The sequence below is a fragment of the Oncorhynchus kisutch genome, linkage group LG4 (assembly GCF_002021735.2).
Source record: "Oncorhynchus kisutch isolate 150728-3 linkage group LG4, Okis_V2, whole genome shotgun sequence".
Taxonomy (NCBI): Eukaryota; Metazoa; Chordata; class Actinopteri; order Salmoniformes; family Salmonidae; genus Oncorhynchus; species Oncorhynchus kisutch.
In genome coordinates this window covers 12,808,126-12,874,569 of record NC_034177.2, presented here as the reverse complement: position 1 = coordinate 12,874,569, position 66,444 = coordinate 12,808,126, and the positions used below count along the sequence as shown (strand labels likewise).

Here is a 66,444-nt window from a genome sequence, read left to right as displayed (position 1 = left end):
TATGGCTGGGGTGGCTGGAGTCTTTGACAATTTTTAGGACCTTCCTAAGACAACGCCTGGTATAGAGGTCCTGGATGGCAGGAAGCTTGACCCCAGTAATGTACTGGGCCTTACGCACTACACTCTGTAGTGCCTTGCGGTCGGAGGCTGAACAGTTGTCATACCAGGCGGTGATGCAACCAGTTAGGATGCTCTCGATGGTGCAGCTGTATAACCTTTTAAGGATCTGAGGACCCATGCCAAATGTTATCAGTCTCCTGAGGGGGAATAGGTTTTGTCGTGCCCTCTATACAACTGTCTTGGTGTGCTTGGACCATGGAACTTGACACTCTCAACCTGCCCCACTACAGCCCCGTCGATGTGAATGGGGGCGTGCTTGGTTCTCTTTTTCCTGTAGTCCACAATTATCTCCTTTGTCTTGATCAAGTTGAGGTTGTTGTCCTTGCACCACACGGCCTGGTCTCTGACCTCCTCCCTATAGGCTCTCATCGTTGTCGGTGATCAGGTTCTCACTCTACTATAAGATGGCCTTGAGGCTGCGTGACTATCAGCAGGTGCAGGCAGTTCTCAGCCTGAGAACTAAAGCAGTACATCTCCATTTACCCAGTACTTTTCCATCATTGTGCATTGCAAGCATACAAAGGTTATCACATATATACAGTAATCATGGCATTGGCATCATGAGATGCTCGCTTGAGGTAGAGTAAAACCTCTAGACTTCCTTAGATATCGTGCACCAGCTGTTGTTTACAAATATGCGTCCCTGTGTCTTACCAGAGACTGCTGTTAAATCCTGCCGATAGAGTGTATAACCCGCCAGCTGTATGTTATTAATGTCATTGTTCATCCACGACTCGGTGAAACATAACATATTATAGTTTTAATGTCCCGTTGGTAGGATATACATGCTTTCCGTATTCATTGATCTGGCCAAGGCTTTCGACTCTGTCAATCACCATATCCTCATCGGCAGACTCGACAGCCTTGGTTTCTCAAATGATTGCCTCGCCTGGTTCACCAACTACTTCTCTGATAGAGTTCAGTGTGTCAAGTCGGAGGGTCTGCTGTCCGGACCTCTGGCAGTCTCTATGGGGGTGCCACAGGGTTCAATTCTTGGACCGACTCTCTTCTCTGTATACATCAATGAGGTCGCTCTTGCTGCTGGTGAGTCCCTGATCCACCTCTACGCAGACGACACCATTCTGTATACTTCCGGCCCTTCTTTGGACACTGTGTTAACAACCCTCCAGGCAAGCTTCAATGCCATACAACTCTCCTTCCGTGGCCTCCAATTGCTCTTAAATACAAGTAAAACTAAATGCATGCTCTTCAACCGATCGCTACCTGCACCTACCCGCCTGTCCAACATCACTACTCTGGACGGCTCTGACTTAGAATACGTGGACAACTACAAATACTTAGGTGTCTGGTTAGACTGTAAACTCTCCTTCCAGACCCATATCAAACATCTCCAATCCAAAGTTAAATCTAGAATTGGCTTCCTATTTCGCAACAAAGCATCCTTCACTCATGCTGCCAAACATACCCTTGTAAAACTGACCATCCTACCAATCCTCGACTTTGGCGATGTCATTTACAAAATAGCCTCAAATACCCTACTCAACAAATTGGATGCAGTCTATCACAGTGCAATCCGTTTTATCACCAAAGCCCCATATACTACCCACCATTGCGACCTGTACGCTCTCGTTGGCTGGCCCTCGCTTCATACTCGTCGCCAAACCCACTGGCTCCATGTCATCTACAAGACCCTGCTAGGTAAAGTCCCCCCTTATCTCAGCTCGCTGGTCACCATAGCATCTCCCACCTGTAGCACACGCTCCAGCAGGTATATCTCTCTAGTCACCCCCAAGACCAATTCTTTCTTTGGCCGCCTCTCCTTCCAGTTCTCTGCTGCCAATGACTGGAACGAACTACAAAAATCTCTGAAACTGGAAACACTTATCTCCCTCACTAGCTTTAAGCACCAACTGTCAGAGCAGCTCACAGATTACTGCACCTGTACATAGCCCACCTAAAATTTAGCCCAAACAACTACCTCTTTCCCAACTGTATTTAATTTTTATTTATTTATTTATTTTGCTCCTTTGCACCCCATTATTTTTTTATTTCTACTTTGCACATTCTTCCATTGCAAAACTACCATTCCAGTATTTTACTTGCTATATTGTATTTACTTTGCCATCATGGCCTTTTTTTGCCTTTACCTCCCTTCTCACCTCATTTGCTCACATTGTATATAGACTTGTTTATACTGCATTATTGACTGTATGTTTGTTTTTACTCCATGTGTAACTCTGTGTCGTTTTATCTGTCGAACTGCTTTGCTTTATCTTGGCCAGGTCGCAATTGTAAATGAGAACTTGTTCTCAACTTGCCTACCTGGTTAAATAAAGGTAAAATAAAATAAATAAATAAAAATTTCAGTTCATCCTATTTATTTTCCAGCGATTGAACGTTAGCTAGCAGTACAGAGGGCAAAGGCAGATTAGCCACTCGTTGCCTGATCGTCACAAGGCATCCTGATCTCTTTCCGCAAAATCTGTTTCATTCTCCAGTGAATGACGTGGATGAGGGCCTGTTCGGGTGTTTGGAGTATATCCTTCCTGTCCGACTCATTAAAGAAAAACTATTTGTCCAATTTGGGGTGAATAATCTCTATTCTGATGTCCAGGCATAAGAGATGGTAGCATCAACATTATGTACAAAAGAAGTTACGAATAATGCAAACAATATATATAAAAAAATAGCAGGGTTGGTTAAGAGCCAGTAATACAGCAGACATCACAACAACAATTCACATTTCTGCACAAATGTGTCAAATGAATCCGCAATAGGCTAATTCCTGCAGGAGGAATTTATGCATCTATGCTATGCTTTATAACTCACCCTGAATATCAGGTTTAAAATCATTAGTGTATCTGGTGCCTCTCTCGTTCAACTGACTCACTGACTAGGCAGCGGCTCCCTCTGTGGGCTGTAACAACCACAACACCCCTTGACACAGATGATCCATTATATTTACCAGGTTCTCTAGCCAACCCAGTATCACAGATTGTGAAATAGGCACAAATTGCTCATTGGAAATTCATGACAGGCACACAAAATGTAAAAACACTTTGTGTGCAGTATACAATGTTGTATGCATTGAATTTCAATCTCACAGATAAAGAAATTAGGTTATGAGTCAGGTTGGCCAGGTGTATAATGCCACTAGACAACTTTACTGATTAACTGAGTGATTCATTGGGACACATCTCAAATTATTAACAGGCAATTCATAACTGCATAGCTTTTGCAGAAACTATTTTCACAAATGTTTTATTTTATAACAATGTGTGTATTGTTGTGATTGCATTGTGTTGAATATAAACAAATCCTACAACTATCTGTACGTCACAACGTACATGTAGACCTAGCTAGAGCACATTTAGTCTTCAATAAATGACTTGCATACAACTGCTTACACAAAATTACTTTTCATGTTTCTAGTGGTTGTTGTAACTGTGGTGGTGCAAAATTAGATTTCACCTCCCCCAACTAGTTGCAGCCATGCAGTCCTTGGCAACACTGGCAGACTGCCCAAAAGCTTCCTGCGCTCATGATGAAGTTGTTGCTCGTGCTGCTCCATTACTAGTGCACAGGCAAAATAGTCCCAGCAACGCATCTATCACACCTACAGCATCTTGAGCAAAATGGTAATCATCTGGATATGTGTGCACCAAAAGTTCAACATTCACCTTCTGCTACCATTTTTGTCAAGTCCTCTATGCATACAGTGAGGCATACAGTTTGAGACATACAGTTTGAGGCATACAGTTTGAGGCATTCATTTGATAAAGCCAATGTTTGCACCACACAGAACGCACTGCAACTGCCTCTGCAACGCAATGTTGAAAGGCAAATGCAGTGTTCCATTGGAAATGTATGTACTTCTGGTGTACCAAAATGCAATGACTCTATCGGTAACTAGCAAGATGGCAGCTACCACAAAACGGTGTATGCGTTGAAAACAACTGTCGGCCATCTTGGATGCTGTCTCCAGTTCTTTATACCTCAGGCCTTGCCTGGTTCACCAACTACTTTGCAGACAGAGTTCAGTGTGTCAAATCGGAGGGCGTGTTGTCCGGTCCTCTGGCAGTCTCTATGGGGGTGCCACAGAGTTCAATTCTCGGGCTGACTCTTTTCTCTGTATATATCAATGATGTTGCTCTTGCTGCGGGCGATTCCCTGATCCACCTCTACGCAGACGACACCATTCTGTATACTTCTGTCCCTTCCTTGGACACTGTGCTATTTAATCTCCAAACGAGCTTCAATGCCATACAACACTCCTTCCGTGGCCTCCAACTGCTCTTAAACGCTAGTAAAACCAAATGCATGCTTTTCAACCGTTCGCTGCCTGCACCCGCATGCCCGACTGGCATCACCGCCCCGGATGGTTCTGACCTAGAATATGTGGACATCTATAAGTACTTAGGAGTCTGGCTAGACTGTAAACTCTCCTTCCAGAATCATATCAAACATCTTCAATCTAAAATCAAATCTAGAGTCGGCTTTCTATTTCGCCCTAGTAACTTGCCCTAGTAAAACTGACTCTGCTACCGATCCTCGACTTCAGCGATGTCATTTACAAAATAACCTCCAACACTCTACTCAGCAGATTGCATGCAGTCTATCACAGTGCCATCCGTTCTGTCACCAAAGCCCCATATACTACCCACCACTGCGACCTGTATGCTCTCGTTGGCTGGCCCTCGCTTCACATCCGTCGCCAAACCCACTGGCTCCTGGTCATCTATAAGTCGTTGCTAGGTAAAGCCCCGCCTTATCTCAACTCACTGGTCACCATAGCAGCACCCACCTGCAGCATGCGCTCCAGCAGGTATATTTCACTGGTCACCCCCAAAACCAATTCCTCCTTTGGCCACCTTTCCTTCCAGTTCTCTGCTGCCAATGACTGGAACGAACTGCAAAAAATCTCTGAAACTGGAAATACTTATCTCCCTCACTAGCTTTAAGCACCAGCTGTCAGAAAAGCTCACATATAATAGGTTTATTCAGAGAGAACAAATCATGCAGGGAGGTTGATGGTTGATGTTCATGCACCCCTGTCCCCTGTGATTCTCTCCACAAAACAAAGGGACAGGATGTACTTTATAACCAATCCCTAGCCTGTGGTTGACAATTAGAATTCCTTGCAATAAAACTGTGCCAATGACCAAATAACAAGTATCCTATTTCAGGTTGGACCAATGAGAGCGTGCCACACGTAGCTATGAGTTCAGGACTGACATTCCTAAAAAATGTTGAACTGAAAACCAACTATTTCCATTGATAATTCCCTGTTGAACGTTACTACTCTATTAACTTTTAGTACTCTTGACCTCTCGTTCTCTGTCCTTGACCTCTCGTTCTCTGTCTCTGCGTTGTGTATTTATCTTCAAAATATTCTTATACTTCTGTAAATGAGACATGTGCAAAAAATCATAAAAACAAGTTTTCACTTTGTCAATATGGGGTATTGTGGGTAAATGGGTGAAACCTATTTGAATCCATTTTGAATTCAGGCTGTAACACAACAAAATGTTGAATAAGGCAAGAGGTAGGACTACTTTCTGAAGCCACTGTAATGTTACTTTAAAGCATTGCTGAGCAAGTTAAAATAATCAGTTGATAAAAGCAACAGGGTTGAGAAGTTTTATTTGTCACTCCAATGTCTATAACACCTTAAAAACAAACAGAGCAGAAGCGCAACAGGTATTACAAAACAACCACTGGTGCTCTTTGAGGGGAATAGGAATTGAAAAGCATATGGGAAAATTATAACATCAAATAAGTGATAAGTGGCATAATCAATCAAAGTCAAGGAACCTGGTGGGTTTGAACTTTAGGAAGCGTTTCATTAATGGGATACAACATTAAAATACACTAATGCGCATCAGCTTAGGCCTTCATCAGGGTGTCTGATACAAAGTGAGTCAAGGCTATACAACTGCATCTCCTCCATTTTGTATCAGACACAGTAAGCCGATACAATTTTAATAATGGTGTAGCCCATAAATTAAAGTATTTTTTAACTTTCAAACCACACGAGTGCCTGGACTTGGATTTAACAGTCCAAGGGAAGACTTCTGCAGTCATTTTACATTACCCTACATTAATTACATGGTACAATATTGATGCATTATCAATGACCTGATCCATAGCAAATAAATATCATATACCACTGAGAATTTGAAAAACTCATAAATAACACAATGTCCTTCATTCAATTACGTTTGATATGCACATGGTTAAATAAATACAAACCAATATCATGAGCATTATGTTCACCTGTGCCGTATTCAGTTGGGTACAATGTAGCAACAATTTTGCAACACAAAACAATTCTGAATTGTTAAACAACTTCAGGTACTACCTTCCTGTTTGAAAATGTTTTATCCCATTTCGTGCCAATATAACACACACTTGGTTAAGTACAGTATGTCCCAATTCTAAACATCTGATCATGTACCTGTCAAAATGCCACTCTGTCAAAGAGCACTATTGCAGAAAAGTAACCCCCAAAAATGTGTATGTTCCATTTCAGAGTATATGTCATACAGTCAGTATATAAATGTATGTATATATGTCCCAGGCAAAAGTTTGGAAACACCTACTCATTCCAGGGTTTCTTCATTGTTACTACTTTCTACACTGTAGAATAATAGTGAAGACATCACAACTATGAAATAACACATATGGAATCATGTAGTAACCAAAACAGTGTTAAACAAGTCAAAATATATTTTATATTTGAGATTCTTCAAAGTAGCCACCCTTTGCCTTGATGACAGCTTTGCACACTCTTGGAATTCTCTCAACCAGCTTCATGAGGTAGTCACCTGGAATGCATTTCAATTAACAGGTGTGCATTAAAAGTTCATTTGTGAAATTTCTTTCCTTCTTAATGTGTTTGAGCCAATCGGTTGTGTTGTGACCAGGTAGGGATGGTATACAGAACATAGCCCTATTTGCCAAAATACCAAGTCCATATTATGGCAAGAACAGCAAAATTAGCAAAGAGAAACGACAGTCCATCATTACTTTAAAGACATGAAGGTTAGTCAATATGGAACATTAAGAACTCTGAAAGTTTTCTTCCAGTGCAGTTGCAAAAACCATCAAACGCTATGATGAAACTGGCTCTCAAGAGGACCGCCACAGGAAAGACCCAGAGTTACCTGCTGCAGAGGATAATTTCATTAGAGTTACCAGCCTCAGAAATTGCAGCCCAAATAAATGCTTCACAGAGTTCAAGAAACAGACAAATCTCAACATCAACTGTTCAGAGCAGACTGCGTGAATCAGGCCTTCATGGTCGAATTGCTGCAAAGAAACCACTAGTAAAGGACACCAATAAGAAGAGTTTTGTTTGGGCCAAGAAACACAAGCAATTGACATTAGACCGGTGTGAATCTGTTCCTTTGGTCTGATGAGTCCAAATTTGTGATTTTTGGTTCTAACCGCCGTGTGTTTGTGAGACGCAGAGTAGGTGAACGTATGGTCTGTATGGAGGAGGAGGTGTGATGGTGCTTTACTGGTGACACGATCTGTGATTTATTTAGAATTCAAGGCACACTTAACCAGCATGGCTACCCCAGCATTCTGCAGCGATACGCCATCCCATCTGGTTTGCGCTTAGTGGGACAATCATTTGTTTTTTTAACAGAACAATGACCCAACACACCTTCAGGCTGTGTAAGGGCTATTTGATCAAGGAGAGTGATGGAGTGCTGCATCAGATGACTTGGCCTCCACAATCACCCGACCTCAACCCAATTGAGATGGTTTGGGATGTTTTTCTTGTTTTAAACACACAAGGGGTGGAACAAGGGGTGGAACAGTGGCAAAGGTACCCACAGGACCAACAGAATAATATTAGTCTGAGGAGATATGAAACACTATTAATACCTGCCGCCCCGAGTGAAGGAAAAGCAGCCAACAAGAGCTCAGCATATGTGGGAACTCTTAGAAGACGGTTGGAAAAGCATTCCAGGTGAAGCTGGTTGAGAGAATGCCAAGCGTGTGCAAAGCTGTCATCAAGGCAAAGGGTGGCTACTTTGAAGAAACTCAAATATATTTTGATATGTTTATCACTTTTTTGGTTACTGCATGATTCCATGTGTTATTTCATAGTGTTGATGTCTTCACTATTAATCCACAACGTAGAAAATAGTACAAATAAAAAGACTTCAATGAGTAGGTGTCTCCAAACTTTTGACTGGTACTGTATATATGAATTATGATTAGGAGGAAGTTGTAACCATAGTTTCCGCATAAGGCTTCCGTGTTTTAAAAGCATTTGAAAATGAGGTGGATACATAGCCAGTCATTTCAGGTATTGAACTACATTCCTATGGGGAAATTATTTACTTATATTCTGTTTTATTTGGACAAACTTCAAATTGACCCAGCGTTAAGTTTGATGTTTCACTGCCGTAACATCAGAAAAACACAATACCGAAATAAAATGCTATCGAGAGCCATTCATACTGTATAGGTTATTTTTGTGATCAGTCGTTTGCTAGTCTATAGCTACCACTGCTGCACATAATACTGTAATTGTAAACATGAAATAAAAAAAGTTCCTGATTATTTTCATCAAACACTAGCAAAAAGTACAAGGTTACTTTTTTGCTATTTACAAATGTTTAGAAGTAGAAAAGCCTGACATTTAGACATCATTGCAATGGACTCATTGCTTTGAGGTGAAAGTTATTCAAGTATTGCAGTAAAATTGGTAAGAGCAATTATGTATTTACTATTAAACTGATCAAAATTGGTCAAAATTAAGACAAAATAAATGCTGCAGGTCATGTAAACTAAGCTGTTTTTTAAAATTCAGACAATATGTTCCAGGCCTCCTGAGTGGCACAGTGGTCTAAGGCCCTGCATTGCAGTGCTAGCTGTGCCACTAGAGATTCTAGGAGAGTCCAGGCTCTGTCGCAGCCAGCCCGACTGGAAGACCCATGGAGCAGCACACAATTGGCCCAGCGTCATCCGGATTAGGAAAGGGTTTGGCCGGCAGGGATGTTCTTGTCCCATCGCGGACTAGCGACTCCTGTCGCACACCAGGCGCAGTGCATGCTGACACGGTCGCCAGGTGTATGGCGTTTCCTCCGACACATTGGTGCGGCTGGCTTCCGGATTTAGTGGGCATTGTGTCAAGAAGCAGTGCGGCTTGGTTGGGTTGTGTTTCGGAAGACGCGGGGCTCTCGACCCTCGCCCATACGGGGGATGCAGCGATGAGACAAGACGGTAACTACCAATTAGATACCATGAATGTGAAAGATAATACTCTCTCTAGTCTCTAGTCTCTAGTATTATTATAAAGGACATTGAAACACCAGTGCATTACCAAATGCAAAGTAGAAAGCATCTACAATCATATAGTTCATCCTGTAATAGGAAGCCTATTGGCAAGGTGGGTCGAGACGTAACCATTCAGGCCAACAGAAAAATCATTTACAAACATATTACATCCTATTCTTATCGGACTAATAAAATAATGAACAATACATCCTGATTCTTGCAATATATACATCCAACAACGTTCTTTTTAACCATAATTAAACTTTTGTATATCATTTTAAGACAGATGAAATTAAACAAAATAAGAGCCCACTAACCCAGGAGGGATTGTCACAAACACACATTCAAAGTACAAATCTGAAATCTTTGTCCGCTGTGGCCGGGCGTTAAAATGCAAACAAATAATCAATGCTCAAAAGCATACACACACACACACACACACACACACACACACACACACAAACACAAACAGTTCAATTTGAAACTTTCAAAAACCCATCCCCACACGCCTATTAGCCAGGTCAATACCTCTGCCAGAAATGAAACTGCAAATTGTAACAAAACCTTGCAGACCTCTGACCTCACACCCGGCAGAGGCCAGTTTAGGAAGCCATCCTGATTACGCCAAATAAAGACATTTATTTAGAATGGTTGCTCTGATATGAAAGCGAAGCCTCGGAGGTCTGCGGTTGAGATGGACAATGAACGTCTCTCACTTGGAGGAGGAGGGCATGTGTCCGTGCACACGGAAGCGGTACACGCATGTGTACTCCAGGTGACCCCAGTTACTCAGAACGCGTAGCTCCACGAAATAATAGATGGCCCTGGTAGGATTCTGACATAGAGAACAGGAAGGGTAAAGGGTTAGAACAAGCAACGCAACTGATGACTGTATGGATACTGCATTAGGGTCAACAGTAGCTACTAGCTAGGTAGTTAGAACTTTGTTCTATGGTCCTGGTCCAGTTCTGTTCCAGGCTTATTTCAGCTATAGTCTGTTGCATAAACATCGAGCCCGACGAATGTCTCACGCCCCCCAAAAATAACCTAGTAATCCTAACCGGAGGTCGTGTTCACTAGGCACCAAATGGAAGAAAAACTGAAAGAGGGAGGGACTACCTGAACTTGTCCAATAAGAAACACACATTTTCTGTAGCAAAATGTTTTGCTTCATTTTGAAACGGTGTGTACTAATGAATACAACCGAAGTATAAATGGATGGGACTCACAGGCAGTTGGAAGGTCTGGATTGCCCCTCCGTGCTGGTCATAAGTGAAGGTTCCCAGCCAGGTGCCGTCTTCTGTCTCAGTGGACATACCCTGCACAGAGAGAGAAAGCGATGAGACAGATTTTTAAAGACAGAAATGAGTCATCAGCGTTAAAGATATTCACCATACTGCTCTAAACATCTCTGTAGGAAATCTTCAACAGTAGATTATGTAGATGTGGCTCTGGGAAAAAGTTGTGCACTGACTAGAGTGTCAGGGAAGGGCTAGAGGTCACAGATGACTCACGTAGACAGAGAAGGCCTTGGGCGCGCTGTCGATGCGTCCAGTGGGCGCGTTGGAGACCGGGAGATGCTCCAGTGTGACGTGGGTGATGTGGGCAGGATGAGATAGGGCGATGACCAGGGTGCCCTGCGCTCCGTAGAACGCCCAGCACTTCCCAGCTTGCACCGCCTGACCCTGGATAACAGTGCGGGGGTTCTCAGAGGGGTACCAGAGGGGTACACCCAGGAAGGACACGCATGCCGAGCGGGTACGGTAGGTCTCGGAACACCGTGTGCTCACAACACTGGCACCTTGGGACTCCAAGGCAAAGTCTGGCATCCTGTCAGCCAATAGGGGACTGCAGTTCTTCACAACCTCTTTCACCATCCGTGGCTCATTCTGGGGCACATTCTCATGCAGCCATTTGGCCATGGCCTCTTCAAGCTCAGGGGTCAGGTGTGTGTTGGCTGTGGTGGGGTTGGGAGCTGGAGGAGGCTGGTTCTGAACAGAGTAGACCTGCTTCCCCAGCTACACAACACAGAGAGACCACATCCATTAGGTTAGGAAGGCTCATCAATTATTGTATCCCAAACAGCACCCCATTCCCTATATAGTGCACTACCATAGGGCTCTGGTCAAAAGTAATTGTAAGTCGCTCTGGAGGAGAACGTCTGCTAAATGACTAAAATGGGAAATGTAGTGCACTATGTAGGTTATTGGGTGCCATTTTGGACTTGGCCATTCTCATTTGAGTTATTTAGCACCATCTCTTATGCAGAACCACTTAAGAAAGTGCAAAAGTTCAGTGCTACAAATTTGACTTGAGTTTGCGTGTTTTGTGTACATTACCGTGGCACTCTGGTCCTCCAGGGCAGCGACTCGCTGATTGACGTGTGTGTGTTGGTCCTTCAGTTCGCCCACCTGACTGATGAAGCCGGCTGTCTGCTCGCTCAAACGATGCTCCCAATCCAGTGGATTCACACTACAATAGAAAAAAGGCCAGTGAGAAACAGATATTTATTTATCTTCAACCCCCTGAGACAGCAAACTCACAAAACATTTTTAAAGGCTAAGTCAAGATTGTCTTCAAATCAAATCAAATTTCAAATGTATTTATATAGCCCTTCGTACATCAGCTGATATCTCAAAGTGCTGTACAGAAACCCAGGCTAAAACCCCAAACAGCAAGCAATGCAGGTGTTGAAGCACGTTGGCTAGGAAAAACTCCCTAGAAAGGCCAAAACCTAGGAAGAAACCTAGAGAGGAAATCTTAAATCCAAAGGTTTTTTTTTGCAAACAAGGTTTGGACATTAGATTGGTTAACAGAAAAAGTATGGGAGTATGTTTTCACTCCTTTGAAATCTTCCAAGTGCCTAGGGAGCATGGGACAGGATCTAGGGCTAAGGACAGGAGGTAGATGCTAGGAGGTAGGGGCTAGGGGCAGAAGCTAGGGGGCAGGTTCTGGATTGGGGCCGGACACACACTCACCTGTCCACTCTCACTCTCACGTCCCTCATGTCTGTTCTCACGTCTGCCAAGTCTGTCTGCAGTCTCTCTACCATCTGTTAGGATAGACGAGCACTACATCTCAACCATATACGTAAATATACAACAATTCTGTAGAACATATATACAGTACCAGTCAAAAATTTGGGCACGCCTACTCAGTCCAGGGTTTTTCTTTATTTTTTTACTATTTTCTACATTGTAGAATAATAGTGAAGACATCAAAACAATGAAATAACACATATGGAATCATGAAGTAACCAAAAAAAGTGTTAAAGAAACCAAAACATATTTTCATTTAGATTCTTCAAAGTAGACACCCTTTGCCTTTGCCTGGACTCTTGGCATTCTCTCAACCAGCTTCCCCTGGAATACTTTTCCAACAGTTTTGAAGGAGTTGCCGCATATTCTGCGCTCCCGAGTGGCGCAGTGATCTAAGGCACTGCATCTCAGTGCAAGAGGCGTCACTATAGTCCCTGGTTTGAAACTAAATGGAGTACTATGGTCAATAGGGAATTGTCAATGTAAATAGGAGTTTGTTTTCAGTTCAACAGCTGTTTAGAATCTGTGGAATGTCAGTCCTGAACTCAGAGCTACGTTCTGTACATTGAGTCTGGAGCAGGATACTTGTTATATGGCCATTGGCCCAGTTGTACTACAAGGACTTCTGATTGGTCAACCCCAAGCTAGGTTGGGGGGTTATAAATTACATCCTGTTATTTGTTCTGTGGAGAAAAGCTGAGGACAACAGGGGGAATGAACATCTACCTCCCAGCATAGCATCTATGATTTGTCCTTTTCAAATAAATACATTTTTCTCCCCGATTTGCTTTGGGGTTTGTGTTATTGAAGAATAACAACTGCTAACAGCTAACACATCGTGCCATTGGAACACAGAAGTGATGGTTGCCGATAAGGGGCCTATGTAGATATTCCATAAAAAATCAGCCGTTTTCAGCTACAATAGTCATTTACAACAGTCATTTACAACATTAACAATGTCTACACTATATTTCTGATCAATTTGATGTTATTTTAATGGACTATTTTTTTTGCTTTTCTTTCAAAAACATTTCTAAGTGACCCCAAACTTTTCAACAGTAGTGTGTATGTGTGTATATATTAGATAAAAAAGAAAACACTATTTCCCAAATACTGCACTATTATAGAGCCCTATATGAGGACTCCCTATCACACTACTACAGACATCTATAACTGAAACCCTGTTATCCATACTAGACTGTTATAGGACCTTATGATACCCCATTCCACATAATACTGCACTATAGAGCACTCACCTCGGTTACAAATTTCTGCTGGTGTTCCTTCTTCTTAAGAATTTCAATTTCTCTCTGCGGGAGAACATGTACACAAGTGAGTTAAACCAAATGAATACACCCAAATGCAGTATAGTTTGTGCATTCTCTCTTTGTCTCTCTTACCAGGATGGTGTTCATCTTGGCTTCCAGAGCAGAATGCAATACCGAAGCTCCATCCTGCAGAAAGAGTTTCAACAAACAAGCTTTTAACTGTACAATCCAGGAGTACACATGCAGAGCGTCAATGTAGCATCCTACCAAATCAAGAGAAAGAGAGATTATTGCCGGGTATGTGGTCCCATCAGATCCTACCATAGCCTTGACAGGTGGCGTAGTGAAGACAGGTGGCGGAGTTGGGGTGATGACAGATCGGTTCAGGGTCATAGTGATAGCATTCAGGGCTGAAGTCAGAGTGGCCCATACCAAGGGGGCAAGGAGCCAGCAGCCTAGCAGAAAGGGGTAGAATAGACTTGAATACACTAAGGAGGACATTATCATACAGGACAGGCTACACAGACAACATTTTGAACATTTTTGCTCGTCAACAATGGGTGTGTGTTGTACTTCTGTTATTTAAATTGTCAGTAAGTACTATGGTTAGGCATGTCTTCTGTGGACAATGTACTGCTGGCACCAATAAAGTAACAGTGATGTTGGTTCTTTTCATGGAAGTTCTATAGAACTATAGACTGTCTGATTCTGTAGTGTGATGTCACTCACCAAAGGTCAATAGGATGAGGAGGATGGCAATTAGAATGGCCTTCCCCACATCGGCCGGGATAAACGGAGGGGCTACAGGAGGAGAGAGAGATAAAGCTAATGCTAACAAACAAGCTACAAGCATAGAGACCAGCTAATGCTACGCTAGCACACACACAGTACTCACTCCAATTGGCACTAGCACTTGTCCTGTTAGTGCCAGATCTCTGGCTGGCACTAGCCCTTTGTTCGCCTAAGGAGGAGTCTCCAGAGTATCCTCTATAACGTCTTGCCTCTGAAGAGGAGTAACCAGAGCTGTCCATGGCGCTGCTCTGGCTCTGGGCCTGGTTCAGGCCGGTCTGGCAGGACGAGAAGCCCCTGGGGCTGGGAGCCTGGTTCAGGCTGGGTGCTGGGGCAAGAGGTTCCTGGAAGGTCTTCCTTCTCTGAACCAAGCTTGAGACCCCTGAAGGGCAGGGGGTGCGGGGACAAAGAGAGAGAGTCAGATAGCTATTATGGCTATTCAAAACGAACTAACTATAACCATAGACAAAGAGGCAGCTGCAATACAAAGCTATACTGTACAGTGTATACAGTATAGGCCTAGACAATGAAAGTAACTGAGTGAGTAGGACTGAGTGTCAATAGGACTGTGGATGCAGGAAGTGGTGTGAACCGTACCAATGTAGTCCTCAGCATTGATGGGTGGCTCCACTGTACTACCCTTGCTGCTAGCGGTGCTAGCCACGCTGTTGGCCCGGCTGGAGGTACGAGAGGCCGCCACTTTACGACCACCTGTCTTCCTCTTAGTAAAAACCCTGAGAGAGAGAAAGGGCTTTGTTAAAGCAACTGTCAGGCCTACTGTATTAGGCTATACGGTACAACATGAAACACAAACACACCTCACGGGGCTCTCCCTGTAGGAAACTGAGGAGGACTCATCATCGTCTGATGACTGGTGGTAGTATCCCCCTAAAACCAGCCTCATACTGCGCCGCGACATGTCTGACAGAGAGAGAGAGACAGAGACAATACCTCATACAGGATACTGTGGTATACGAACTGCTTTAACAGGAGGAATCCCACACACACAGCAAATCAATAATATAACACTTTGTAACAGTCATTAGGCTTTTATATGTTGTTAAAAATAGATGAGATGAACAGTTACAGTAAATAGGGAATTGAGGTTCCCAAGAGGTAGCCTAGGTAGCATAGCGCTAGCCCAGAGCTGGTGGTAGCAGTAGCCCAGAGCTGGTGGTAGCACTAGCCCAGTTACAGTAAATAGGGAATTGAGGTTCCCAAGAGGTAGCCTAGGTAGCATAGCGCTAGCCCAGAGCTGGTGGTAGCAGTAGCCCAGTTACAGTAAATAGGGAATTGAGGTTCCCAAGAGGTAGCCTAGGTAGCATAGCGCTAGCCCAGAGCTGGTGGTAGCAGTAGCCCAGAGCTGGTGGTAGCAGTAGCCCAGAGCTGGTGGTAGCAGTAGCCCAGAGCTGGTGGTAGCAGTAGCCCAGAGCTGGTGGTAGCAGTAGCCCAGAGCTGGTGGTAGCAGTAGCCCAGAGCTGGTGGTAGCAGTAGCCCAGAGCTGGTGGTAGGAGAGAGGCTCTCTGACAGATGCTCTCCTGTATAATCTCTAATCCAGTTAATCTACAGCACCTCACACTGCTCTCTCAAAGAAACCACTACTAAAGGACAACGATATCTAAGGAAGTCTATTGCTCACCTGAGGTTTATCTCATGATAAAACTGTAGACCACACTACCTTCCTCCATCTGTATTTTTCATAGCTGTTTACATACCACCATATTCAGAGGCTGGCACTAAAACAGCATTAATGAGCTGTATTCAGTCATAAGCAAACAAGAAAACGCTCACCCAGAGGTGGCGCTCCTAGTAGCCAGGGACTATAATGCAGGGAAACTTAAATCAGTTTTAACAAATTTCTATCAGCATGTTAAATGTGCAATCAAAGGAAGAACTCTGGACCACCTATACTCCACACACAGACACTTACAAAGCTCTCCCTCGCCCTTCATTTGGCCATAATTCTATCCACCTGATTCCTGCTTACAAGCAAAAATTAAAGCAGGAAGCACCCGTGACTAGATCAATAAAAAAAGTGGTCAGATGAAGCAGATGCTATGCTACAGGACTGTTTTGCTAGCCCAGACTGGAATATTTTCTGGAATACCTCCGATGGCATTGAGGAGTACACCACATCAGTCATTGGCTTCATCAATAAGTGCATCGATGACGTCGTCCCCACAGTACATACCCCAAACAGAAGCCAATGTTTACAGGCAGCATCCACACTGAGCTAAAGGCCAGAGCTGCCGCATTCAAGGAGCGGGACTCTAACCCGGAAGCTTATAAGAAATCCCGCTATGCTTGCCGACGAACCATCAAACAGGCAAAGCGTCAATACAGGACTAAGATCGAGTCGAACACCGGGTCTGACGCTCGTCAGATGTGGCAGGGCTTGCAAACCATTACAGACTACAAAGGGAAGCACAGCCGAGAGCTGCCCAGCGACACGAGCCTACCAGACAAGCTAAACTACTTCTATGCTAGCTTCGAGGCGAATAAACTGAAACATGCATGAGAGCACCAGCTGTTACAGAAGACTGTGTGATAAAGCTCTCCGCAGCCGACGTAAGTAAGACCTTTAAACAGGTCAACATTCACAAGGCCGCAGGGCCCGATGGATTACCAGGATGTGTACTCCAAGCATGCGCTGACCAACTGGCAAGTGTCTTCATTGACATTTTCAACCTCTCCCTGTCCGAGTCTGTAATACCAACATGTTTTTAAGCAGACCACCATAGTCCCTATGCCCAAGAACACTAAGGTAACCTGCCTAAATGACTATTGACCCGTAGCACTCACATCTGTAGCCATGAAGTGCCTTGAAAGGCTGGTCATGGCCCTCATCAACACCATCATCCCAGAAACCCTAGACCCACTCAAATTTGCATACCACCCCAACAGATCCACAGATGATGCAATCTCCATTTCACTCCACACGGCCCTTTCCCACCTGGACCAAAGCGACACCTATGTGAGAATGCTATTCATTGACTACAGCTCAGCGTTCAACACCATAGTGCCCTCAAAGCTCATCAATAAGCTAAGGACCCTGGGACTAAACACCTCCCTATGCAACTGGATCCTGGACTTCCTAACGGGCCGCCCCCAGGTGGTAAGGGTAGGTAACAACACATGCGCCACGCTGATCCTCAACACGGGGGCCCCGTCAGTGGTGCGTGCTCAGTCCCCTCCTGTACTCCCTGTTCACTCATGACTGCACGGCCTGGCACGACTCCAACACCATCATTAAATTTGCTGATGACCGACAACAACGAGACAGCCTATAGGGAGGTCAGAGACCTGGCCGTGTGGTGCCAGGATAACAACATCTCCATCAACGTGATCAAGACAAAGGAGATGGTTGTGGACTACAGGAAGAAGAGGACCGAGCACGGCCCCATTCTCAACGATGGGGCTGCAGTGGAGCAGGTTGAGAGCTTCAAGTTCCTTGGTGTCCACATCACCAACAAACTAACATGGTCCAAGCACACCAAGATAGTTGTGAAGAGGGCACAACAAAACCTATTCCCCCTCGGTAGATTGAAAAGATTTGGCATGGGTCCTCAGACCCTCAAAGGTTCTACAGCGGTAGGTGGTGTCAGAGGAAGGCCCTAAAAATTGTCAAAGACTCCAGCCACCCTAGTCATAGACTGTTCTCTCTGCTACCACACGGCAAGAGGTACCGGAGCACCAAGTCTAGGTCCAAGAGGCTTCTAAACAGCTTCTACCCCCAAGCCAGAACTCCTGAACATCTAGTCAAATGGCTACCCAGTCAAATGGCTACCCCCTCCCCCCCACACCATTGCTACTCTCTGTTGTCATCTATCCATAGTCACTTTAATAACTCTACCTACATGGGGCGGCAGGGTAGCCTAGTGGTTAGAGCGTTGGACTAGTAAACTGGAAGGTTGCAAGTTCAAACCCCCGAGCTGACAAGGTACAAATCTGTCGTTCTGCCCCTGAACAGGCAGTTAGGCCATCATTGAAAATAAGAATTTGTTCTTAACTGACTTGCCTAGTAAAATAAAGGTTTAAAAAAAAAAGTACATACTACCTCAAATAACCGGTGTCCCTGCAATTTGACTCTGTATCGGTGTATCTAGTCCCGCTATTGTTATTTCACTGCTGCTCTTTAATTACTTGTTACTTTTACCTCTTATTCTTATCTGTTTTTTTTTTAAACGGCATTGTTGTTTAGGGGCTCGGAAGTAAGCATGTGTGGGTAAGATGTTGTATTCGGGGCTCGGAAGTAAGCATGTGTGGGTAAGATGTTGTATTCGGGGCTCGGAAGTAAGCATGTGTGGGTAAGATGTTGTATTCGGGGCTCGGAAGTAAGCATGTGTGGGTAAGATGTTGTATTCGGGGTTCGGAAGTAAGCATGTGTGGGTAAGATGTTGTATTCGGGGTTCGGAAGTAAGCATGTGTGGGTAAGATGTTGTATTCGGGGTTCGGAAGTAAGCATGTGTGGGTAAGATGTTGTATTCGGGGTTCGGAAGTAAGCATGTGTGGGTAAGATGTTGTATTCGGGGCTCGGAAGTAAGCATGTGTGGGTAAGATGTTGTATTCGGGGCTCGGAAGTAAGCATGTGTGGGTAAGATGTTGTATTCGGGGTTCGGAAGTAAGCATGTGTGGGTAAGATGTTGTATTCGGGGTTCGGAAGTAAGCATGTGTGGGTAAGATGTTGTATTCGGGGTTCGGAAGTAAGCATGTGTGGGTAAGATGTTGTATTCGGGGCTCGGAAGTAAGCATGTGTGGGTAAGATGTTGTATTCGGGGTTCGGAAGTAAGCATGTGTGGGTAAGATGTTGTATTCGGGGTTCGGAAGTAAGCATGTGTGGGTAAGATGTTGTATTCGGGGTTCGGAAGTAAGCATGTGTGGGTAAGATGTTGTATTCGGGGTTCGGAAGTAAGCATGTGTGGGTAAGATGTTGTATTCGGGGTTCGGAAGTAAGCATGTGTGGGTAAGATGGTGTATTCGGGGTTCGGAAGTAAGCATGTGTGGGTAAGATGTTGTATTCGGGGTTCGGAAGTAAGCATGTGTGGGTAAGATGTTGTATTCGGGGTTCGGAAGTAAGCATGTGTGGGTAAGATGTTGTATTCGGCGCATTTGATTATTTTCACTATTATTCTACAATGTAGAAAATAGTCTAAATCAAATTAAAACTGTTGAATGAGTAGGTGTGTCCAAATTTTTGACTTGCACTGTATGTAATTTTCTCCATTCAGCTTCACACAAAACCTTCACTGCACTAGCTCAGACCTGTTTTGATTGAGTTTGCTGATCCAATCAGAGAGCAGTGTGTGCATTTCACTCCCCAATCTGTTTTTTGCAAGTGCGGTACGGTCTCTGGCTGCGCGGAGAGCAATCCACAGAGACAAAACCTGGCAAGATAATCAAGTCACTCTCAAGTCAAAGTTGACTTGGAGCCTCAAGAATCGGGACTCAAGTCTCAAGTTATCAAATGTGTGACTCAAGTCATGTGGCTCGAGTACTGCAGAGAAGCCAAAATACAGGGTAAAGGCATGGCATAAGGTGTAAGAGGATGTGGTGTGTGGTGAGACAGGAAGTCAGACATGTGAGTGATATGCAAATTCAGACAACAGAGTTGAGAAGAAGGAAGATGGCCCACACGATCCGCAGCTTTAACAACACTACAGTAAACAACTAACAACAAGTTTAGGTTGCTAGGGCATAGAGCAGTGTCGGTCCTTTTCCATGGTTACTGACAGACAAAAAGACACTGATGTAGGTCAAGTGATCAAATGGGATTGAGCCAACACCATGAGATTGGGTAAAAACATCCAGCCAGCCAGGTTAAAGTAGCCTACATTAATAGCATTCTCATTGTTATGCAATGGAGTCTGGAATACATTACCTTCCTCTGGTGTGAAAAGAAGCTTTAGCATCACTGAACATATTGTACCATAGGCTAATTCTCTCAAATCCTCTATTCCACTGAAAATGGCGTCTCTTGCAGTCTCAGCGCTTTATCCCGCTTCCCAATCCTCTTCTCATTACAATAGCCTTCAGTTCCCTCCTTCACTAAGCTCTCCTCCCCTCTTTCTTTACCTGATCCTGCAATCTAATCAACCCCTCATCTACAGTGCATTCGGAAAGTATTTAGACCACAACTTTTTCCACCACATTAATGTTACATTACAGCCTTATTCTATAAATTCATTAAATGGATGAAGCAAAAACAAGTTAGAATTTCTCAAATGTATTATTTGCATAATTATTATTAACATAAGTATTCAGACCCTTTTCTCAGTACTTTGTTGAAGCACCTTTGGCAGTGATTACAGCCTCGAGTCTTCTTGGGTACGACGCTGCAAGCTTGGCAGACCTGTATTTGGGGAGTTTCTCCCATTCTTCTCAAGCTCTGTCAGGTTGGATGAGGAGCGTTGCTGCACAGCTACTTTCAGGTCTCTCCAGAGATGTTTGATCGGGTTCAAGTCCGGGCTCTGGCTGGGCCACTCAGGGACATTGAGACTTGTCCCGAAGCCACTCCTGTGTTGTCTTGGCCTTGTGCTTAGAGCAGTTGTCCTGTTGGAAGGTGAACCTTTGCCCCAGTCTGAGGTTCTGAACGCTCTGGAGCAGGTTTTCATCAAGGATCTCTGTACTTCGCTCCGTTCATCTTTCCCTCGATCCTGACTGGTCTCCAGTCCCTGCCGCTGAAAAACATCCCCACAGCATGATGCTGCCACCGTAGGGATGATGCCAGGTTTCCTCCAGACGTGACGCTTGGCATGCAGCCAAAGCGTTCAATCTTGGTTTCATCAAATGAGAGAATCTTGTTTCTCATGGCCTCAGAGTCCTTTAGGTTCCTTTTGGTAAACACCAAGCAGGCTGTCATGAGTCTTTTGAGGAGTGGCTTATGTTTTGCCACTCTACCATAAAGGCCTGATTGGTGGAGTGCTGCAGAGGAGGTTGTTTTTTTGGAAGATTCTCCCATCTCTACAGAGGAATTCTGTAGCTCTGTCAGAGTGACCATCGGGTTCTTGGTCACCTCCCTAACCAAGGCCCTTCTCCCCCGATTGCTCAGTTTGGCCGGGCGGCCAGCTCCAGGAAGAGTCTTGGTGGTTCCAAACTTCTTAAATGTAAGAATGATGGAGGCCACTGTGTTCTTGGGGACCTTCAATGCTGCAGACATTTGTTGTACCCTTCCCCAGATCTGTGCCTCGACACAATCCTGTCTCGGAGCTCTACCGACAATTCCTTGGACCTCATGGCCTGGTTTTTGCTCTGACATGCACCGTCACCTGTGGGACCTTATATAGACAGATGTGTGCCTTTCTAAAATCTTGTCCAATCAATGGAATTTAGCACAGGTGGACTCCAATCAAGTTGTAGAAACATCAAGGTGATCAATGGAAACAGGATGCACCTAAGCTCAATTTCGAGTCTGATAGCAAAGGGTCTGAATACTTATATAAAGTAGTGTTTTATTTGCAAAAATGTCTAAAAACATTGTGTGTAGATTGAGTTCAAAAAAATAAAATAAAGCTGTAATGTAACAAAATGTGGAAAAAGTAAAGGGGTCTGAATATTTTCTTTTTTCGTAGCTTGCTAGCCTATAATTACATGGGGACACAAATACAGTCCACATACTACAAAATAGCTTCATTAGACCTGACACACATACAGGAGAACAGCCATATAAAATACACATAAACAAAGACACGTGTGTTTCCCTAACAGCTTGAAGCTGATCCTCATTAGTAAATTGGATGATGTTCCTCCTAGAACATCAGAGAGGAGAGTTAGGGTTTCAACGTTCTGTGTTCCTGTTAAGGGAGGGGCAGGTCATGGAGGCATTGCTGGCAGAGTTAGCATGACTACTGCCATACACACAGCCAGGCTACATAGACAAATAGACCACAACACACACAGAGAGAGAGAAAGAGACCGAGAGAGAAAAAACTCGGCTGAGTCATTTTAAAGCAAACAGCACATAATTCCCATCTAAATAATAGGAAATGTGTTGACTGTGCCCCTAGAAGCTTGGAAACTGTTTCTCAAAAGAGATACTCGTGCGTATTGTGAACATCAATACGCGTTGTTTTATCAACAAGATGCTGACACTTCAGCTGCCGTCTCACGGACACGAACAGCATCATCCCCATATGAGAAAAAAGTCATTAATCTGCCTTGCAAACTGTTAGTTACAGCACGTCACGAGTTCACGGCATAGCTACTGTAACTAGCTTATACCATTAAACATGCATAAACAAACTTGGTGTAAACAAACGGATATATTTTGTCCAGACTTACCCGCTTCTTGGGTCGCCATCATGGGTAAGGCAGAGGCAAAGCTCCCTGTCCCAGGTGGCGAGCTGTCAAATGTAACCTCTCTCAAATGTAACGATAACTTGGCTAATTGCAACCACCAGCCCTATACATTTCCGAACAACAATTTAGTGGTAGACAGGACGGGGTATAATGAGCCAACCCCTTTGTTGGCTCTTCGTAACACTTTCACAAAAAAAATCTGCTACAGTATTTGCTAGCACAAGGCAAACGGGACTCAACCAGAACGTTGCTACTGAGTTAGGCGGAGGAGGAGTCCGCGGGCCACAGACAGTTACAAAACACCCTCTTATTTTGAGTTAAGGCTGCCTCTTAGGAGCTCTCGTCTTTTTTACGCGTCACCCTGTGGCAATATCTGGTCAGCAACAGTTCCCCCCTCCCCCCCTTCTATTGAATGATTCATTAATAATCGTGGCAACTTTCCTTTGCATCTTGCGAGGTGAAATCAATGAATAAAAGTATGGGAAAATAGGCTAAACATGCGCATATGATAAAACCAAGGACATCACATTTAGAAAATATTACCTAAATCTTGTATAATGTTCTCAGTCTACAGTCAGTGAAGAAGATCCCTGACTCGGGTTGTTGTCCCGACACTGTTCATATTACATCGACTAATGCCTGACGTCATAATCAAGTCTCAGAGAACTGATTATGACGTCAAACATTGGTTGACTGTTTTATTTTAAGTTTGTCTTGCTATCCTTACGTTTTCAAGTTAGAGTTTAATTAATTAATTAATATAAAGTGCAATTTAATACTGAATTGCTTGATGAAAAAAAATATATATATAACACAAGAGCACGTTCATTATGGACATTGTCGATCCAACAACCGAGAGTCAGTGGCCTTTCCTTTTCTCAATTAAATTTGCTCAACTCCTGCGTCCTGTCTGAGCCTTCCTCTCTGGCCTCGCGTTAAAGGTAGTAGAGGAGAGGGAAAGTGTTAAAAAAAACGCTTGTATTAAATGAGAGGGCTTGATTGACATAGCAGTTGACATTCTAGACAACTGCCGGCAGACTGATCAACAAAAATAAATATTCATAAATCATAAATAACTACTCATGTTATTTGTAGATCAGTCAGTCACGCAAACGACGTTTACAAAATAAATGTATAAAGTGATTAAAAACAAATGTAGCTAGTTGTGCAAGACATTTTATAGACAAAGGGATAAGTAGCGTATACTTTTTGTCTGTTTGCATACTTTACTCCTTCAAGAAAATAGCTGATTTTAAAAAAGAAATGGGTAACTGCATACATGGAGTGTCTGGAAGTGGGCGTGTCAACAGAAGTGGGCGGATGAACAGAACAGGATGTATGGAAAAGCGAATCAGCTAATTGGGCATATTTGTTGCCACTCAATACCGTTTTGCCTGACTGATTGAGTTGCACAACATGTCGATTGTTGACAACTTTAGCATTTAAGCTAAACCTAACTCCTTTCCTAACCTTAACTTAATAACTGATTGAGTTGCACAACATGTCGATATTTGACAACTGTAGCATTTTAGCTAAACCTAACTCCTTTCCTAACCTTAACTTAATTCTCTAAACCTGCCACCTTAATTATCCTAACCCGCTACGTAAACCAGCGGTGAACCTGGCTATGGCCGGTCTAACCAATAATGGAGTGCTGATGACGCACCATCTAACTTTACTCACACGAAATAGCCTACACGCCAATCATATGCTTTCTGGAGCGGGCAGAAAAAGGTTGTCGATCCACTTAGGCAAAAAGGACAACATCGGAGTTTAATTCAATAAGAGAAAAGCTGCAAAATTGAGAGTTTAAAATAAAGAGAAGTGAGGGCCAGAAAAGTAATGTCTGGGAATGATTTGGTGAAGTAGTTAAAGAGGATGATAGGAGCGTGATGATTGTGAGGCGCTAGACAAATTAGACAGTCACAAGATGGGAACATCAAATAGGCCAATGGCACATCAAGGGAACTGTAGTCTACTGTTCGGATGGGTTAAATGGAAACTGAAATCTGGACACTGACTGTAGGTCTATAACCTCTCACATCTTCTTAATATCTTTACAACCGGTCAAACGGATGTAATTTGGAAATTTTGCACATTTTCCTCATCAATCAACACACTATACCTCGTAATGACAAAGCAAAAACAGGTTTTAGCCATTTTTGCAAATGTATTTAAAAAATATATATGTATATATACAGTTGAAGTCAGAAGTTTACATACACCTTAGCCAAATACATTTAAACTCAGTTTTTCACAATTCCTGACATTTAATCCTAGTAAGTTAGGAGCACCACTTTATTTTAAGAATGTGAAATGTCAGAATAATAGTAGAGAGAATGATTTATTTAAGCTTTTATTTCTTTCATCACATTCCCAGTGGGTCAGAAGTTTACATACACTCAATTCATATTTGGTAGCATTGCCTTTAAATTGTTGAACTTGGGTCAAACATTTTTTAGCCTTCCACAATAAGTTGGGTGAATTTTGGCCCATTCCTCCTGATAGAGCTGGTGTAACTGGGTCAGGTTTGTAGGCCTTCTTGCTCGCACATGCTTTGTCAGTTCTGCCCACAAATTTTCTATAGGCTTGAGGACAGGGCTTTCTGATGGCCACTCCAATACCTTGACTTTGTTGTCCTTGAGCCATTTTGCCACAACTTTGTAAGTATGCTTGGGGTCATTGTCCATTTGGAAGACCCATTCGTTAGTTAACAAGAAATTTGTGGAGTGGTTGAAAAACTAGTTTTAATAACTCCAACCTAAGTGTATGTAAACTTCCGACTTCAACTGTATATACATTATAACAATAAGTATTCAGACCCTTTGCTATGAGACTCGAAATTGAGCTCAGGTGCATGCATCCTGTTTCCATTTATCATCCTTGAGATGTTTCTACAACTTGATTGGAGTCCACCTGTGGTAAACTCAATTGATTGGACATGATTTGGAAAGGCATAAACCTGTCTATATAACGTCCCACAGTTGGAAGTGCATGTCTAAGCAAAAACCGAGACGGGATGATGTCGAGGCACAGATCTGGGGAAGGGTATCAAAAAATGTCTGCAACATTGAAGGTCCCCAAGAACACAGTGGCCTCCACCATTCTTAAATAGAAGAAGTTTGGAACTACCAAGACTCTTACTAGAGCTGGCCGCCCGGTCAAACTGAGCAATCGGGGGAAAAGGTCCTTGGTCAGGGAGGTGACCAAGAACCCAATGGTTACTCTGACAGAGCTCCAGAGTTCCTCTGTAGAGATGGGAGAACCTTCCAGAAGGACAACCATCTCTGCAGCACTCCACCAATCAGGCCTTTATGGTAGAGTGGCCAGACTGAAGCCACTCATCAGTAAAAGGCACATGACAACTCTTGGAGTTTGCCAAAAGGCACCTAAGGGACTCAGACCATGAGAAACAAGTTTCTCTGGTCTGAAGAAACCAAAATAGAACTCATTGGACTGAATGCCAAGCATCACGTCTGGAGGAAACCTGTCACCATCCCTACGGTGAAGCATGGTGGTGGCAGCATCATGCTGTGGGGATGTTTTTCAGTGGCAGGGACTTGGAGACTAGTCAGGATCGGGGAAAGATGAACAGAGAGAAGTATAGAGAGATCCTTGATGAAAACCTGCTCTAGAGCGCTCAGGACCTCAGACTGAGGCGAAGGCTCACCTTCCAACAAGCCTGCAGTTAATTTTCTATATTAGCTGGTGCGGGCCTCAGATTTTCACTTTTTGACATATAGTCTTGCGGTTTCCGATGGGTTATTAGAAATTGCAGGCGGTTGCAGGTGTAAAAACTGCTGATCTACACATCACTAGTGTAACAGATGTGAAACGGCTAGCTTAGTTAGCGGTGCACGCTAAATAGCGTTTCAATCGGTGACGTCACTTGCTCTGAGACCTTGAAGTAGTGGTTCCCCAGATACAAAGATGAGTTCTCTATCTCTATTGGTAGGATAGCCTACACTTGCCTTCCACGCTGAAAGGAGGGTGTCGATGAGGGGAGAACCGTTTTCCTTTTGCTTATTAACAAATTGACACACTCTACCAACACTTATCGGTTTCTGGGTCATGGAGGAAAGAATCCAGAGGAGATAGGACATAGACCCCGCTGCAAGTCTATTGCTTATGGTATTAATGAAGGTGGGTGGGGACAGGGGTTCCCCTAAGCTATATGGAATTGTTTAAAGAAGGTCATACCAAGTGTTATGTTCTGTTAATTACTGATGTCCCCTTTAAGAATGGAGCACCCTTGGTCATGTGCATTTTGAATTTTAAGACCCCTTAAAGTATCACTACATGAAAAATATCTGAAAGATTTAAGAAAGATCAGGAAACATTTGTTTTTATTTTGGACATTATTTTTTGCCACCAAACAGTCTCTATATACTTCCATTCTTGTGAGTCTTGTGAGTCCTAGTCCTTGAGCAAAACAACCGACATGTACTTGTTGTGAGAGTCTCACCCACAGAGGGGTCATATTAGAGTGTAGCCCAAACTGTTCGGACACTACAGACATAAATTGGCAGTTCGACTTCAGAGGAGTCCCAACAAGCTTGTGGGGGTCGTATAGCAAAACACCATCGTGTTCGTGAGTCTCATCTTTCCAGAGGGGATTGAGATGCATCCAATGCAAAAAACAGATATCTCTAGTTTAAACTGATGGATTTGTATGGAGATTTTTTGTATTTTGCTAATTCGACCTTAGGGATTTGAAATAAAGAAATAGATTCATAAACTCTTTCCGCCTTGCTTTCATTGTGTGTATTTCTGCCTCGCCCACATGATGTCGCCATTTAATAATTCAAACGAGTGAACGCCTTGACAACGCCCAACCAAAGATGTTTATAGCTCAACCAAGATAGACCACAACCTGTCGTTTCTAATGGGAACAAATGAGTCATAGTGGGCAAAACAAGCAAGAAGGGGGGCAGAGTCAAGTACGAGCCTATTGGCGCATTCTAGCATGTATTTGCATAATTCCGTTAGGGAACGCCTACTCTGAAGTGCGTGTTTGCAAAAACTCAATTACCATTTGTACTCCTTTAAACAACTCGGTTTTAATAAACTTTTACAAAGGGTAAAGCCTACAAAACTTTGTCAACTCTGTTCATAATCTAGTTTTGGGAATAGAAAATCAGATCAGCTTTGAAAAAGATTTGAAGTGGAAAGATCTGATATGGTTGGTCAAAATACCATTTAGTGCCTGTAAGACCCACATAGATACATGTATATTTACAATGAGGCCTATTTCTATAGCTTGTAAAGTGGTAACTAAGCCAGGATTATGATACTGACACAGAGTTGATGGGAGAGGGAACCACTGAGAAAAGTGAAACCACATCCTCAATCTCCTTCTCCTGCAACCACTCCCACTTAGAAAAGAAGTGTCCTCCTTGATAAACGGTAGAAGGAAAAGGGGTTTCAGAGCAACGACAAACACCAATGTAAGTAGACTATATTTATCTCTATTTTTCCATAGTCCCGCAACCAGCCATTGTTTACAGACAGACATCTGTTTAATATAATCTATATTGATGTCATTAAAAACAATTATGGATGAGTAGCCTTTCTCATCCATAATTCTTCTCAGAGTTTAGATGGGATCTGGTTTCAGCGGCTGCGTTCGGCAACAAAGTCCAAATAAGTCCAAAGACGGTGAAGCAATACCTTTCAGCAACCCTTCATCCACTGTTCGGAACTCAAACACAGCGTTTGCTCTGGACCTTTACCGTACACTGAGTGAAAACCATGCAGATGGAAACATATTTTTCTCCCCTCTGAGCATCAGTTCAGCTCTGGCCATGGTCTATCTGGGGGCCAAAGGAGATACCGCCGAACAGATGGCAAAGGTAGCCCTACACACACACACACACACACACACACACACACACACACACACACACACACACACACACACACACACACACACACACACACACAAGCAACCAATTTTGTTCTATGTGTATATAATAATTTACCAGCCCTGTCTGTCTTTGCCACAGCACTCAACCTGGTAAGTGTGTGTAAGAGATACTACTCACTCATTCTACTATTCCTAGACCCTGTGTCTCGACACTGCCACTGATGTCCACTCTGAATTTCAAAAACTCGGCTCAAAAATCAACAAACCCTCAGCTTCATACCAATTGAAACTGGTCAACTGCCTGTGTGGAGAAGAGACTTTCAACTTCTTCCCAGTGAGTTAGACCAGCTACTTCCCAAATATCTAGCAGCAGGCAGTAACCCTACTGAATATCACTGCCTTGTTTGCAAATGTTGACATTCCTCTTTCCCCTAACTTGAGAATTGTGTAAATATAGGAAATAAATTCATGACCATTGGAAATATTCTACTCTAGACTGTTTGGTAAAACGCTCAGCTGCTTTAGTTTAGAGTGACTCTTTAGGCTTCCTCTAGGAGTTCATTGAAGCCACACAGAAGTTCTACCATGCAGAGCTGAAGGCTATGGACTTCATAGGGGCTGCAGAGGAGTCCAGAGCACAGATCAACAGCTGGGTGGAAAAGAAAACAGACAGTAAGATGACTGGTGTAAATCAGGAGTGTAAAATCTAACTATTATACGTTAATGTAAGGATGTGTCTGCTCCAACTTCAGTAGTTGGATCCGTTAATTATTTGTGTTCTTTATTTACAGGTAAAATTAAAGTGATGTTGAAACCTGGCACTCTAAGCAGCATGACCAGGTTGGTTCTTGTGAATGCAGTCTACTTTAAAGCACAATGGATAAGTGAGTTCCATGAAGCTGATACCATGGAACACACCTTTCAAGTCAATGAGGTGAGAGAACTACAGTGTCTGAAAATCCTCCATTTGAGTCATAAAAACATACTTCTGAAATCAGTGTGGAAAATCCACTGTCTGCAACAATTGCATAATTGCAACCAGCCCCGCCAATTGTTCAAGCCATAAAACTTGTGGAAATACAGTCCTTAAACATGGTTCTTGATTACGTGTGTGTGTGTGTGTGTGTGTGTGTGTGTGTGTGTGTGTGTGTGTGTGTGTGTGTGTGTGTGTGTGTGTGTTTGTTCTCCACTCTTCCACCCTCTGTGTCTTGGCAGAATCTATGGTCATTTGTACTGTGATTATTGATGTATGACCCTGCCTCTTTTGTGTGGTTTCAGAATGAGAAAAGACAGGTGCAGATGATGGTTCAAGTCAAGAAGTTACCATACAAATACATACCCCAGTTCAAACTCCAAATCCTGGAGCTTCCATATAAAGGGGAGGAGCTGAGCATGTTCTTCCTTCTGCCTGCAGATTCCAATTACCCTGACCAGTTACTGGAGGTAGGTGTAGCCAAAACCACTATTGACCCAGCCTTTAGCTCTGTCATGACTGTCCATGAGAATCTAAATAGGTCAGATCAGGTATGCAATGAATAACTTCAATCAGAGGGAGGAAAGAGCTAGTGGTGATTAACAACTCACGTCCTGTCATAAATCAAGGGGAGAAGATTGATAAGAGAATTATGTTCTCAAGGTACATAACCCAATTTAATTATATTACTCTGTCTGCAAACCAGAATTTTTAAGATCCTGGTCGAATGAAACAGACGGAGGCCCAGCTAAATAGTCAAAAAGGTTTATTCACGGGAACGTTCTGGCGAGCACAATACAAAGACCTTCATTTTATACTGACTTCTCACGCCCATACATTCACACCACACACACACACACAAACAGACAGACACACATACACACAACATGCACACACACAATGTCCTGCTACACACACACTGTCTGTCTCACTACCCAGGCGACAGAGATTAGTGACCTTGTCCTTGAGACATACTCCCCGTTCTCTCCCAAATCTCTAGTCAGGTCGGCACCGAGCTCAGACAGTCTGTGTTTTAAAATACCATAAAGACATTGTTTTACCCTAATTCTGACTAGGACTACACATTTATTGATTATGATTTCATACATTCTAATCAATTCCTTACAATTATATGTTTCAGGGCGGAATATTCTAATCATTCAATTAACAGATAATTCTCAACTAACAAAGATTCAGGTCTCCCTCTCCAATATTCACCAAGGCATGTCCTTTGTTTCAAGAGACCTTTCCTGATGAAACTCTAACACGTTCAAAAGCAAATACTGGAACAATATTTCTAACATAGAATGTGGGGAATGGTCAGAGGCGATCTACAGAACACTAATGTAATTTTGTTTGTTATTTTGTGATGTCATTAAAAATGTTATGAAGGAAATACTGTAACTTGGAAAGTATACTCACTACATGTACGAAGTTTCCATACTATGCGTTGTGCATGTAATATGAAAAATGATGAAAGTGTTTCTGTTAAGAGAGGAATGTGATTTGAGAAACTATAGGAGATAATTATTTTACATAAATAATTTATTTTACATAAAACTATTTTACATAAAACTTCAGAGAGTGTGTCAGCCTGACGGAACCGCCCATTTCAAACAAACTGTATAAATGATGAGTCAAGAAATTAACATACTAGACCAGAAAAGCATAAAGCTGCAGCTGCACATTTAAAGTGGTTTGAACTATGAATCACAACATGAGGTAGAGATGATAAAGTCACCTCCCGGACAATCTCTGGTATGGCTGATTAGCTGTCCTAAGTAAAGTATCTTCGAAAGCAAATTTAAGTAGGACCATTCTAATACTCTGCTCAAACACTGGCAGCAAGGTCCATATACCGCCAATATAGAGTTGTGCTGTTTTACATCCAGTGGAGGGGCATCCAGCCTCATAATAGTGGCTGGAACGGAGCGAATGGAATCAAACACATTGAAACCATGTGTTTGATGTTATTGATACTTTTCCACGTATACCGATACAGCCATTACCACATTACCACATGGCCGTTAAGGTGCCACCAACCTCCTGTGGTTACATCATCCCCTGTTTGTCATTCTCCACTGTCTGACACAGCTGGAGAGAGAGCTGACACCGGAGAGGATCCACAAGTGGACCAAACGGCAGAAAATGGGCACGAGGACCAAAGTCCAGGTTTCAATCCCCAAGTTTAAACTGCAGGAGGACTATCAGCTGAACACACCCCTGGCCTCGCTGGGCATGGTGAATGTGTTCGACCAGAACAGAGCAGACCTATCTGGGATGAGTGCAGAGATGGAAGAGGAAGTCTACCTATCCACTGTAGCCCACAAGGCCTTCGTAGACGTGAACGAGAGAGGCACAGAGGCAGGCGCGTCCACAGCGGCAGAGGGCAAAATGTACGGTTTCAGTAACATGCATTACTTCACGGCAGACCACCCCTTTATTTTCTTCATTAGACACAACCAGACCCAATCCATTCTGTTTCTGGGCAGGTTCTCTTCACCTGAGGAGGGTGACAGGGAGGGAAGATTTCTGTAGGAAGGGAAAATAATGTTTTGAAAAACATGTTATGTAATGCAAGAGAGCCCTTCACAGTTTAGTTGATTATTGTTGATCTTGTGAACCGAGTTTGGATTTGACCTTTACTACGTGGATAGTGCTGTTATGTATTGTTATGTAATATAGCTCTCACGTGCTTATAGTTTGTGATATTTAATGTATTGAAAATCATCAATGATATAATAAAGTGAAAGTTTCTCTATGTAGATTGTCTACACGTGAAAATATTAGGAAATAGAATGTAGTAGTCTGTATTGGCACATTGCAGGCAAATATTCCCTTGTGTAACTAGCCTATCACAGAGACCTTCATTGTGCAGCTATTGCTTAACAAATGTACGAATATCCCAGACTGAATTCTTGCCCCAGTAAAAGTCCGTCTGAACAGGCTGAGACATCTGGGTCACACAAAACTACAAATGTAAGTACCATTTTAGGAAACCTTTTCCTCATTGGTTTGGCCGGAGAGGCAAGGAATGTGTTTACATTTGTGAAAGCTAGAAGTTGTTGAACTCTGCTCTATATCACTGCAGTCCTCCATGGATTTATGTTCTCTTACAGAATAAGACTTGTTTATTCTAGAGAAAAGTTTACGGTTTTGTCCGCTGACCACATGTGACCACATGTGATCTTCTAATACATGCCTTAAGAGTAAAGACTTATACTCAGGGTTTCTACTGCCTCTGTACGCATTACCAGAGAGTTCAGTGAGAGTTTCCACCATGTTGGAGGCGTTAGTCTGTCTGGTGGGACAGTGGATCGATACCAAGGGGGTCCTCCTGTTCCTCTTGGTTCTGTTGGTGACCAAGTACATCCATGATCTGCCGCCTAAGAACTACCCACCAGGCCCCTTCCCCCTGCCTTTTGTTGGGAATATGCTGAATATCAGCATCAAGGACCACATAGGCTCCTTTAAAAAGGTAAGGACACGTGAGAGATAAGGTTGTGTGTAACTGCTCAAATTATACACGCTTAGAAAAAAAGGTTACAAAAGGATCCTTTGTTTGTCCACCATAGGAACACCTTTTTTGGTTCCAGCTAGAAGTATTTTGCTTTCCATGTACAAACTTCTGGGGAAAGGGTTGTACATGGAACCCAAAAAGGTTCTACCTGGATGCAAAAAGGGTTCTTTAAAGAGTTAACCTATGCGGACAGCCGAAGAACCCTTTTAGGTTCTAGATAGCACATTTTTTCCCCACATCTCCATAGGCTTTTCCACAAGAACAAAATATGCTATACTCAGTGACCAATTGGATCTAGTCATTCTGTAATCATCTGTTTCTTTTGTAAATAACCGATCTAATAAATGATGACGTAATTAGTGTGCTTAGTGTGACATGCTCACTAAAGTGTGTTTTCTACAGTTTGTAGAGACCTACGGGGATGTGACTACACTAGACCTGGGTGGAGGGAACCGCTGTGTGCTCCTCTCAGGTCTCCGAGGCTTTAAGGAAGCCTTTGTGGATCAGGCCGATGCCTTCACCGATCGGCCATCTTACCCCCTGAACGACAGGATAAGCAGAGGCTTGGGTAGGCTAATATGGTAGCTTAATGCAGGGGTTCCCAAACTCCTGGGTCCCCCCCGGGTACACAAACCAAAATGTGCACCCAGGAGGGGCCCCAGGGCCGAGTTTGGGAAACCTTGGTTTAATTAATTTAAATTAGTTTGACCATTATGACATTGTGCCACCAGTAAGAGTAATAACACCAATGAGACATTTTTGGTACATTTTCTAGAATGGAGGTCACAATCCTTTAAAAAACATTTACTAAAGTGATATGATTAATCATTTTGCTCACAATGTTGTTTCTCTTTATTTAAATTGACACCAAGTGAGGCTTTGGATTTAGACACACCACATGATCAATGGAATCATCACATTTATGACATCATTTTCTTTCATATAGACCCCTCCCCCAATAACAGTTTGCTACTTGAGATGATGCTCAAGATCCTTGTATATCTTTGTGATCAGTGATTTTCAAGGTGGTAACAACAATGACATAACACTGAAGGAAACACATTCTGCTAGTAAAAAAAAGTGTTTTAATAGCCTTCTTTGTTTTTATTGATCTGTACAATATCTTTAATTGTCACGCCCTGACCTTAGTTATCTATGTTTTATGTATTATTTTGGTCAGGGTGGGTATGTGTGTTTTTGGCCTGTCTAGGGTTTTTGTATATCTATGGGTTTTTTGTATGTCTAGGTAACGTAGGTTTATGGTGGCCTGAATTGGTTCCCAATCAGAGGCAGCTGTTTATCGTTGTCTCTGATTGGGGATCCTATTTAGCTTGCCATTTTGGTTTTGTGGGTTGTTGTCTATGTCTAGTTGCATGTCAGCACTCGTTCTATATAGCGTCACGGTCGGTTTGTTTAGTGTTCTTTCTTTATTACAAGAAGAATGTATTCATATCACGCTGCGCCTTGGTCTCCTCTATACGATCAACATGAATACTTTTTTTTCACTGTCTAGCATTCAAAATAATATCTCTAAATCCCCAAAGCATTTCTACATATCACCAGTGGGACAAGTACATGTTTTATTTAACCTTTATTTAACCAGGCAAGTCAGTTAAGAACAAATTCTTATTTTCAATGACGACCTGGGAACAGTGGGTTAACAGCCTATTCAGCGGCAGAACAACAGATTTGTACCTTGTCGGCTCGGGGATATGAACTTGAAGCTTTTCGGTTACTAGTCCAACGCTTTAACCACTAGGCTACCCTGCCGCCCCTACGCTCTAACCACTAGGCTACCCTGCCGCCCCTACACTCTAACCACTAGGCTACCCTGCCGCCCCTACACTCTAACCACTAGGCTACCCTGCCGCCCCTACACTCTAACCACTAGGCTACCCTGCCGCCCCTACACTCTAACCACTTGGCTACCCTGCCGCCCCTACACTCTAACCACTAGGCTACCCTGCCGCCCCTACACTCTAACCACTAGGCTACCCTGCCGCCCCTACACTCTAACCACTAGGCTACCCTGCCGCCCCTACACTCTAACCACTAGGCTACCCTGCCGCCCCTACACTCTAACCACTAGGCTACCCTGCCGCCCCTACACTCTAACCACTAGGCTACCCTGCCGCCCCTACACTCTAACCACTAGGCTACCCTGCCGCCCCTACACTCTAACCACTAGGCTACCCTGCCGCCCCTACACTCTAACCACTAGGCTACCCTGCCGCCCCTACACTCTAACCACTAGGCTACCCTGCCGCCCCTACACTCTAACCACTAGGCTACCCTGCCGCCCCTACACTCTAACCACTAGGCTACCCTGCCACCCCTACACTCTAACCACTAGGCTACCCTGCCGCCCCTACAGTCTAACCACTAGGCTACCCTGCCGCCCCTACAGTCTAACCACTAGGCTACCCTGCCGCCCCTACACTCTAACCACTAGGCTACCCTGCCGCCCCTACAGTCTAACCACTAGGCTACCCTGCCGCCCCTACAGTCTAACCACTAGGCTACCCTGCCGCCCCTACACTCTAACCACTAGGCTACCCTGCCACCCCTACACTCTAACCACTAGGCTACCCTGCCACCCCTACACTCTAACCACTAGGCTACCCTGCCACCCCTACACTCTAACCACTAGGCTACCCTGCCACCCCTACACTCTAACCACTAGGCTACCCTGCCACCCCTACACTCTAACCACTAGGCTACCCTGCCACCCCTACACTCTAACCACTAGGCTACCCTGCCACCCCTACACTCTAACCACTAGGCTACACTGCCGCCCCTATACTCTAACCACTAGGCTACCCTGCCGCCCCTACACTCTAACCACTAGGCTACCCTGCCGCCCCTACACTCTAACCACTAGGCTACCCTGCCGCCCCTACACTCTAACCACTAGGCTACCCTGCCACCCCTACACTCTAACCACTAGGCTACCCTGCCACCCCTACACTCTAACCACTAGGCTACCCTGCCACCCCTACACTCTAACCACTAGGCTACACTGCCGCCCCTATACTCTAACCACTAGGCTACCCTGCCGCCCCTACACTCTAACCACTAGGCTACCCTGCCACCCCTACACTCTAACCACTAGGCTACCCTGCCACCCCTACACTCTAACCACTAGGCTACCCTGCCACCCCTACACTCTAACCACTAGGCTACCCTGCCGCCCCTACACTCTAACCACTAGGCTACCCTGCCGCCCCTACACTCTAACCACTAGGCTACCCTGCCGCCCCTACACTCTAACCACTAGGCTACCCTGCCACCCCTACACTCTAACCACTAGGCTACCCTGCCACCCCTACACTCTAACCACTAGGCTACCCTGCCGCCCCTACACTCTAACCACTAGGCTACCCTGCCGCCCCTACACTCTAACCACTAGGCTACCCTGCCGCCCCTACACTCTAACCACTAGGCTACCCTGCCGCCCCTACACTCTAACCACTAGGCTACCCTGCCGCCCCTACACTCTAACCACTAGGCTACCCTGCCACCCCTACACTCTAACCACTAGGCTACCCTGCCACCCCTACACTCTAACCACTAGGCTACCCTGCCGCCCCTACACTCTAACCACTAGGCTACCCTGCCACCCCTACACTCTAACCACTAGGCTACCCTGCCACCCCTACACTCTAACCACTAGGCTACCCTGCCGCCCCTACACTCTAACCACTAGGCTACCCTGCCGCCCCTACACTCTAACCACTAGGCTACCCTGCCGCCCCTACACTCTAACCACTAGGCTACCCTGCCGCCCCTACAGTCTAACCACTAGGCTACCCTGCCGCCCCTACACTCTAACCACTAGGCTACCCTGCCGCCCCTACACTCTAACCACTAGGCTACCCTGCCACCCCTACACTCTAACCACTAGGCTACCCTGCCACCCCTACACTCTAACCACTAGGCTACCCTGCCGCCCCTACACTCTAACCACTAGGCTACCCTGCCGCCCCTACACTCTAACCACTAGGCTACCCTGCCGCCCCTACACTCTAACCACTAGGCTACCCTGCCACCCCTACACTCTAACCACTAGGCTACCCTGCCACCCCTACACTCTAACCACTAGGCTACCCTGCCGCCCCTACAGTCTAACCACTAGGCTACCCTGCCGCCCCTACAGTCTAACCACTAGGCTACCCTGCCACCCCTACACTTTAACCACTAGGCTACCCTGCCGCCCCTACACTCTAACCACTAGGCTACCCTGCCGCCCCTACACTCTAACCACTAGGCTACCCTGCCGCCCCTACACTCTAACCACTAGGCTACCCTGCCGCCCCTACACTCTAACCACTAGGCTACCCTGCCGCCCCTACACTCTAACCACTAGGCTACCCTGCCGCCCCTACACTCTAACCACTAGGCTACCCTGCCGCCCCTACACTCTAACCACTAGGCTACCCTGCCACCCCTACACTCTAACCACTAGGCTACCCTGCCACCCCTACACTTTAACCACTAGGCTACCCTGCCGCCCCTACACTCTAACCACTAGGCTACCCTGCCGCCCCTACAGTCTAACCACTAGGCTACCCTGCCACCCCTACACTCTAACCACTAGGCTACCCTGCCGCCCCTACACTCTAACCACTAGGCTACCCTGCCGCCCCTACACTCTAACCACTAGGCTACCCTGCCGCCCCTACACTCTAACCACTAGGCTACCCTGCCGCCCCTACACTCTAACCACTAGGCTACCCTGCTGCCCCTACACTCTAACCACTAGGCTACCCTGCCGCCCCTACACTCTAACCACTAGGCTACCCTGCCACCCCTACACTCTAACCACTAGGCTACCCTGCCGCCCCTACAGTCTAACCACTAGGCTACCCTGCCGCCCCTACAGTCTAACCACTAGGCTACCCTGCCACCCCTACACTTTAACCACTAGGCTACCCTGCCGCCCCTACACTCTAACCACTAGGCTACCCTGCCGCCCCTACACTCTAACCACTAGGCTACCCTGCCGCCCCTACACTCTAACCACTAGGCTACCCTGCCGCCCCTACACTCTAACCACTAGGCTACCCTGCCGCCCCTACACTCTAACCACTAGGCTACCCTGCCGCCCCTACACTCTAACCACTAGGCTACCCTGCCGCCCCTACACTCTAACCACTAGGCTACCCTGCCACCCCTACACTCTAACCACTAGGCTACCCTGCCACCCCTACACTTTAACCACTAGGCTACCCTGCCGCCCCTACACTCTAACCACTAGGCTACCCTGCCGCCCCTACAGTCTAACCACTAGGCTACCCTGCCACCCCTACACTCTAACCACTAGGCTACCCTGCCGCCCCTACACTCTAACCACTAGGCTACCCTGCCGCCCCTACACTCTAACCACTAGGCTACCCTGCCGCCCCTACACTCTAACCACTAGGCTACCCTGCCGCCCCTACACTCTAACCACTAGGCTACCCTGCTGCCCCTACACTCTAACCACTAGGCTACCCTGCCGCCCCTACACTCTAACCACTAGGCTACCCTGCCACCCCTACACTCTAACCACTAGGCTACCCTGCCACCCCTACACTCTAACCACTAGGCTACCCTGCCGCCCCTACACTCTAACCACTAGGCTACCCTGCCGCCCCTACACTCTAACCACTAGGCTACCCTGCCACCCCTACACTCTAACCACTAGGCTACCCTGCCACCCCTACACTCTAACCACTAGGCTACCCTGCCACCCCTACACTCTAACCACTAGGCTACCCTGCCACCCCTACACTCTAACCACTAGGCTACCCTGCCGCCCCTACACTCTAACCACTAGGCTACCCTGCCGCCCCTACACTCTAACCACTAGGCTACCCTGCCGCCCCTACACTCTAACCACTAGGCTACCCTGCCGCCCCTACACTCTAACCACTAGGCTACCCTGCTGCCCCTACACTCTAACCACTAGGCTACCCTGCCGCCCCTACACTCTAACCACTAGGCTACCCTGCCACCCCTACACTCTAACCACTAGGCTACCCTGCCACCCCTACACTCTAACCACTAGGCTACCCTGCCGCCCCTACACTCTAACCACTAGGCTACCCTGCCGCCCCTACACTCTAACCACTAGGCTACCCTGCCACCCCTACACTCTAACCACTAGGCTACCCTGCCGCCCCTACACTCTAACCACTAGGCTACCCTGCCACCCCTACACTCTAACCACTAGGCTACCCTGCCGCCCCTACACTCTAACCACTAGGCTACCCTGCCGCCCCTACACTCTAACCACTAGGCTACCCTGCCACCCCTACACTCTAACCACTAGGCTACCCTGCCACCCCTACACTCTAACCACTAGGCTACCCTGCCACCCCTACACTCTAACCACTAGGCTACCCTGCCGCCCCTACACTCTAACCACTAGGCTACCCTGCCGCCCCTACACTCTAACCACTAGGCTACCCTGCCGCCCCTACACTCTAACCACTAGGCTACCCTGCCGCCCCTACACTCTAACCACTAGGCTACCCTGCCACCCCTACACTCTAACCACTAGGCTACCCTGCTGCCCCTACACTCTAACCACTAGGCTACCCTGCCGCCCCTACACTCTAACCACTAGGCTACCCTGCCACCCCTACACTCTAACCACTAGGCTACCCTGCCACCCCTACACTCTAACCACTAGGCTACCCTGCCGCCCCTACACTCTAACCACTAGGCTACCCTGCCACCCCTACACTCTAACCACTAGGCTACCCTGCCACCCCTACACTCTAACCACTAGGCTACCCTGCCGCCCCTACACTCTAACCACTAGGCTACCCTGCCGCCCCTACACTCTAACCACTAGGCTACCCTGCCGCCCCTACACTCTAACCACTAGGCTACCCTGCCGCCCCTACAGTCTAACCACTAGGCTACCCTGCCACCCCTACACTCTAACCACTAGGCTACCCTGCCGCCCCTACACTCTAACCACTAGGCTACCCTGCCGCCCCTACACTCTAACCACTAGGCTACCCTGCCGCCCCTACACTCTAACCACTAGGCTACCCTGCCGCCCCTACACTCTAACCACTAGGCTACCCTGCCGCCCCTACACTCTAACCACTAGGCTACCCTGCCGCCCCTACACTCTAACCACTAGGCTACCCTGCCGCCCCTACACTCTAACCACTAGGCTACCCTGCCGCCCCTACACTCTAACCACTAGGCTACCCTGCCGCCCCTACACTCTAACCACTAGGCTACCCTGCCGCCCCTACACTCTAACCACTAGGCTACCCTGCCGCCCCTACAGTCTAACCACTAGGCTACCCTGCCACCCCTACACTCTAACCACTAGGCTACCCTGCCGCCCCTACACTCTAACCACTAGGCTACCCTGCCGCCCCTACACTCTAACCACTAGGCTACCCTGCCGCCCCTACACTCTAACCACTAGGCTACCCTGCCGCCCCTACACTCTAACCACTAGGCTACCCTGCCGCCCCTACACTCTAACCACTAGGCTACCCTGCCGCCCCTACACTCTAACCACTAGGCTACCCTGCCGCCCCTACACTCTAACCACTAGGCTACCCTGCCGCCCCTACAGTCTAACCACTAGGCTACCCTGCCACCCCTACACTCTAACCACTAGGCTACCCTGCCGCCCCTACACTCTAACCACTAGGCTACCCTGCCGCCCCTACACTCTAACCACTAGGCTACCCTGCCGCCCCTACACTCTAACCACTAGGCTACCCTGCCGCCCCTACACTCTAACCACTAGGCTACCCTGCCGCCCCTACACTCTAACCACTAGGCTACCCTGCCGCCCCTACACTCTAACCACTAGGCTACCCTGCCGCCCCTACACTCTAACCACTAGGCTACCCTGCCGCCCCTACAGTCTAACCACTAGGCTACCCTGCCACCCCTACACTCTAACCACTAGGCTACCCTGCCGCCCCTACACTCTAACCACTAGGCTACCCTGCCGCCCCTACACTCTAACCACTAGGCTACCCTGCCGCCCCTACACTCTAACCACTAGGCTACCCTGCCGCCCCTACACTCTAACCACTAGGCTACCCTGCCGCCCCTACACTCTAACCACTAGGCTACCCTGCCGCCCCTACACTCTAACCACTAGGCTACCCTGCCGCCCCTACACTCTAACCACTAGGCTACCCTGCCGCCCCTACAGTCTAACCACTAGGCTACCCTGCCACCCCTACACTCTAACCACTAGGCTACCCTGCCGCCCCTACACTCTAACCACTAGGCTACCCTGCCGCCCCTACACTCTAACCACTAGGCTACCCTGCCGCCCCTACACTCTAACCACTAGGCTACCCTGCCGCCCCTACACTCTAACCACTAGGCTACCCTGCCGCCCCTACACTCTAACCACTAGGCTACCCTGCCGCCCCTACACTCTAACCACTAGGCTACCCTGCCGCCCCTACACTCTAACCACTAGGCTACCCTGCCGCCCCTACACTCTAACCACTAGGCTACCCTGCCGCCCCAATTAGCTAACCCCCAGTATTTTCTACAATACATAAAAATAAAGGTTTTTCAGTATAAAGGACTTACATTGGTTTTCACATTAAATAACAGCAGTAGATGCATTATTTGTCACGTTTTTGTGTTTTTACAAAATGGTGCCAAAGTTAACGGAAAGCATTTACCACCACAATTCAAGGATGACCCATCAGGCAGAACCACACAATCATATTGGGTCCTATTTAGTTATATTTAATCTTAGTAATTCTGCCATTGTCTCTATGTCTTGGTTGGTTATCTAGGCCTGATCTCCTCTAACGGTCACATGTGGCGGCAGCAGAGGCGCTTTGCCGTGTCCACGCTCAAATACTTTGGAGTGGGGAAGAAGACTCTGGAGACCTCCATCCTCCAGGAAAGCCACTTCCTGTGTGATGTCTACTTGGCAGAGAGAGGTGAAGTCAGCGTTTATGCTACACTTTTATGGTGCCCAAACCAGGGAATGAACCACAGTCTCAGTTGTTTAACTGGCACTCTTATCCAGAATGGCTAGTTGTTGTATGGTTAATTGCTATCTGGCGTTCAAACCCAAAACGTTGCTATTGTGAAGTCCAGATGTTTCTTAGCTTTAATTTCCAACAGTCTCTGATCAAGGTATCCTCTCTCTACTTGTAAATGAATGCTATGAACAAGTATCTTGAGATGTAGTTATTTGCATATTTCCATTGGGGAACGCCTACTCTGTGAAGTGTGCATGTGCAATAACTCAATTCACCCTTGCACTAGTTCTAAACAATGCTTTTTTTTGTTTTTTTTGCAAAGGGTAAAATCTACAAAACTGAGTCCAATCTGGTCATAACAGATTTTAGTTTTTGGAACAGAAAACTGTATTGAGATCAAATGTTTCATAATGTTGGCCACAATCCATCTCGGTCCATGATCTCCCACTGATGGCCACTGGGCTTCCTCTCATCACCGTATTTGTTTTTGTTTGGAAAAGTCAACCAGCTGCTTCACTTATACATCCGGTGAAATATCTGGCTCATTGTTCCATCTGTGTCTAAACTGTCTGAGTAAGACATCTTCATTTATCCACCATCTTTGACCCAAACTCTGAACTGTTTCAGGCCTGCCCTTTAACCCTGAAGACATCACCAACAATGCAGTGGCCAACATCGTTTGCACCCTGGTGTTTGGTTGTAGGTTTGAATACAACGACCACCACTTCCAACACATGCTGAAATGCTCTGAGGACATTTTCCAGCTGCCTGCTACCTTCTGTGGACGGGTATGGTTACAACGACACAGACGTGTCTGCTATTCTCTGTTGGGTGATCAGTGTATCTCTTTGGCAAAGTGAATTATAGTGCACAGCATCTGCAAGGACACACATTGTAATCAGGAAATCTACCATCTCAGGCTAATTTCATGTTCTTTCGACAGATGTATAATCAGTTTCCCAAATTGCTGCACTATTTACCTGGGAGGCACCAATCAGCCTTTATCAACCTTGGTACCATAAAGCAGTTTATCAAGGAGGAAGTAGAGAAACACAAAGAGGACAGGAACCCGTCCAACCCCAGAGACTACATAGACTGTTACCTGGAAGAGATAGAGAAGGTAATACCACAGCCTGACCTTTTCAGCTCTATTCTATCTTTAACAGTTACTCCCTGTGATCTACTCTCATTTCTTTAGAATTACGATAGCCGTGTTAATATAGTTTGTCATATTTTGGGCAAATTTTGTCAAGAAAATTGTACATTTGTGGTTTAAAATGACTTTGTCAGCAAACTCCCCACAGCCTGACAATGCATGATGATTTGCCCTCAACTTAACATCACCTGATGACCATTCCCCCTACAGAATCAGGATGGGGCGGCTGGCTTCACTGAGGAGAACCTGCTGCACTGCGTGGTGGATCTGTTTGGTGCCGGGACAGAAACAACGTCCAACACCCTTCTCTGGGCAATGCTGTACATGGCCAAGTACCCCGACATTCAAAGTGTGACACTGGCAGGAACACATCTATTAGTATTAAAAAAATGTTGGTTTCAAATGGCTGGTTTCCCAGATACAATAGAACATTTTCATTGAGCATGTTTTTTAATACAGAACTAGGCTTCATCTGTGTTCAGGAAATAGGCGCTAAGCGTAAACAGGCCCTAACAGTACTCTGTTATAATAGCCTAGTGTTTACCAGGAAAATGACTTGTTTTATGGCTTTGTTAATCCATTATATTGCATGCGCTATGCAGCCATCTGCCCTAGCCAATCATTAACTTCCTCATTCTGACTCCGTCCGTAGAGAAGGTGCAAGCGGAGATCGATGAGGTCATAGGTTCGGCACGCCAGCCCTCAATGGATGACCGAGCCGACATGCCATATACCTACGCTGTGATCCATGAGATCCAGAGGTTTGGGAACATCGTCCCCTTCACGCCTCCCAGAGTGGCCAATAAGGACACCACCGTGGCGGGCTATCTAGTGCCCAAGGTGGGTGTAGGGTCGATGGATATGTTGTGATTCTACTGCTGGAGTACATGATCAACTGAATGTTTGAGTTGATGCATGCTGGTTCAATAGTGCATGTTGACTTCACACTGAAGGTTTTACTGGTAATGACGTTTGACAAATTGACTCTTCTGTTTTGCACAGGGAATGATGGTGCTTCCAATGTTAAAACCAATCCTACAGGACAGAGATGAGTATGCAACCCCTAACCAGTTCAATCCTGGACATTTCCTGGATAAAAATGGAAAATTTGTCAAAAAAGACCATTTTATCCCATTTTCTATAGGTAATGTATTATGAACATGCGTTTAAAGGGGAATGGAAACACTAGGATTTGAACTGTACATCGCCATATTAGCATTGATGCATCACTGGCAGGAGAGAATTTTGGAACTCTCAAAAATAGCTAAATTTACAGAGTAGCTCCGAGTCTGAGAATTAGTTTATTACAGAGAATGAAATAATATAAGTTAATATCAGTAGTGGTTAGGTGCTCAATATATTGTAATGAAACAGCAGGGAGCAGGTCTCGAACCCTCGACCTTCTAGTCCGAGGACTATCGACTGTGCCACAAAAGCATGCTCGTGCGGCAGGGTTGATTTCCGTGCTTATAAACCCAGGGTCGTTACAATATAATCAGATTCTTATAACGATGTGTTTCACCAGCGCCTTTTGGCGCGATGGTAAGACATTTACCATCGATTAGACGACCGGAGTTCTAATCGCAGACAGCGTCATGATTTATGAAATCTCATTCTAACCAATAACGGGGCGTGCTCATAGATACATTGTGATTTAGTTTCGGTATCAGACAAACTTCAATGATTTTGTTTGCTTACCATACAGGCTGGCAGTTTATCGCCAGTTCACCCTATGGGCACAAGGGAGAATTAGACGAGGTGTACGGTGTGTCGTTTCTTCCCTAAGGCGCGCATACCCAGAATCAAAGGCATTTACATAGAGTTTGAATAAAACCAGTTCATTTAGTAAATCTATCCTTTTTTTCAAGGCATAGTGCCTGCGCTTTTTGTAAAAATAGTATTAGTTAGCTTGTCCACTATAACGACAGGTTCAAGCGTAACCAGAAACTTGCTTATAAAATAAAATAACTCTCAACGCGCACTAATCCCGTATCCATGTCGCTAGAGCAGTGACTTCAACTAGCTGTTGCTCCCATCTATTGGAAAGGAATGGTAACTACACTGGGCAGCTAGTAACAGTATAGCTTGCACCACACCGTTTGCACCACACAGAACGCACTGCAACTGCTTCTGCAACACAATGCTGCAAGGCAAACGCAGCGTTTCATTGGAAATCAATGTAATTCTGGTGTACCGAAATGCAATACGCTGTCGGTGTGTTCGAAGCCTCAACACCACAGACAATTTGATGATTCCTGCCAGTGATGCACTGGCGTCAGTCGTTACTATGGCAATTTAAAATGGCGCTGACCATAGCTCAAATAAACCTTGTCAATTATCAAAATACTAAATGTAGAGATGTGTTTATGTTAAATGCACATGTTTAGTATTAGTGGATTGAATACATCTCTTTGCTTAGATGTACTTTCTGTTTCCATTACCCTTTAAAATGTAAAATGTTACTGTTAATTCATAACAGAAACCCTTAATTTGTCTCCCAAACATGTATCACAAAGCTATCTTCCTTCAATCCTCCCTACCAGAGAAATGGTTGTTCAAAATCAAATGTGCTACTGCAGGGTCTTTAAACAGAATTGTTCGGGTTTTCATTTTCCATAGATTCTGCCAAGACATGGAGGGTGGAAGAGTGGAGAACAAACACACACACACACACACACACACACACACACACACACACACACACACACACACACACACACACACACACACACACACACACACACACACACACACACACACACACACACACACACACACACACACACACACACACCATCCTCATGTTAAAGGTATCTGTGTGTGTGCTCTACTCTCTCTCAGGTAAGAGGATGTGTCCAGGGGAGCAGCTGGCTAGGATGGAGCTGTTTCTGTTCTTCACCTTTCTGCTCCAGAGGTTCACCTTCACACCTCCACGGGGCTGGGAGCTGGGCCTGGAGGGCCAGGTGGGCATCACCAGTGGACCAAAGCCCTTCAAAATCTGTGCCTTGCCTCGATGAGACACCTTGGGTGAATCTCTATTGTGATTCATGATGACTCCTTGCTGTCCCCAGTCTACCTGGCCATGCTGCTGCTCCAGTTTCAACTTCCACCTGACTGTGCTGCTGCTCTAGTTTCAACTGTTCTGCCTTATTATTATTCGACCATGCTGGTCATTTATGAACATTGAACATCTTGACCATGTTCTGTTATAATCTCCACCCGGCACAGCCAGAAGAGGACTGGCCACCCCACATAGCCTGGTTCCTCTCTAGGTTTCTTCCTAGGTATTGGCCTTTCTAGGGAGTTTTTCCTAGCCACCGTGCTTCTCCACCTGCATTGCTTGCTGTTTGGGGTTTTAGGCTGGGTTTCTGTACAGCACTTTGAGATATCAGCTGATGTACGAAGGGCTATATAAATAAATTTGATTTGATATGATTTGATTTGATATTGTATTTTGTTGATTCCTTGTGTTCTGTCTCCTTGCCTCCTTCTCAAAATACATTGGAGGAATGTGCCTTGAGAAGGAGACGAGGAGGGAGGATGTGAGGAATCAAGAAAATACGATTGATATGAATTTGTGTAGGACTAGGCCCTGCATGAACTGGTTGATGAAGATAAATAGCATTGTTTGTCAAGCCTGTCTAAAATATTTTGTACTCTAACTGAGGAAATATTTGGTAGAGGTGGAGAGAATTCCAGCATCCAGCTGGTGCATCATGATGTTTATATTGTAAGAGTGGTGTATTAGAATTGCATTCAAATTCTTTCTTCATTTTTTTTACTGGAAATTATATTTCTGGAAGTCATTGTATACAAAATGTGTTTACTTTACTTATTTACTTCCTAAAACAGGGTGTATGATTATTATGAGCTTATTGATGATGAGTGAAACTTCTCACGTGATTATGTTAACTGTTACTGTGGCGTGAAGAAACCATACCATCTCAATGGATCCGTGCCCTCACATTGGTGCGGGGTGGCACAGATGTCATGGGGAACGGGTGACAGGGTGATGCCAAAGTTGTCATCCCATCACGGGCTTCACTCTGGGCGGCATGGAGAACAAGAACCTCTGTATGAAGGTGAAGAAGAGGAATAGCTCCATCCTGGTCAAGCTCTCTCCCAGGCGCATTAGTTTACCTGGAGGAGAGACAGGAGGGTAGATTTAAGCAATAAGGCTCCTCTGACGTTTGTGGTATATGGCCAATATACCACTGCTAAGGGCTGGTGTTACGCATCGCGGAGGGCCTGGACACAGACCTTTGCCGTGGTATATTGGCCATATACCACAACCCTCCGAGGAGCCTTATTGCTATTATAAACTGGTTACCAACATAATTAGAGCAGTAAAAATACATGTTTTGTCATACCCGTGGTATACGGTCTGATATAACATGTCTGTCAGCCAATCAGCATTCAGGGCTTAATCAGTATTAGCTAATTACTGTACTTCATTGTGTGAACATAATGCTATAGACTGCAGTTTCTTATGCAGTTTGTGAACTATATCCCTTTATTCTTCATGGTATACTGACAAAATATTTTTTAAATGAATTAGCGTTACATGATTTACACTTCGAACACACCGACAGCGTCATTGTCACACCCTGATCTGTTTCACCTGTCTTTGTGATTGTCTCCACCCACCTCCAGGTGTCACCTGTTTTCCTTATTAGTCCCTGGGTACTTATTCCTGTGTCCTGTTTGTCTGTTGCCAGTTCGTCTTGTCAAATCAATCAGTGTGGTTTTCTGTGCTCCTGGGTTTTTTTCTTCCTTATTTCTGTTTTTGCTAGTCCTCCCAGTTTTGACCCTTGACTCTGAACCAGCCTGCCTGACCATACTGCCTGCTCTGACCTCGAGCCTGCCTGCCATTCTGTACCTCCTGGATGACCTAGTTTATGATCTTTTGCCTGTCCACGACCATTCTCTTGCCTGCCCCTTGGATTATAATAAATATCAAGAGACTCGAACCGTCTGCCTCCCATGTCTGCATCTGGGTCTCGCTCTGTGCCCTTATAAGTCATCGCATTTTGGTACATCAGAATTACATTCATTTCCAATTAAATGCCTTGCAGCATTGCGTTGTAGAGGCAGTTGCAGTGCGTTAGGTGTGGTGCATAACTCTTTGAACACGCTGCTCAAAATAGGATGCAGCATCATCTGGATATGTATGCAACAAAAGTTCAACATTCACCTTCTGCTCCCTCCTCTATGCATACAGTTTGACACATATGTTCAAAAAAATCCACTGTATGCACCACACCGAATGCACTGCAACTGCCTCTGCAACGCAATGCTGCAAGGCAAATGCAGTGTTTCAGAATGTAATTCTGGTGTACCGAAATGCAACGACGCTGTTGGTGTGATTGACGCATAAGTTGGATTTATCAAATGTATGAGTCAAACTGTATGTGTAGACGGCTTGACGGAAATGGTAAGAGAAGGTGAATGTTGAACTTTTGTTGCATACATATCCAGATGATGCTGCATCCTATCAATGAGGAGATGGCACGAATAAGATACCGGGGAGATGGCACGTGGGTACCTGCTTCTATAAACCAATGAGTAGATGGGAGGGGCAGGACTTGTAGCGCGATCTGCGTCAGAAATAGAAGTCAAATCATCAAATCATCAAGGAACCCACCAGGTACAACCCTAAATCTGCAAACAAGGGCACCCTCATAGACGATATCCTGAACAACTGGCCCTCCAAATACACCTCCGCTGTCTTCAATCAGGATCTCAGCGATCACTGCCTCATTGCCTGTATCTGTTACGGGCCAGCAGTCAAACGACCACCCTAATCACTGTCAAACGCTCCCTAAAACACTTCTGTGAGCAGGCCTTTCTAATCGACCTGGCCCGGGTATCCTGGAAGGATATTGACCTCATCCCGTCAGTTGAGGATGCCTGGTCATTCTTTAAAAGTAATTTCCTCACCATCTTAGATAAGCATGCTCCATTCAAAAAATGCAGAACTAAGAACAGATATAGCCCTTGGTTCACTTCAGACCTGACTGCCCTCGACCAGAACAAAAACATCCTGTGGCGGACTGCAATAGCATCGAATAGTCCCCGCGATATGCAACTGTTCAGGGAAGTCAGGAACCAATACACGCAGTCAGGCAGGAAAGCAAAGGCCAACACTAATTCCCTCAAAATTTGGGACACTCTAAAGTCCATGGAGAATAAGAGCACCTCCTCCCAGCTGCCCACTACACTGAAACATTGTCACCACCGATAAATCTACGATTAAGGATCATTTCTATAAGCCTTTTTCAATGGCTGGCCATGCTTTCCACCTGGCTACCCCTACCCCAGCCAACATCTCTGCACACCCTGCAGCAACTTGCCCAAGCCCCCCCCCCCACCCCCCCCACCCCCCACCCCCCGCTTCTCCTTCACCCAAATCCAGACAGCTGAAGTTCTGAAAGAGCTGCAAAATCTGGATCAGCTGGGCTCGACAATCTGGACCCTCTCTTCCTAAAATTATCTGCCGAAATTGTTGCAACCCCTATTACTAGCCTATTCAACCACTCTTTCGTTTTGTCTGAGATTCCCAAAGATTAGAAAGCTGCCGCGATCATCCCCCTCTTCAAAGGGGGAGACACTCTAGACCCAAACTGCTACAGACCTATATCTATCCTACCCTGCCTTTCTAAGGTCTTCGAAAGCCAAGTTAACAAACAGATCACCGACCATTTCAAATCCCACTGTACCTTCTCCACTATGCAATCTGGTTTCTGAGCTGGTCATGGGTGCACCTCAGTTACGCTCAAGGTCCTAAACGATATCATAACCGCCATCGATAAAAGATAGTACTGTGCAGCCGTCTTCATCGAACTGGCCAAGGCATTCGACTCTGTCAATCACAGCATTCTTATCGCCAGACTCAAAAGCCTTGGTTTCTCAAATGACTGCCTCGCCTGGTTCACCAACTACTTCTCAGATAGAGTTCAGTGTGTCAAATCGGAAGGCCTGTTGTCTGGACCTCTGGTAGTCTATGGGGGTGCCACAGAGATCTTTTCTTGGGCCGACTCTTTCCTCTATACATCAATGATGTCGCCCTTGATGCTGGTGATTCTCTGATCCACCTCTACGCAGACGACACCATTCTGTTTCTATCTGGCCCTTCTTTGGACACTGTGTTAACAAACCTTCAAACGAGCATCAATGCCATACAACACTCCTTCCGTGACCTCCAAATGCTTTTAAATGCAAGTAAACCTAAATGCATGCTCTTCAACCGATTGTTGCCCGCACCCGCCCACCCGACTAGCATCATTACTCTGGACGGTTCTGACTTAGAATATATGGACAACTACAAATACCTCGGTGTCTGGTTAGACTGTAAACTCTCCCTCCAGACTCACATTAACTTCTTAGGCCTGAGATCCCGTTAACGGGATCGATATGACAACAGCTATTATCTCCAATACAAAGCCTCCTTCACTCATGCTGCCAAAAATACCCTTGTAAAACTGACTATCCTACCGATTCTGGACTTCGGCGATATCATTTACAAAATAGCCTCCAACACTCTACTCAGCAAACTGGATGTAGTCCATCACAGTGCCATCCGTTTTGTCACCAAAGCCCCATATACTACCCACCACTGCGACCTGTATGCTCTCATTGGCTGGCCCTCAATACATATTCGTCGCCAAACCCACTGGCTCCAGCTCATCTATAAGTCTCAGCTCACTGGTCAACATAGCAACACCCACCCGTAGCACGCGCTCCAGCAGGTATATTTCACTGGCCAACACTTGCTTTGGCCGCCTTTCCTTCCAGTTTTCTGCTGCCAATGACTGGAACAAACTGCAAAAATCACTGAATCTGGAGTCTTATATCTCCCTCTCTAACTTTAAGCATCAGCTGTCAGAGCAGCTTACTGACCACTGTACCAGTACACAGCCAATCTGTAAATAGCACACACAACTACCTCATCCCCATATTGTTATTTATCCTCTTGCTCTTTTGCACCCCGGTATCTCTACTTGCACATCATTATCTGCACATCTATCACTCCAGTGTTTATGCTAAATTGTATTTTTTTCGCCTCTATGGCCTATTTATTGCCTTACCTCCCTACTCTTCTACATTTGCACAAACTGTACATAGATTTTTCTATTGTGTTATTGACTGTACGTTTGTTTATGTGTAACTCTGTGTTGTTTTTGTCGCACTGCTTTGCTTTATCTTGGCCAGGTCGCAGTTGTAAATGAGAACTTGTTCTCGACTGGCCTACCTGGTTAAATAAAGGTGAACTAAAAACAATATTGTTGCTCTGATCCTTACATTATTTGAATATGGACACTAGAAGGGCCAATCAAATTTAGATTTTTTTTCTTGGACTTTGCCCTTGGAGATCTCACTCTGTTCTTAAACAATTTTTGGGGTGTTTCATTTAGAATTTTGGGGGGGAATTTCGAATTTGGGAAATAGGTCTAGATGTGAAATGGCTGTCCTGTACGTGACTGAGTCCCTTTAAAAGGTATGTAACTACTCCGTTGCACAATGCAGCAGTAGCGTACAGTGACTCAACTAGATGCCATTACTAAACATAGAATAAGTAACGGGTCGTCACCAGTTACCATAGCCACAAAGTTATAAACCTCGCCCATTTCTACAATTTATCTTCTTAAAATGTTATCTTAAACCTAGCCCTAATTGTAACCCACTGATAACCTTATGCCTAACCTTAAATTAAGATCAAAAAGGAATAACAAAAATATGTCTACGATATAACCAATTTCGACTTTGTGGCTGTGGTAACTAGTGGACACCGGAAGTAATGTGACGACACGATAACATCCGGTGAGTGACCTGGACTGGTCCGTCCTCCAACATCTAATTCATCATCTAACAGTGGGTCATACCAGGTCAAGAGCATAAACGTCATGGTTTTCGAGGAGAAAATGATCCTGAACGGGGAACCTGAAGATGTAAGACGTGAACTCACCATGTTGTATTCAATATCTCGTTAAATAATGAACGGGCTCATTTGTTAAAGGCCAAATTTGAGAGAGCCAAAGTGTCTAGCAGATTCGTTAGCATACTCGCTAGCTAGTTAGCCAATAATCTGCTAGGTTGCTTTCGATCAACCAGTGGTAATAAATAGTACGCGCTAGCTAGCTTAGTATATTGCCCAGTGTGTAACATCGGTGTAATGTTTCGAGTGGTTTAAAATGTGTTTTTCTTTCAGGAGGAGGAGGAAGAGGAGGAGGAGGAAGATATGGTGGTATGAATCGATTTGGTTTGATGCAGCATAATTTGCCCACCTTGCATTTGTTCTAAAACCCACATCATATGTTCTAACATAGCTAACTGGAGGGAATTAATAGCCTGGTCCCAGATCTGTTTGAGCTATAGCCAAGTCTATGCTCGTTTGTTATGCCAGACATGTTGGCTATAGCACAAACAGATCTGAGACCAGGCTAGGGGAATAGATGGTTTGTGTACTTATTGACCTTGGTTTATCTGTTCCAGGACCCCCTTGAGGTGGTGCGGGACAAGTGTGCGCAGGCAGAGCACTGCGTCCACGCCAGGGCGAAACTGGAGGACTGTGAATCCAGGGTTGGCTCCAAGTCCGAAACCAGAGAGGACTGCACCGAGGAGCTTTTCGACTTCCTCCATGCGCGGGACCACTGTGTATGTGAGATCTACCCATACACTTTCACCAACAGTGAAGAAGGGGGTGCAAGGGAATACATACAAGCAGGCATGAGAGTGCATGTGACTCCATTGATAATGCCTGCAGGTCTTGGTAGAGCCTACTCAAATCAAATGTTATTTGTCATATGCTTCGTAAACAACGGGTGCAGACGAACAGTGAAATGCTTACTTACGGGCCTTTCCCAACAATGCAGAGAAAATTATCGAAAAAGCACAAGGAATAAATACACAATGAGTAACGATAACCTGGCTATATACACAGGCTACCAGTACCGAGTTTATGTGCAGGGGTACGAGCTAATTGAGGTAGATATGCACAGTTGAAGTCGGAAGTTTACGTACACCTTAGCCAATTACATTTAAAATCATTTTTTTTCACAATTCCTGACATATAATCCTAGTAAAAAATCCCTGTTTTAGGTCAGTTAGGATCACCACTTTATTTTAAGAATGTGAAATGTCAGAATAATAGTGATTTATTTCAGGTTTTATTTATTTTCATCACATTCCCAGTGGGTCAGAAGTTTACATACACTCAATTAGTATTTGTTAGCATTGCCTTTAAATTGTTCAACTTGGGTCAAACGGTTCCGGGAGCCTTCCACAAGCTTCCCACAATAAGTTGGGTGGATTCTGGCCCATTCCTCCTGACAGAGCTGGTGTAACTGAGTCAGACTTGTAGGCCTCATTGCTTGCACACGCTTTTTCAGTTCTGCCCACAAATAGTCTATAGGATTGAGGTCAGGGCTTTGTGATGACCACTCCAATACCTTGACTTTGTCCTTAAGCAATTGTTCCAAAACTTTGGAAGTATACTTGGTCATTGTCCATTTGGAAGACCCATTTGCAACTAAGATTTAACTTCCTGACTGATGTCTTGAGATGCTGCATCAATATATCCACATAATTTTCCTACCTCATGATGCCATCTATTTTGTGAAGTGTACCAGTCCCTCCTGCAGCAACGCACCCCCACAACATGATGCTGCTACCCCTGTGCGTCATGGTTCGGATAGTGTTCTTCGGTTTGTAAGCCTCCCCCTTTTTCCTCCAAACATAATGGTCATTATGGCCAAACAGTTCTATTTTTGTTTCATCAGACCAGAGGGCATTTCTCCAAAAAGTACGATCTTTGTCCCCATGTGAAGTTGTAAACTGTAGTCTGGCGTTTTTATGGTGGTTTTGGAGCAGTGGCTTCTTCCTTGCTGAGTGGCCTTTCAGGTTATGTCAATATAGGACTGGTTTTTACTGTGGATATAGATACTTTTGTACCAGTTTCCTCCAGCATCTTCACAAGGTCCTTTGCTGTTGTTCTGGGATTAAGATGCACTTTTCGCACCAAAGTACGTTCATCTGTAGGAGACAGAACGCGTCTCCTTCCTGAGCGTTATGACGGCCCATGGTGGTAGGATTGTCCCATGGTGTTTATACTTGCGTACTATTGTTTGTACAGATGAACGTGGTACCTTCAGGCGTTTGGAAATTGCTCCCAAGGATGAACCAGACTTGTGGAGGTCTAGAAATATTTTTCTGAGGTCTTAGCTGATTTCTTTTGATTTTCCCATGATGTCAAGCAAAGAGGCACTGAGTTTGAAGGTAGGCCTTGAAATACATCCACAGGTACACCTCCAATTGACTCAAATGATGTCAATTAGCCTATCAGAAGCTTCTAAAGCCATGACATAATTTTCAGAAATTTTCCAAGCTGTTTAAAGGCACAGTCAACTTAGTGTATGTGAACTTCTGACCCACTGGAATTGTGATACAGTGAACAATAAGTGAAATAATCTGTCTGTAAACAATTGTTGGAAAAATTACTTGTGTCATGAGGAAAGTAGATGTCCTAACCGACTTGCCAAAACTATTGTTTGTTAACAAGACATTTGGGGAGTGGTTGAAAAACTAGTTTTAATGACTCCAGCCTAAGTGTATGTACACTTCTTACTTCAACTATACATATAGGTAGGGGTAAAGTGACTAGGAAACAGGATAGATAATAGGTAGCAGCGGCAGCGTATGTGATGAGTCAAGAGTTACTGCAAAAGAGGGTCAATGCAGATAGTCCGGGTAGCTATATGGTTAACTATTTAGTAGTCTTATGGCTTGAGAGTAGAAGATGTTCAGGGTCCTGTTGGTTCCACACTTGGTGCACCGGTACCGCTTGCCGTGCAGTAGCAGAGGGAACAGTCTGATGTATTGTTTTATTTATTTATAGGGGACAATGCACATTAATCAACATCAATATTACAATAATGCAACAGCCATGTAAATGTGCTGGGGATAGCCAAAAGATAATTTGCATTTGTAGTCCCTGGGCAGTTAAGGACAATTACACAGCCACAATACAAAAACTCACTAAAACAATACAAAATACCAATACATTACATCCAATAATATATCATTCTAACGACAACAACAACACTATCATCAACTGTAGTCTTGCATATGAACCACAGATAACTCGTGTACAGGTTTGGATAGATTTTAGCCATGTTTTCAATTCAAATTTAAAAGTACAATAATCAGTGATTTGGGTGGCTGGAGTCCTTGACCATTTTTAGGGCCTTCATCTGACACCGCTTAGAGGTCCTGGAAGGCAGGGAGCTCGGCCACTGTGAGGTACTGGGACGTACGCAGTACCCTCTGTAGCGCCTTGTGGTTGGATGCCAAGCAGTAGCCGTACCAATCGGTGATGCAGCCAGTCAAGTTGCTTTCAATGGTGCAGCTGTAGAACTTTGAGGATCTGAGGGCACATGACAAATCTTTTCAGCCTCCTGAGGGGGAAGAGGCGTTGTCATGTCTTCTTCATGACTGTGTTGGTGTGTGTGAACCATGTTAATTCATTAGTGATGTGGACACTGAGGAACTTGGAAGTTCTCGACCCTCTCCATTTTAGCCCGTCGATGTGGATGGAGGCGTGCTTGGCCATCCATTTCATGTAGTCCATGATCAGCCACTTTGTCTTGCTGATGTCGAGGGAGAGGCTGTTGTCCTGGCAACACACCTGCCTCGTCACTGACCTCCTCCCTGTAGTCTGTCTCATCGTCGTTGGTGATCAGGTCTATCACTGAAGTGTCTTCAGCAAACTTAATGACGGTGTTGGAGTCGTGCAGTTATGAGTGAACGGAGTACAGGAGGGGACTGAGCACGCACCCCTGAGGCGACCCCGTGTTGAGGATCCCATGTTGTCGTTGCCTACCCTTACCCCCTGGGGGTGGCCCGTCAGGAAGTCCAGGATCCATTTGCAGAGGGAGGTGTTTAGTCCCAGGATCCTTAGCTTATTGATGAGCTTTGAGGGCACTATGGTGTTGAACGCTGAGCTGTAGTCAATGAATAGCATTCTCACATAGGTGTTCCTTTTGTCCAGGTGAGAGAGGGTAGTGTGGAGTGCAATAGAGATTGCATCATCTGTGGATCTGTTGGGGCAGTATGTGAATTGGAGTGGGTCCAGGGTGTCTGGGATGATGGTGTCGATGTGAGCCATGACCAGCCTTTCAATGCATTACATGGCTACAGATGTGAGTACTACGAGGTGAAAGTCATTTAGACAGGCTACCTTGGCGTTCCTGTGCACGGGGACTATGGTGGTCTGCTTGAAACACAGAGATATTACAGACTGGTACTGTATGTAGGCTGGAGGTAGATCTCTCTGTCTGCCAATAATGAACATGACACTGAGGCTGGCTGTCAGACTGACAGGAGAGTGATATCAGTGGGTTCATCTCAATAGTATATAGTGGTTTCCTCTCCTTGTCTCCTCTCCTTCATCTGTACTGTTCTGAAAACAGTTGACAGAACTGTGGTTGAAACCATACTGGGTGTTTGCATTCACCTGTCCAGTTCCTTCACGTCAGTGCAGATGATGGAGAGAAAGCGACTTAAGACTATTGAGATGTGTAGTAGTATACTCCCTATATCTCTAGGGAAAATAATAGCCTAGTATTACTGTCAGCATTGGGCTAATCATCCAGGTGTACCACCACAACTGATGCATGGGTAAATTAGATGACTCAACATTTGAACTTCTACAAGCAAGATTATATCCAGGAGTCAGTGGATTTACTCTATCGCATGCTCCTCCTTCATTAAGTTCCTCATGATTGGAGATGTTAGAATTTGAGAACAGTACTTGAATAGCAGGATGGAGGAGAAGGCTGTGGAGAAACGGGGACATATAGGTGGACCGAACCTCATTTGGTGATAAGTCTGGGTGCTTACTATCGTCAGACAGGAGGAATGAATAGAAAATACTCCCAACTTTGGATGGGATGACTAGCTACTTTAGGAGACAAGTGTCACTCACTTTGCATACATTTGTACAAGACAGTTTGCAATAACTTGTCCTTTAATTTCTGTCCTACAGGTGGCTCACAAAGTCTTCCATTCTGTCAAGTAAAGTCCCTCCAGCTCCCTTCACTACTGGCAGAAGTTCCTTGTCAGATATAGACAACCTCCATTTAACTTAAGTGACAAGTACCTGGTTTTAAAGGATTCCTCTGAGTCTAAGTTGTAACCTCATACACACTGTGTATTTGTTCATGTGAATAAATTATAAATTAAGTGTTGAATCAGTGTTTGTTTTCTGTGTTTGGATTTAATATATTGGATGATGCGTCTAATCTTGTCTATCAGCTGGCGGTATAGCTATTGAGACGGAATGATGCATCAATTTGACAAGTGCAGCATACATTAATTTGGTCTAAACTGGATAATTGCAAAGCATTACAATTGTTTTATGTTTAGCTTAAATGCAATTTCACATAATGAAAACCTATTGTATTGCATGCCTTCATGCAATCACCAGTCCCTGATAAGATACAATCATACTATATGGCACAAGAGTAGCCTATAATGTGCCATGAAATACAGTGCCTTGCGAAAGTATTCGGCCCCCTTGAACTTTGCGACCTTTTGCCACATTTCAGGCTTTTTTTGTGAAGAATCAACAACAAGTGGGACACAATCTTGAAGTGGAACGACATTTATGGGATATTTCAAACTTTTTAAACAAATCAGAAACTGAAAAATTGGGCGTGCAAAATTATTCAGCCCCCTTAAGTTAATACTTTGTAGCTCCACCTTTTGCTGCGATTACAGCTGTAAGTCGCTTGGGGTATGTCTATCAGTTTTGCACATCGAGAGACTGACATTTTTTCCCATTCCTCCTTGCAAAACAGCTCGAGCTCAGTGAGGTTGGATGGAGAGCATTTGTGAACAGCAGTTTTCAGTTCTTTCCACAGATTCTCGATTGGATTCAGGTCTGGACTTTGACTTGGCCATTCTAACACCTGGATATGTTTATTTTTGAACCATTCCATTGTAGATTTTGCTTTATGTTTTGGATCATTGTCTTGTTGGAAGACAAATCTCCGTCCCAGTCTCAGGTCTTTTGCAGACTCCATCAGGTTTTCTTCCAGAATGGTCCTGTATTTGGCTCCATCCATCTTCCCATCAATTTTAACCATCTTCCCTGTCCCTGCTGAAGAAAAGCAGGCCTAAACCATGATGCTGCCACCACCATGTTTGACAGTGGGGATGGTGTGGTCAGGGTGATGAGCTGTGTTGCTTTTACGCCAAACATAGCGTTTTGCATTGTTGCCAAAAAGCTTTCTTCTTGCCACTCTTCCATAAAGGCCAGATTTGTGCAATATACGACTGATTGTTGTCCTATGGACAGTCTCCCACCTCAGCTGTAGATCTCTGCAGTTCATCCAGAGTGATCATGGGCCTCTTGGCTGCATCTCTGATCAGTCTTCTCCTTGTATGAGCTGAAAGTTTAGAGGGACGGCCAGGTCTTGGTAGATTTGCAGTGGTCTGATACTCCTTCCATTTCAATATTATCGCTTGCACAGTGCTGCTTGGGAAATCTTTTTGTATCCAAATCCGGCTTTAAACTTCTTCACAACAGTATCTCGGACCTGCCTGGTGTGTTCCTTGTTCTTCATGATGCTCTCTGCACTTTTAACGGACCTCTGAGACTATCACAGTGCAGGTGCATTTATACAGAGACTTGATTACACACAGGTGGATTGTATTTATCATCATTAGTCATTTAGGTCAACATTGGATCATTCAGAGATCCTCACTGAACTTCTGGAGTGAGTTTGCTGCACTGAAAGTAAAGGGGCTGAATAATTTTGCACGCCCAATTGTTCAGTTCTTGATTTGTTAAAAAAGTTTGAAATATCCAATAAATGTCGTTCCACTTCATGATTGTGTCCCACTTGTTGTTGATTCTTCACAAAAAAATACAGTTTTATATCTTTATGTTTGAAGCCTGAAATGTGGCAAAAGGTCGCAAAGTTCAAGGGGGCCGAATACTTTCGCAAGGCACTGTATGTATCACAGGTTCCCCATCCGAAGGTTCCCCAAGAATCTACTGATCGCTACTTCATTGCAGAGAAGACCGTGGCGTGGCGTTTGGCCAGAGCAATGAGACTGGGTAGCCAGGCAATCATCCGAAGGCAAACTGGATCATAGAATTCGGAATTAGTATACTAACTTAATAGGATCTATGAAATGGACCATCAACTGCGTCCTCTACCGTACACAGGCAAAACTAGGCTTCCTCTGCTAGTTAGCTACTTCCTTATTTTGTCTCCTGGGCTCCCGCAATTCGGGGCGTTCCTGCCCTCTTTATACTTCTAAAGGTCAATTTCTAAAATAGGACTCCGGTTCACATGCGGGAGCGCTCAAGTACATTACAGTAAACCCCACAGAATAAGAGGCGGGGGCGCAACAGCAGCTTGCTAGTTAGGACAACAGTAGATAGACACGTCCTTCGCCCCCGCAGTTCTGTTAACGATGTCAGTTGTTTGACAGGCGTTTAGGACTCTGGGTAACAACTTGCGAGTTGGAAAACTACGACTCCTGTACACAGCAAGCAGGATAGGTAACGTTAGCTAACACACCGGTGAACCTCGCCCCCGCTTATCGGGCACTGTTTCCCGAAGTTATGTTATTAACGACGGCGAGGACAGGTGTACAGCAAGCGGGAGCGAAGGACATTTTGCTAGCTAGTTAGGACCCCAGTACACAGCAGACGAGATAGGTAGCTAGCTAACGAATCGAGGTGAAGTTGGTTTTATATTCGCACATTCGCCAAAAGCCATTTAAAAATGTAAAAATCAATAACTCATTCACCGTTTGGCACAGAATCATTAAGCTAGTTATGATTTGTTCTACAATGTCAACCATACTATTAGGACCTTTGTTTTGAGTAGAAATTCCAGTTTTGACTTGATAGAAATACATAAAATCTATAAAATGCCATTTAAAGCGGTAAAAATCAATAACTAACGTTAATTCACTGTTTGTCACAGAAACATCAAACGATGTATGATTTATTCTATACATGTCTATCATAAATTTTCAAGTTTTGATTTGATAGAAATACATCATCTCAAATATTGCATTTAAAGATGAAAAAAGTGAAAATATGCATTTATTTGCAAAACTTTAAAGATATGTTAATTTCAAGTTAAATTTGTTATATATGAAGTTAGACAATGTTTACAATCTTAAATTGTATGTCAACTCAATGTTAGCATTTTATTGCAACAGTTCCACATTTTAAAGTAGTTACAAGGCACACCAGTCATTTATTTATATGTCTCTAATTTAACAGCAAAAAAGCCCCTTTCAATAATTTTCTATTTTGGCTTTGTTGAAGTTCTTCTTTGTCATCCCAAGACAAACTGAATGGTGCCATCTCTGGCACACGGAGCATTCTATCTGCAGTATTAAAAACATAAAACAGGGTTATGTTTATTTACATGTAAATTACAGTTCTGGAATACCCTAATTCTGTTACATGCTTTTGCAATGAGGAACATTTTCAACTTAAATAGGATTTTTATTCAATTGCAAAATTGAATTTAAATTACATGCATTTGACCACAACCCTGACAGAAGCACATAACTGAGGTGTTAATCATCGTTGAGTATTCAGGCAATATAAATCATAGGGTAATAGAGTCATACATTTGCAAAAAAATGTGTTGATAAAAAAAAGGTATCAAACATTACAATAATGTCAGTCTTTGAATAAAAATTCCACAAAAACAAACACAGATGGTCATAATTTTTCTGTGGATGATGCAAAGCACACATTGAGCAGTCAAGCTTCGCATTGAAGACTGGAAAAAAAGAGGACCACATTTGTTGTGCATTGTTGACACATTTAAAGATGTTTTCTGGAACCCATAGTTATAAACGGTTGTGCTTCAAAGACACAATCTGTCCACCACCGTTGCATAATACAGCAAAGGGTTCTCCAGAGCGAGGCGTTTTTTTGGTCCTAAAACAAAAAAGAACATGTCAAGCTTTTTCAAGATTAAACGCTCAACAAGATTAAACGCTCAACAAGATTAAACGCTCAACAAGATTAAACGCTCACCAATTGCAACCTTGGAATTGTATTTTAGTGCTAAACAGTGTGCATTTTCATGAGATTATATTTGCTTCCAATCTGAATATGGTTAGTTGCCAGTCAAATGGTTCCTTGCCTTGAACTGAAATTGGAAGGCTGGTCTACATTGCCAAGACTGCAATATCAAAGTAGGGAGTTCATTGTTCAAGAGAGTCATTCTGCAATTGGCAATGTATGGAATACAAATGGACACATCCAGCTGATCAATGTTTAAAATAAGTAAAAACATTTTTTGACCCACTTTTTCTTCCGTCCCATTTGTTCATGTCCAAATTCTCCGCTAGAAGCATGTGTTTCAGACATAAGGAAGTGGATGGCTGCAAACTTTCTACTTTTAAACTCGGACAAAACAGAGATGCTTGTTCTAGGTCCCAAGAAACAAAGAGAGCTTCTGTTGAATCTGACAATCAATCTTAATGGTTGTACAGTCGTCTCAAATAAAACTGTGAAGGACCTCGGCGATACTCTGGACCCTGATCTCTCTTTTGAAGAACATATCAAGACTGTTTCAAGGACAGCTTTTTTCCATCTACGTAACATTGCAAAAATCAGAAACTTTCTGTCCAAAAATGATGCAGAAAAATTAATCCATGCTTTTGTCACTTCTAGGTTAGACTACTGCAATGCTCTACTTTCCGGCTAACTGGATAAAGCACTAAATAAACTTCAGTTAGTGCTAAATACGGCTGCTAGAATCTTGACTAGAACCACAAAATTTGATCATATTACTCCCTACACTGGCTTCCTGTCAAGGCAAGGGCTGATTTCAAGGTTTTACTGCTAACCTACAAAGCATTATATGGGCTTGCTCCTACCTATCTCTCTGATTTGGTCCTGCCGTACATACGTACACGTACGCTACGGTCACAAGACGCAGGCCTCACAATTGTCCCTAGAATTTCTAAGCAAACAGCTGAAGGCAGGGCTTTCTCCTATAGAGCTCCATTTTTATGGAATGGTCTGCCTACCCATGTGAGAGACGCAAACTCGGTCTCAACCTTTAAGTCTTTACTGAAGACTCATCTCTTCAGTGGGTCATATGATTGAGTGTAGTCTGGCCCAGGAGTGTGAAGGTGAATGGAAAGGCTCTGGAGCAACGAACCGCCCTTGCTGTCTCTGCCTGGCCGGTTCCCCTCTTTCCACTGGGATTCTCTGCCTCTAACCCTATTACAGGGGCTGAGTCACTGGCTTACTAGGGCTCTTGCATACCGTCCCTAGGAGGGGTGCGTCACTTGAGTGGGTTGAGTCACTGATGTGATCTTCCTGTCTGGGTTGGCGCCCCCCCTTGGGTTGTGCCGTGGCGGAGATCTTTACTCGGACTTGTCTCAGGATGGTAAGTTGGAGGTTGAAGATATCCCTCTAGTGGTGTGGGGGCTGTGCTTTGGCAAAGTGGGTGGGGTTATATCCTTCCTGTTTGGCCCTGTCTGGGGGTGTCATCGGATGGGGCCACAGTGTCTCCTGACCCCTCCTGTCTCAGCCTCCAGTATTTATGCTGCAGTAGTTTATGTGCCGGGGGGCTAGGGTCAGTTTGTTATATCTGGAGTACTTCTCCTGTCCTATCCGGTGTCCTGTGTGAATTTAAGTATGCTCTCTCTAATTCTCTCTTTCTTTCTCTCTCTCTCGGAGGACCTGAGCCCTAGGACCATACCTCAGGACTACTTGACATGATGACTCCTTGCTGTCCCCAGTCCACCTGGCCGTGCTGCTGCTCCAGTTTCAACTGTTCTGCGTGTGATTATTATTATTTGACCATGCTGGTCATTTATGAACATTTGAACATCTTGGCCATGTTCTGTTATAATCTCCACCCGGCACAGACAGAAGAGGACTGGCCACCCCACATAGCTTGGTTCCTCTCTAGGTTTTGGCCTTTCTAGGGAGTTTTTCCTAGCCACCGTGCTTCTACACCTGCATTGCTTGCTGTTTGGGGTTTTAGGCTGGGTTTCTGTACAGCACTTTGAGATATCAGCTGATATACGAAGGGCTATATAAATACATTTGATTTGATTTGCTATGGTGACCAGTGAGCTGAGATAAGGTAGGGCTTTACCTAGCAGAGACTTGTAGATGACCTGGAGCCAGTGGGTTTGGCGAGGGCCAGCCAACGAGAGAGTACAGGTCGCAGTATTGGGTAGTATATGGAGCTTTGGTGACAAAATGGATGGCACTGTGATGGACTGCTTCCAATTTGTTGAGTAGAGTGTTGGAGGCTATTTTTTAAATGACATCGCCGAAGTCGAGGATCGGTAGGATGGTCAGTTTTACGAGGGTATGTTTGGCAGCATGAGTGAAGGATGCTTTGTTGCGAAATAGGAAGCCGATTCTAGATTTAATTTTGGATTGGAGATGCTTAATGTGAGTCTGGAAGGAGAGTTTACAGTCTAGCCAGACCCCTAGGTATTTGTAGTTGTCCACATATTCTAAGTCAGAACTGTCCAGAATAGTGATGCTGGATGGGCGGGCAGCGATCGGTTGAAGAGCATGCATTTAGTTTTACTTGCATTTAAGAGCAGTTGGAGACCACGGAAGGAGAGTTGTATGGCATTGATGCTCGTCTGGAGGTTAGTTAACACAGTGTCCAAAGAAGGGCCAGAAGTATACAGAATGGTGTCGTCTGCATAGACGTGGATCAGAGAATCACCAGCAGCAAGAGCGACATCATTGATGTATACAGAGAAGAGAGTTGGCCCGAGAAATTAACCCTATGGCACCCCCATAGAGACTGCCAGAGGCCCGGACAACAGGCCCTCCGATCTGACACACTGAACTCTATCAGAGAAGTAGTTGGTGAACCAGTCGAGGCAGTCATTTGAGAAACCAAGGCTGTTGAGTCTGTCGATAAGAATGTGGTGATTGACAGAGTCGAAAGCCTTGGCCAGGTCGATGGCGCTTATGATACCATTTAGGATATTGAGTGTGGCTGTGGTGCACCCATAACCAGCTCGGAAACCAGATTGCATAGCAGAGAAGGTACGGTGCGATTCGAAATGGTCGGTAATCTGTTTGTTAACTTGGCTTTCGAAGACCTTAGAAAGGCAGGGTAGGATAGATATAGGTCTGTAGCAGTTTGGGTCTAGAGTGTCTCCCCCTTTGAAGAGGGGGATGATCGCGGCAGCTTTCCAATCTTTGGGAATCTCAGACGATACGAAAGAGAGGTTGAACAGGCTAGTAATAGGGGTTGCAACAATTTCGGCAGATAATTTTAGGAAGAGAGGGTCCAGATTGTCTAGCCTGGCTGATTTGTAGGGGTCCACATTTTGCAGCTCTTTTAGAACATCAGCTATCTGGATTTGGGTGAAGGAGAAATGGAGGAGGCTTGGGCGAGTTGCTGTGGGGGGTGCAGGGCAGTTGACCGGGGTAGGGATAGCCAGGTGGAAAGAATGGCCAGCCGTAGAAAAATGCTAATTGAAATTCTCAATTATAGTGGATTTATTGGTGGTGACAGTGTTTCCTAGCCTCAGTGCAGTGGGCTGCTGGGAGGATGTGCTCTTATTCTCCATGGACTTTACAGTGTCCTAGAACGTTTTTGAGTTTGTACTACAGGATGCAAATTTCTGTTTGAGAAAGCTAGCCTTAGCTTTCCTAACTGCCTGTGCATATTGGTTCCTAACTTCCCTGAAAATGTGCATATCACAAGGGCTATTCGATGCTAATGCAGTATGCCACAGGCTGTTTTTGTGCTGGTCAAGGGCAGTCAGGTCTGGAGTGAACCAAGGGCTTATATCTGTTCCTGGTTCAATTTTTTTTGAATGGGGCATGCTTATTTAAGATGGTGAGGAAGGCACTTTTAAAGAATAACCAGGCATCCTCTACTGACGGGATGAGGTCAATATCCTTCCAGGATACCCAGGCCAGGTCGATTAGAAAGGCCTGCTCGCTGAAGTGTTTTAGGGAGCATTTGACAGTGATGAGGGGTGGTCGTTTGACCGCAGACCCATTACGGATGCAGGCAATAAGGCAGTGATCGCTGAGATCTTGGTTGAAAACAGCAGAGGTGTATTTTGAGGTCAAGTTGGTTAGGATGATATCTATGAGGGTGCCCGTGTTTACGGATTTGGCATTGTACCTGGTAGGTTCATTGATCATTTGTGTGAGATTGAGGGCATCAAGCTTAGATTGTAGGATGGCTGGGGTGTTAAGCAAGTCCCAGTTCAGGTTACCTAGCAGCACGAGCTCTGAAGATAGATGGGGGGCAATCAATTCACATATGGTGTCCAGGGCACAGCTGGGGTCAGAGGGTGGTCTATAGCAAGCGTCAACGGTGAGAGACTTGTTTCTGGAAAGGTGGATTTTTAGAAGTAGAAGCTCGAATTGTTTGGGTACAGACCTGGATAGTAAGACAGAACTCTGCAGGCTATTTCTGCAGTAGATTGCAACTCTGCCTCCTTTTGCAGTTCTATCTTGTCGGAAAATGTTATAGTTAGGAATGGAAATTTCAGGGTTTTTGGTGGTCTTCCTAAGCCAGGATTCAGACACGGCTAGGACATCCGGGTTGGCGGAGTGTTCTAAAGCAGTGAATAAAACAAACTTAGGGAGGAGGCTTCTAATGTTAACATGCATGAAACCAAGGCTTTTATGGTTACAGAAGTCAACAAATGAGAGCACCTGGGGAATAGGAGTGGAGCGAGGCACTGTAGGGAAATGCCACGACCAAGGCTCGAGAAGTTACATACGTATCAAGGTTTCCAAAAGAAAAATACATTTGAACCTCTACAGGATCGGTAGGTCCTCCACGAGACGGTTGAGCTAACATAGGCTAATGCGATTAGCATGAGGTTGTAAGTAACAAGAACATTTCCCAGGACATAGACATATCCGATATTGGCAGAAAGCTTAAATTCTTGTTAATCTAACTGCACTGTCCAATTTACAGTAGCTATTACAGTGATATAATACCATGCTATTGTTTGAGGAGAGTGCAGTTATATTTAGGCACATTTGGGCAGTCTCAATCACTAGATCAGTCTAAAACATCGCACGCACACTGCTGCCATCTAGTGGCCAAAATAGAAATAACACCTCCCCCTAGAGGCCAAGACATAAAAACAGCAAGGTTCCATGATATCACCAT

At 44.9% G+C, this 66,444-nt stretch overlaps 4 protein-coding genes across 7 annotated transcripts; 3 read left to right on the top strand and 1 right to left on the bottom strand.

The window, feature by feature from the left end:
• Window positions 1-5,705: 5,705 nt before the first annotated feature.
• LOC109889061 (SUN domain-containing protein 1) lies at window positions 5,706-23,371 on the bottom strand. 2 transcript variants are annotated; one of them, XM_020480222.2, is made up of 13 exons: window positions 23,312-23,371; window positions 15,292-15,394; window positions 15,071-15,207; window positions 14,580-14,855; window positions 14,414-14,485; window positions 14,006-14,139; window positions 13,817-13,870; window positions 13,673-13,726; window positions 12,357-12,430; window positions 11,718-11,850; window positions 10,893-11,396; window positions 10,608-10,697; window positions 5,706-10,213 (listed from the first exon to the last, which is right to left on the bottom strand). In XM_020480222.2, exons 2-13 carry the CDS (start codon window positions 15,390-15,392, stop codon window positions 10,091-10,093), a joined length of 1,752 nt encoding a protein of 583 aa, XP_020335811.1. In that variant the 5' UTR covers window positions 15,393-15,394; window positions 23,312-23,371; the 3' UTR covers window positions 5,706-10,090. The 2 variants fall into 2 exon arrangements, with proteins under 2 accessions (XP_020335811.1, XP_020335809.1); XM_020480220.2 differs by lacking the exon at window positions 23,312-23,371 and adding an exon at window positions 22,751-23,109.
• Window positions 23,372-28,117: 4,746 nt separating this feature from the next.
• LOC109889060 (leukocyte elastase inhibitor) lies at window positions 28,118-32,372 on the top strand. Its single transcript, XM_020480218.2, has 7 exons — window positions 28,118-28,215; window positions 28,362-28,620; window positions 28,831-28,968; window positions 29,189-29,306; window positions 29,426-29,568; window positions 29,913-30,077; window positions 31,702-32,372. Exons 2-7 carry the CDS (start codon window positions 28,369-28,371, stop codon window positions 32,143-32,145), a joined length of 1,260 nt encoding a protein of 419 aa, XP_020335807.1. The 5' UTR covers window positions 28,118-28,215; window positions 28,362-28,368; the 3' UTR covers window positions 32,146-32,372.
• Window positions 32,373-32,485: 113 nt separating this feature from the next.
• LOC109889058 (cytochrome P450 2J5) lies at window positions 32,486-46,412 on the top strand. 3 transcript variants are annotated; one of them, XM_020480216.2, is made up of 10 exons: window positions 32,486-32,586; window positions 32,865-33,085; window positions 33,530-33,695; window positions 41,914-42,063; window positions 42,736-42,896; window positions 43,052-43,228; window positions 43,475-43,613; window positions 43,917-44,104; window positions 44,267-44,408; window positions 46,106-46,412. In XM_020480216.2, exons 2-10 carry the CDS (start codon window positions 32,888-32,890, stop codon window positions 46,279-46,281), a joined length of 1,497 nt encoding a protein of 498 aa, XP_020335805.1. In that variant the 5' UTR covers window positions 32,486-32,586; window positions 32,865-32,887; the 3' UTR covers window positions 46,282-46,412. The 3 variants fall into 3 exon arrangements, with proteins under 3 accessions (XP_020335805.1, XP_031678312.1, XP_031678313.1); XM_031822452.1 differs by having other exon boundaries at window positions 32,496-33,085; XM_031822453.1 differs by having other exon boundaries at window positions 32,496-33,085; window positions 44,267-44,316; window positions 46,106-46,214.
• Window positions 46,413-52,059: 5,647 nt separating this feature from the next.
• LOC109889057 (cytochrome b-c1 complex subunit 6, mitochondrial-like) lies at window positions 52,060-57,510 on the top strand. The gene is made up of 4 exons (XM_020480214.2): window positions 52,060-52,212; window positions 52,473-52,508; window positions 52,757-52,918; window positions 57,306-57,510. Exons 1-4 carry the CDS (start codon window positions 52,168-52,170, stop codon window positions 57,336-57,338), a joined length of 276 nt encoding a protein of 91 aa, XP_020335803.1. The 5' UTR covers window positions 52,060-52,167; the 3' UTR covers window positions 57,339-57,510.
• Window positions 57,511-66,444: the final 8,934 nt, after the last annotated feature.

Coding starts and splice junctions, on each gene's coding strand:
- LOC109889061 (XM_020480220.2), bottom strand. CDS start 22,772: ATGATGGCGACCCAAGAAGCGG. Junction 14,856..15,070: donor CAATGCTGAGGACTACATTG/GTACGGTTCACA, acceptor CCTGCCCTTCAG/GGGTCTCAAGCTTGGTTCAG. Junction 14,140..14,413: donor CCTCATCCTATTGACCTTTG/GTGAGTGACATC, acceptor CCTTTCTGCTAG/GCTGCTGGCTCCTTGCCCCC.
- LOC109889060 (XM_020480218.2), top strand. CDS start 28,369: ATGGGATCTGGTTTCAGCGGCTGCGTTCGGCAACAAAGTCCAAATAAG. Junction 28,969..29,188: donor AGACTTTCAACTTCTTCCCA/GTGAGTTAGACC, acceptor GGCTTCCTCTAG/GAGTTCATTGAAGCCACACA. Junction 30,078..31,701: donor ACCCTGACCAGTTACTGGAG/GTAGGTGTAGCC, acceptor TGTCTGACACAG/CTGGAGAGAGAGCTGACACC.
- LOC109889058 (XM_020480216.2), top strand. CDS start 32,888: ATGTTGGAGGCGTTAGTCTGTCTGGTGGGACAGTGGATCGATACCAAG. Junction 43,229..43,474: donor ACCTGGAAGAGATAGAGAAG/GTAATACCACAG, acceptor TTCCCCCTACAG/AATCAGGATGGGGCGGCTGG. Junction 44,409..46,105: donor TTTTATCCCATTTTCTATAG/GTAATGTATTAT, acceptor ACTCTCTCTCAG/GTAAGAGGATGTGTCCAGGG.
- LOC109889057 (XM_020480214.2), top strand. CDS start 52,168: ATGGTTTTCGAGGAGAAAATGATCCTGAACGGGGAACCTGAAGAT. Junction 52,213..52,472: donor TGAACGGGGAACCTGAAGAT/GTAAGACGTGAA, acceptor TTTTTCTTTCAG/GAGGAGGAGGAAGAGGAGGA. Junction 52,509..52,756: donor AGGAGGAGGAAGATATGGTG/GTATGAATCGAT, acceptor TATCTGTTCCAG/GACCCCCTTGAGGTGGTGCG.